Source organism: Anopheles nili, chromosome X, assembly GCF_943737925.1.
Source record: "Anopheles nili chromosome X, idAnoNiliSN_F5_01, whole genome shotgun sequence".
NCBI classification, from domain to species: Eukaryota; Metazoa; Arthropoda; class Insecta; order Diptera; family Culicidae; genus Anopheles; species Anopheles nili.
Window position 1 is genome coordinate 4,599,503 of NC_071293.1, and position 71,903 is coordinate 4,671,405.

Here is a 71,903-nt window from a genome sequence, read left to right on the forward strand (position 1 = left end):
CTGATGCTGCTGTTGCTGCTGATGTTGATGCTGCTGCAGCTGGAGCTGCTGTTGCTGCTGCTGCTGCTGGCGATGCATCATTTCTTGCAACAACAGCGGGTATGGGTCAGCATGCTGCAGCATTTGCTGCTGGTGCCGCTGATGGGCAGCCGATTGTTGCTGATGAAATCGGTTGCTGTGATCGTTCAACTGCTGCTGCTGCTGCTGTTGCTGCTGTTGACGTGAGTGTTGCTGCTGCAGCAGTGCATGTTGCTGTTGTTGGTGCTGCTGCAATTGCTGCTGTTGCTGCTGCTGCTGCTGCAGTTGATACAGGAGGAGAAAGTTCAGCAGATGCAAATCGTCGCACTATTGGGGGGAATCGTCCTTCCCGTCGATCGGCGGTGGGGACGACAGGAACTTTCGCGCGTACTTTGGATAATGTGTCTTTTCGTGCGCCTTCAGGATCGTCGAGCGCGAGAACGTTTTCCCGCACATGCCACACCGAAACGGTCGTTCACCTGCAAAGGGGAAGGGAAGCCAGCTCAGTTGAATTGGTTCTGGCCGAGACGAGAGGATCCGAGGAGACCTGCCAAAGAAGGGGCGCCCACCAGAAGGGCGCGCCCGGCGAACCAGCGACCAGAGCAGATGAACCAACGTACCTGTGTGCACCCGGCAATGGTCCTTCATATGGTGCCGCAGCTTGAACGCCTTGCCACAGTACTCGCACTTGAACGGCCTGTCACCTGTGTGCACCGGCAGGTGCGTGATGAGTGACGTCACGTCCGGGAAACTTTTGCCACAGAACTTGCACAGCACCACGTTATTGCCCTGGTCGGCACCGACGACACCACCGGTGAGCGGGTTGCCCCCGCCAGCCCCGCCAACCACCTGCCCCAGCCCGAGCCCACCGACGGGTTGTGAGGCGAGAACAGCTGCAAGCTCGAGTTCCGCCGACATGGCGTCGGTTGGGTCGAGCATCTGCTCGAGCGTGGGAGGTCCACCACCACCACGATGGTGACCGTAGTGTGGCGACGGTAGCTGTGATGGTGATGGCGATTGTGCCTGTTGGGCCGCCAGGGCCACCTGCGTCAGCTCATGGTGCAGCGCTAGGTGGCTCGGGTGGATCAGGTGCGTCGCCTCGCGGTACTTGAGGGATTCGAGCGAGTGGGACAGGATGTGGCGCGTGAACTTGTTCTGGTTGTGGAACGTCACGCCGCAGTACATGCACTTGTGGATGGGAAGCCCGGCAGCTACTGCTGCCGCAGCGCCCCCTACCGGCGGGTGGTGATGATGGTGGTGGTGCGCGTGGGAGTGTTGATGTGGGTGTTGCTGTTGTTGCTGCTGTTCGGCTGCTACTGCGGCCGCTGCCGCAGCCACCAGCAACCCTGGCGGACCACCACCTACTCCTATTAACCCACCACCACCACCACTCACGGCTGATCCTGCCGAGCCATCCCTGACGCTGGTGGTGGTGCCGCCAGCTACTCCTCCACCTGCACCGCCACCACCACTGCCACCGCCACCTGCACTGCCTCCACCACTGCCGACGGACCCTCGGCCGTTACCACCGCGCTCGTCACCACCACCGCCACCGCCGCCGCTCCCGTGGGAGGACGACGTACACAGCCCAAGGATGGCCGCTCCGCCACCGCCACCGCCACTGCCGCTGTTCGCACTGGTTCCGCTGCCACTTGCACTCAAACCGCTCCCGGTACTTCCGCCGGCACCAACACCACCAACGCTTCCGCCGTGCAGCCTTTCCGATGCTTCCTGTAGGGAAGAACCAAACAAAAATCGGAAATGTCAACTTCTCGCTTTCTGTGTTGCCTCCAGCGTGTGGCTCTGCGCGTGTCTGTATGTGTGTATGTGTTTGTGTGGAATGGGGGGAGGGGGGAGAGGGAGAAAGGAGGGGTAAGGGGGGAGGGGGGGGGGGTGGAAATAGAGGGGGCGTAAGAGTGAAGGGGAAAAGAAGAGACGTTGGAGGCTGCTTGTCATACTTTTCTCTCTCTCTCTCTCTCTCTCTGTTTTCTTCATTATTTCTCTGTACACACGTGCTCGGCTCAGGATGCCTGCAGTGGTCCTGAATTTGAGCTGAGACCATCTTTTTTAGGGAGCTAATCGTTTCAAGGACATTCCAAGAAGCACCCACAAGTGGATGCGATAAAAGGTGAACTGGTAGTAGAAGCGAGTAAGGAAATGGGTGACAGAAACATCGAAAGGAACCAGCATCGACAGCTGAGAGGCGAACAGTGGAAGAACTAAATCGTGAAACAAGAAACAAATGGAGTGGAGAACATAAAGTTTAAATTGACACGAAAAATGTCCTTTTTTAAAAAGAAAGCCAGAAGTGATAGGGGTAGGGATGAGAGTATGCGCAACCGTGACAGTATTGATGAAATGACCCCCGACATAACAAGGTGAAACTGAAAATTAAACCTTTCAATGCAACAAGTAAAAAGTGGGAAAAATTAAAGCAGGAAGGATGGAAACGAAATGCACACCGGATGGGAGGAGTCTAAGAGTTAAAAATAAAATGTATTAATATTTATGAAAAAAAAGGAGATGACTCGAGTACGGACATAAAAGACAGTATTTCCCGAAGAAAACGATTGCAAGCATTCCGAGAATCCAAATTGTACGTGCCGTGAATTCGCCGCCTGGTGTTGATTAGAGATCCTTGTTCTGTTTTGAGCAGGGTGCAAGAGTAGACCAAGAACGCGATTGTGTGTGTTGATAGCAAAGAAACCCCTGATGTGGAGAAAATATCAAGCGAAATGGAACGCCACTGATGGTAATAGAAATACCAACGAAGTGTACGAACGGGTTTTTTCTTCGTGGTTTGAGCATGATTCGGTGGTCGACAAAAAGGAACAGTTCTATTTGATTAGCTTCTTATTATCTGCAAATGGGGCAGTCGATTACAAAATACAGTTTGGAGATTTTACTCTTTTATCTAACTTGCGGAAAGCAGCTGGCCGGAAAAGATGATTGCAATGAAGAAAAGCGATGATTGCGAGAAGAAAATCAAAGCTATCAACGAGCGCGAGTAGTCGCTACAGACGTCATCTTAACGATGCCATTTTAAGAATCTAATCTCATCCCAGACTACGTCGATGGAATCTTCTAAAGGATAGCGGAGTCGTGTGCTCCATTTATGGGTAAGTGCAAGAAAATCCAGCGTCCTTGCTGATACGTCAGCAAGCAACTAAAGACCAAATGTTATCTCTATAGCAACATGCCCCACGTACCACTGCCGAAGGTACGAGCCAGGATGTTAGACAAATCCGAAGCTTTTTCATATCTTTTTGTTTGGACTTAAGTTTCCTATTATTGTTGCGTCTAGCTAGCGTTAAGCAATGAAACAAGACTTAATAATACAACACTGACGACACGAAGGTGCCAAAACAGTAGTAGTATTTTCCAACACTGCAAAATTAAGAAGAAATACTATTCAATCCTACACCAGCGGAAATCCAAACGACGTAAATGGATAATGCTTGTGACGTAATGAACACTTGTCGAATGAATAATTTAACGTTGATTTTAACGCAGTAATCTGTGGGCAATCAATGAAGATAGATGCGAGACACCATTTCAAGGAAAGCAAATAGACACAAACATGGAATAACGAACCCACGCAGGCAATCATTAACACCGACGAATACCATTCCCACGCCGAATGTAAAGGATTGTCAGTTAACAGGTCAACTAATACCATATGATCGAGTGGTACCGACTGTGAAATTCGTGGAGAGGAACGAACGATAAAATGTTGTAGACTCGTGGGAGCATTTAGGACGACTATGACGAAACCCCGCGAAAAAGGATACCATTTAAACACTCTACAATTGAGACCTTGCGGGAAAAGGGTTTCCATTCGTTGAGAAAATCGTGATGACGTTCCCCAACTGAACCAAGTGTACTATCGCTTGGGAGGACCTCAAAGTTCAGCGAAAAAATGTGAGAAAAAGAAGACGGCAAATAACGATGTAAGTGTATGTAGGAGATAGAGAGAGAGAGAGAGAGAAAGGGAAGAGAGAGAGAGAGAGAGAGAGAAAGAGAATGATGAGTATGGATTGGGGATAAGGCAATGATAGTTGGGGGTTAAGGGTAGCCATTCGAATAATGTTTTGGATTGTTTCGTTTTCATCTCATTGTTAGCCTTTGTTCAGGAGAGCTTTGTTGTTGTATAATATATAAATATAGCGTGTACAGGAGTTGTAAATGGTATCTTCGCATACAGTAAAGTTTAGTATTTAAAGAGTGTAAGTGTGTGTTTGTGAGTGTTTTTAGTATATTTTTTTGATTGACAAGAAGTTGAAATTCGATTTTTGTCTGGTTGCTTTCGTTTTGATTTTATCGCGCGTGCTTCGAGCTTTTTGCATACTTCAAGAACGTTTTCTGCTTCGTTTTGTTATCGTTTGAATTACTTGCGCGATTTGTTTTGTCTGTTTTTCTCTGTTCGGTTTGCTTAACATTATTTTTCACTATTACTAGTACCGTCTTTGTCTTCATCCGATCCACGATGGCCGCCGGACTGACGGACTATTTTGATTTTGATTTTTCTCTCTTCTCTTTTAGGTTCATTATTTTATTCGTTTAGCTATTAGTTTTTACTTATTCTGTGCTCATTCGGCGCGGCGAAGCGTCAGCGTTCGAGTCGTTGAAGGGTGGCGTTGGTGTCGGTTTCGAGCGCCAAGGCGGTTTTTTTTGACAGATTTTTATTTGACAGCCGATTGGGGAGAACACATAGGTGTATTGAACACATAGGTGTAAGAGATGCCGGTATTTAGGAGAGCATATTTGCCTGTTCTCGGTTGTTGTTTTTTATAATTATTTTTCATTCGCTTCTGCGTGATTGACTGAATGTTGACTAATTAGTGACCAATTGGGATTAGTTTGAAGGTATGACACATTCCCGGGTGAGTAAGAATGGAAAGGAGAACAGACCATGGAATGCTTGCTACACGAAGGCAAGAAGCTTTCTCTGCTACCCAGCGTGGGATAGCGATAGAGATAGCGGGATGCATTTCCCTCTGTTCTTTTCTCATTTCCATTCTTACACGCCCAGTCACATCGGATGACCGGGCGGCGTGTTGTTGACATTTGCATGACACAGATCGGTTCCGAACATTGGTTCTTTTAACGTCTCGCTTGTTCTTTTTGTTTCTTTTTTTTCTTTCGACCATCGATATGGTCGCCTTTCGATTGCTTCTCACTTACTATTTATTGTCGTTTTTGATAATTTTGTTTGATGCTATCGAGCTTCAGGAATTTTATTGAAATAAAACATTAACAATTTATGCGCACCTTTTCGGTGCAAAAACAGATCAGGGCCACATTTGATTCAATTTTGTATAGCGGTAATAAATAAAAAAGAATAATTTACTCGAATTATATGTACATGGAAAATATTGCATTCCTTTTTACTATAATTTTGTTGAAATTTCTTCCGTGATAGAACGGAAAATGCCGCATAGAACAACGAAAGATGGAAAAACCAATGTTCGCAAAAACAAAATATTGTGTGTATGTAAATTCGTTATTCAATGCTCCGCCGTTGCAAATGTTTTGAAAATTTAAAATAATTTGGCAAAATGAAATCAAAAACAAAACACGTAGTTGAAAACAACAATGTTACTAAGAGAGATAACATTTTAAATAGAGCTTGAACTAATAACTTTTTTCACGAAGATAAGATAAAAGAGATAAACAATTGAACGAAGAAAAAAATGCATATTTAAATATATAGCAGGAGTTTTCTATATATTTACATATATTGATTTTGAGTTGAATTTGAGTAAAACGATAATCAAAACGAAAAAGTGTTCTGACAGCCAATGCGATGTAAAGTGAAAGGTATAAAATTACAAAAAAAAACAATTTTGAGAGAATGCAAAGGAAACACAAAAACTAGAGAACGTGTGAACAAATTTTGGTTTTCATCTTGATTTCGATTGGATGATATGTTTAGGTGTAATTTTTTTTGTGTTATTTTTTTTAATTTCTTTTTTTTTGGTCCGAAAGGTTTTGTATCGATAATCTATATAGAATAAATATATTTAGCACAGCCATGTTCAAAAAACGTAGATCAACTTCTTGACAATTAATTATATTAAACTGAAACGCAGGAAAGGAAATAATGAAGAGAAGTAAATAAAGAACATAATGAAGGAAACACAAGACGGACTGGTAAAGTAAACAAAAGAGCAGAAAAACAACGAACGAAAAACGTGATTGGTGGTATGTTTTGCTGCGTGGAGCGAGCGAGCGCGCGCATAACAAACGTGACACCGAGGACAAGTAAAAACTCAAAATAAAAACTACAGAGATGCAAAAAACGCACGGTAAAACGATAACGATCAAGGAATACGGAAGTGGGCAAAGGGAAAATGGGAAGAGATATAAAGAACAAACACGATAAAGAACACCGAGAAATGGAACAAATCGATCACTTTAAATAAAAAAACGAAGCGTAAAGACGAAGCACGGGATTTGGGAAAGGTTGGGTTTGAGAGCAGAGTTGGAAATTAGACAAGAGAAACGCAAACGGAAACGATCAAATCGGCAGGGAGTGTAATGAAAACGAATGGCGCATAAAATATGGGTATGTGTATGGAGTGATGAGTATGAAGAGACGAGCCAGATGACACGAGTGGTAGAAGATGATAATCGAATGCAGATATGAAAGGATGGAGGCGTAATAAACCGAAACGGTAGTAAACGGAAGAACGAAAAGTAAAAATTTTCGAGCAAATGGATGGAACCGAAATCATTCCAACTCCCTCTGAGCGCAGGAAACGGAACAATTGTGAGGAAAAAAAAACAAAAAGACAATGAGGAATATAAAACAAGGCTAGTTACCTGCTCGCGAAATGATACAACACATTGAATTCGTTTATGAGCACAACATTTACACACCGAGAAAAAATTGAAAATCACATCGAGAAGTACAACACACAAAGAGAGAGAGAGAGAGAGAGAGAGAGAGAGAGAGGGAAGGAGACAACGATTGAAACTATGTACAATGGCACATTTAGAAAGGAAGAAAAACGAAAGTAAAATCGAAGAAATTATTTGAAACGCACTGGAGCGAAGAGGCGAATAGTACGGATCGGATGACGAGACAAAAATATAAGAGCGAATGAAGCGACAGTGGGGCGACGCAACAATCGCCTATCAGCACGCGTATTTGCCCTCTTAAAGTTTTCCCGGTGGCTGACATCGAGGTAGTCGAGTATAAAAATCGTACATCTTTTGTTCAAGTTCAGAAGAAAATGCATTCAATTCCTTGCAGGAACATTAGCTGCCTTTCCGGGGTATCGAATCCAAACCGGAACAAGATCCGCAGCAAAGAAACCGCATAATGGAGGCGCCTGGTGGTTCGTACCAATTGCATCACAGTGCGCGCCGTAAAAAAAGGGCAGAGGGTGCGATGGGCCAACCCGCGCGGCTAACCTTGCTGTGTTCACAATTTGGGTCGGAAAAGCTTGCCACCGGAGCCGGCCCAGACGGGAAATCGATGGAAAATCCCGGAGCCCGCCAAACATCGTCCCATAATGGGTTGGTGGGTTCAAACTTTCGGGGGCATCATAAATGCGGCCACGTGGCGGGTGACACGGGAGGACGGTGGGGAGGGAGGGGGGATTTGTTCGGGCATGCGATGAGACATTTTTGTGTCCTCGTTTAGCCGTTCCCCTTGCGTCCGCTTTCCACCCCTGTTCGTCCTTGCAAGGACCGGTGTTGTCACATCGGTTCGCATCGTCTGCGCAAACCCACACACACCTGCATTCCTGGGGGGGGTGTCTCCCCTTTCGCACTAACCCGCTAAACGACATCCCCTAGCACACAGAAAAGCCACCTCACTAGCCCCCCCCCCATCTCTTGCACCTCACCAGGAGTGTCGTGAGTTTATATTATATCGATCCGTCCCGTCTGGTGGTCACGTAATTCGGTCGCTCGGTCTCGAGCTGCATCGAAAGCGGGAACATGTGTGTGTTTGTGTGTATGTGTATGCTTTTGTCGCACGTCCCTTCTCTCATTCTCTCTCTTTCTCTTTCTATCGCTTTGTCAACCTACAGAAGGTAGACTCGGGGGGCATTCGAAAAGTAAAATAAAACCGAAACATAAAATGGAGAGAAGAATATGAGGTCATATGCCAACAGAACCGGGTGTTCCGAGCAACATGGCTCTCCAACCAGTGTGCCAAAATGCACAAATGGAAAATGGAATGTGCGTGTGTGTGTGTTTTTGGAGCTCTTCTAACCAGGAGTGGGAATTGAAAATGTACGATTGCAATCAAACCGTATAGAGCAGTGCAGTGTGTGTGTTCAGATTAGAACGAGGAAGGGGAATGTGGATGGTGGTGAGGAGAAGCAGGAGATCCGTTTCCTCCTCATAGACAAGCTTCGTATATTTTACAATGGCACTGAAGGGGCATGGGAGTTGCGTTGTCCAAAATCGAACAATGCGGGTAAGAGTCGGAAAGCACGAGAAAGAGGAGTGGAGGAAGAGAGGGCGACAAGAGGTGAAAGGATGGGAAGGATGACTGACTCATGGTAGCGACTCATGTGGCGGCAATGGACGCCAAAAGCAAACAGGAACTCTAAAAATTGTAATAAGCGAGACCTATTGTATGCACTAGGCACGAGGTGGAGATAAAGGGCAAATGGTGTAGGCGAGGAGGGGTGGTTACAGAGGGAGTGATGGGTCGCTGAATGATCCAGAAGAACCAGGAGCGATATAGGGCAACGCGTGGGAAAATCCAATCGACATCGATGCACATTCGCTAGTACTATTCTAGCGAAATGAGACGAGACTAAGAGGTGGTTGATAGACAGATAGAGAGAAGGGGGAAGAGGAGATGGGAATAGGATAATAGAGACAAAAAGAGGTCCTCGTCTCACCAGGTACCTTACTGCATAATAACACCTACAGAATGCATTTGACCATCGAGGAGTAAATGCTGAAGAGGAACATGTAGTAAGAGAGGAGCTGTCTACCAGCTGATACTGGATAACAAAGGACAAAGCACACACACACGCATCCACACACATGGAATATATTCGCCTCTAAAGCTGTCACCAGCAAGAGAGCAAGAGAAAGGCAGCGAAACATAAGCGTATCGATTGACAACTCATTGAAACCGTGTGCGTCCTTTAGCTGGAAATTTATGTCCTTTGTCGGGTTCCCATGAACACCTGCTCTCCGGCAGGTTTGGGAACCACGTAATCGTAATGCTGGACGTACTCAAACAACGCCTTCCAAACACACACACACAATCCACCATACTTGGGGAAAGGTTTTGGTCCTTTCGAGTCGAAATCGACTAGTGCACCCGATTAACCTGAGCACGGTTGTACTCAGGGCGTTTTTCCTTAGGGTAGGTCCTGGACGTGGTACTCACATGGCCATTGATTACGCTAATGTCATTGTTGCGTGCTCACTTGCCGGAACGAGAGAGAAAACGAGAGAGAGAGAGCGAGAAAACCGCTTGCGCTTTGTCGAGACAAAGCTTTGACAAGTGTGCGCTTCTGACGAGGGCTACATTGGGAAGAAGTCGATACTGGATGAGCTTTCGGTACTGAGGTAGACGTAGACGTAACAGTCTCACCTGCCAATTAATGTCTCCCACACTAGGTATTTTATCACGTTGTTAAAAAAATAGTCAGCTTTTCACACCAGACAGGGAGGGGTTCCAGAGAAGCAGGCTCCTCTAACACATTTCAAACTGGATCGATGCAGTGAGTCATATTATTAGAAGCCAAATTCATGGGGACATGTTGTACGTGGTCTCAGGGACAAAAGGCCGGTGTTAGGGCGACGAGAGATAGAGAGAGAGAGAGAGAGAGCAAACACAGACCTGCGAGCGTTCCAGCCACCTGTCCGAGGACTTTTGCAGGACTCAAAGTGCAGGGTTGGTGCAGGAATCGATATACCCGTTAAGGTTATGGTTTGTGCTCCAATTTGCCCACATGAATGTTTGAGGTAGTCACGCGCACGCAACGTTCCAGGATGTATGTGTGTGTGTGTGTATATGCGTGTACATTACAGGTTTGGCATTTCACTCGTTGCTTTTGTGTCCTTTTTCGATGTTGGAACATCAGAGCGCCCGATGTGGGCGAGGAGTGTTGAGCCCGACGAAGGAGGCCATGTAATCAGAGATGGCAAACACGACTTTCGAAGTCTAAATCGCTCTCTCGGCCTGGAGGCCAGTAGTAGGGTAAATGCATTGCCTCTATATTATGGACGCGCTTCCAGTCGCGCTTTGACAGTAGTACGAGCCGTGGATTAATAATTGAAGATTTGCAGCACTCACTCGCGCCCTTCTCCACCACGTTTGCGATATCGTAACTACTGTCCGACTCGCTGATGGTTGTTATACCTTTCCTAAGCCCTTCGCTCTATAGCCTCGAATAGCCGTGGTCATTCGATTGTCGGAGCACAAATGGAAAACTTTTGTAAAACTAATTAAATGATGAATAATAAATGGCACTGATTCGGGCACGGAATCGCGACTGGTCTTCATGCGTAGTCGCTGGGCGGAACACCTCACCGGGACTCCTATCTCCTGGTCAGGCTAAGCTCGACAGAGAGAGAGAGAGAAAACCTGGAGCTGTTGATCCTGGTGTTCGTTTCTTTTTTCTTTTTTTGCGGCTGCTTTCTTCCCTAAGAGTGCTTTCGATGTGTCGAAAGGGGAGTGGGGTTGCTATCAATTTACCTCCCCTCTCCCTCTCCTAGTCCCCCTTCCCCTTTTCCGTCCGTATGGAAGCACCAGTAGAGGATGGTCACCTCCACTACCCGATGGCGTAGAATAGCCATTCTCGGTCGACATATCCACGAGCGCACGAGAACAATGAGGTGAAATTTTGCTTTCTTTATTCCCCTTCCTGGCACACGAGAAGGGCGAGTTACACAATTGCAGATGTCGAAAACCAGCGTCCTGCTGTCCACACGCCATGAACTACACCGATTCCGGGAGGGCGAACAAATAGAATGGCCAGACAGGACCTGCGTGGGATGTGCGAGAATCGGGGCTTGCTATATTGGCAGCTGATCAAATCGCCAACGACGCAATTTCCTACTGACAAGTTGAGCGACATTGGGGGGCGAGAGAGTGTGGGATGAGAGAAGAATGGAAGATGCATTGTAAAGATACCATCTACTGTCCACCAGCCTGTCTATGTCTCCAATTCTGGCAGTATGTCCGCTCGAAGCGAGCCACTTTTAGAAACGAACTGCCCAACCCACCATTATCATCACGCCAGCACGTTAAGCTCGACGAGTCTGATGTCTTATGCAGGTCGAATCTGCAAGTCGGTCTGTTTGCGGTAGTCTGAAGAAAGAACCTGCGGGTGGTTGGGGTTATGTATGATGACATCTCTGGAAAATTTCTTTTCCGATACGAAACAAACCCCTGGTGGCGTTCCTCTAGAGTGTTGGTTTGGCAACGCCTGGTGTGTAGGAAGCTTGGTCGTCAGCGAGTGGGTTGGTAACTGCGTAGGATATTACGCATTGGTAATAGTTATTGGCCAGTCGATTGATATTCCAGCAATATTTGCTTTTGAATATTTTAACTGCTAGCAAGCGGAAGGGTCTACTTCAGTACGGGAAGTATTGAACGAGCGAAGTGATAGCGGCTAATGGACTTTTCGAGAGATGAAATCAACTTTATCATTATTGCCGCTGTTTAATCAACTTCCACCCTGCAGAGTGTTGCTCTTCTTTCGCAGCTCGGCGCGTCTGTTCCGATTTTAAATTATGCGAAAGAGCGAAAATGATACCTGTGTTTTTTTTATTTATTAATGATGAATTTCTCTTCCATCATGCATCACTGTCGCCACTGATCGATGCGAATTGATGCACCAGTAACGGGGAAACGTCAAGAGGGCTGTGGCTCCACATCTGAATCGCGCCTGATTCAATGCAATGGAAAGCGTGGTGGAATCGAAACAATAAAACCAACACGTCACAATTCAAAGACACTCTTCCACACGTATCACACACATACCTGTCAATTGCTGGCGGATGCCAAAAACCACGATTGACAAGCGGTTGACGCGTATCGACGTGCGAAATGTGGCAGAAGTAGACCCCGTCTGGTTGGGAGGATGAGCGAAAAAAAAGCCTCCATAAACGCCGCACCGAGGATGCGGTCGGGCGTAAATGCACAATCGTCGTCGTCGCAAGCAACCAAACCCCTCGGTGGAGATGCACCGGGAAAGAGACGTGTGTGCGGGGGGGGGGGGGGGGGAGGGCTGGGTAGAGGTGTTGGGAAATGTTTTCTGAACACCGTCCATCGGTCAAAAAATCAATAGACTCCCGTCAGGGAAAGCGACGAGACGCAGTGACGTGTTCACTTGGATAATAATAAATATGAGACGCGTAGGCATAAAAGAGAAAACTGTCCAAACACATACCAATGGTTTCGACACTTGATCCGGGAAATATTGACGTTCAGAATGAAAGTCAAATATTCAAGAAGGAAATTTTACATCGACGGGTCTATCGACGGGAGAAATAGCAACGGAAGGCTGGCTCATATTGATGGGTTGTGGATTGCAGGAAAATATGCCATACCACATCCGAAAGGATATGAGCTATAGTCTCATTAGATATATTTTCCCCGCATAGAAAGGATCCAGTGGAAATCTTGTAATGGGAAGCAGAACAGTCTAGCAGCAAATGGGATGAGTTTGATCCTGTGACGGGTTCACGTATTACTATCGATAGCACAACGGCGACATGAAAATGAATGGTTGCAACACGAAACAACGATGAGCTGCACGGACGAATGCTTGCAGTAGCTGGAGAACAATACACGAAAAAAAAAAGAAACAACGATGCACTAATCGCACAACAACGAGAGGCACAATGGAAACAGAAAATGAACACATCCACGCGCGCGCCCACTCAGACGCACGCACATTTACGGACAACATTCAACACCGATGAATAGTTGAAGGAAGGATACACGGTGAAATCGCGATGGACGAAAGGTGAACGAGATGTCGGGATGAAATTGAAATAAAAAAAAATATGTTAGCAATGCATGCACGTGTTGAGCTTCTGAGTAGCCGAATCTAAATGAGGAGACAACGCTTTAAACATTTGCTTCGTATATGAAAATGAAATTGCAACGAAAGCGGTCAGTTGAAGGCGGGAGAAGGTTGCAGTATGAGGGGATGAAACAAATTGGACGTTTTCAACTGAAAAACAAAACACCGATACAACCACATCAACACAGATACAAACGAAATATTAATGACTAATGCGGAACTGGAGTACGCTGCCCTGCCAGCAGGATATAGGAGTGTCCTGACGCCGCAGCACAACCCCAGGAGCGTGATGTTGGGAGTTTCTGCTCTCAAAACGGTGTGGGGAAAGGTTAGTAAAGGAGGATAGAGAGATAGAACGTGAAGGGCGAGGTGGTGGGAGATGGTGGTAGAAATTTATGTCTGGTAAAAGGACGAATGGTTCCTCTACCGGCCAGTGAGAGGTTGAGCCGGAAAAAAGAGTTTGTATGGATGGTTGTGTAGCTTTCTTGGACGTCGGCGAAGTGTACAAAAGTTCTACGGCAGCTAGCCTTTTTACCAGGAACAATATGGCTCGTGTACTTCTTCGTTTGGGCTCATGTCCGAAGACACGTTGCAGTATAACACGAAATATCAAGCTAATGAGGGTCGGCATATTGTGCGGAATTTTGCACAGGATATTTAGTGATTTTAGAAGTTGCTGGTAGACAAGGATAACTAGTTTTATTACAGGTACAAGAAGGAAAATGGTAAGTAATCGTTTAAACAGCGTTTGCGGTGCCATGAAGAGACGTGTGTTCCTGTCGATATCGTGTTTGTGTGTGTGTTCGTATTGGTAATCGACGTCAAGAAACAACATGCACCACATACAGAGAGACATTTATGAATATATTTATATTTATGTATATATGTATAAAAGACGATAATAACAATGAAAACAGACAACAACACATTTACGGCAGCCATCATTAGAAACAAGTGGGAAGAGCCTAAATATGGCGGACCGCTAGGCGACCGCGAGAAAGAAAAAAATCAATTCCACGTGCTTCTTTTCGCCTTCCACTCCCACAAATAGCTACACACATCGCGCTCCATTTTTCCGCCACCGGCTCCCGTGCATTTCGTGTGTGCGTGCAACCATCCGAGAGCGATAAGGATAACGGCGCGATAGCAGAGGGACGGGAGGGAAGGAACAAATGGTGAGGGGGGTGGGACAGGTGGCCGGCATACAAATACACAGTTACACACAGTTCGCAACCGAGCAACAACAGTGGCACAAGTCTCGTGAAAAAGATATGAAAAACAAAATACCAAAACGACAAAGAAACGAAAACACAAACAAACATATCCTTACACGTAACGAAAAAAAAGTTAAAAAGAAGTACACGAAGAGCTAAGAGTAGTATGTAAATGGTAAGAGAGAGTGGTATAAAAACGGTACTTCGTAACAAACACGCCATTGCCATAGTATTGGAGAGAGAAACGGAGCGGCGCATGTGTGTCCCGGCGCGGACCGCAGCTCCGTAAATTCATCCCCAACCCGAAAGGGAAGGGGCCAGGACACGCCGGGCAGGATGTTGCCTCCGAGCGCGTCCGGACACGGGTTTGGGGGGGAGAGTGCGCGTTTCGTCCCGCGAAAGGAATAGCACACACACACACACGCACACACAAAACAGCTAAGCACACTAGGAGCACAATTGGCCGGGCGCTCGGGCACAACGACGACACACGAATAAAACGGAAATAAAAGGAGAAGAAAGAAAAACAAAAACGAAACGAAAGGATTGCTTTTCTGAGCGGTCTCACTCACCGAGTCGTGCGGGTGGCGAAAGTCCAGGGAGCTGTCACCGGACGATTTGTCGTCGCCACGGTCCCAGTCGATCTCCTTCTTCAGCGACTGTCAAAGGGGAAGACATTCAACACGGGTTAGAGGGGTGGGCGTATAGAAGGGGGGGGGGGGATTCTGGCAGTCTGAACGTACCAAAGGCACCTGCTGGACGGGTCCCATGATGCCGGAAGGTCCTGCGATCGGTTCAGAGAGCGGACTTGCGAGACCGCTGGCATTGAACACCGCTAGAGCAGCTGCTGTGGCCGCCGCCGTTCGTTGGTGGTGGTGCAGGTGTTGAGGCGAGCTGCGCTCACGCTGTTCACCATTCTTGCTCCCACTTCCGGTGGCACTTTGGGCTGCCGCACCGGTCGAAGAGGAGGCGTTGCCGGTGATCAGCGCGTCGGCGGAAAGCCCGCGGGAGGATGGCCGCAGGTCCGTACCGAGCAGAAGGGCGGCCGAGGAGCTGGCCGCTGCGGAGGAGTTGAGTGCGGCGGAGAGGTTCGCGTTCGCTGCACCGACTGATTTGATCGTCATGTTCAGGCCGGAAAATGGTGAAAAATCTGCAACGAACAAGGATGCGGTTGTTGAGCGAGTTCCAACGATGCAGGCGGCTCTAATCGAGGTACCATCCATCTATACGTACCGACTTCGTTCTTGATCTTCACCGGCGGCTGGTACTCGTCGTCGGAGTTGTTGCTGTAGCTGTTGTTGTTGTTGTTGCTGCTGCTGTTTGCAGCACCGCTGCTGTTGCTCTGCCGCGGTGCACCATCTTCGGAAGAACGCCGACGACGTTGTTGCTGTTGTTGGCGTTGACGTTGCTGATGTTGCTCAGCCGATCGGAGCAGCTCGACTGCGACCAGCTGCTGTTGTTGCTGGTGCAGGTGTTGCTGAAGCTGCTGCTGGTGGTGTGGATGCAACAGATGGTGTTGATGGTGCCGACTGTGCCCAAGCAGGCTTCCGGTGCTCCCGGTACTACCGGTGCTGCCGATATGCAGATCATGTGGTCCACCATCCTCATCATCATCGTCATCATCATCGTCGTCATCATCGTCATCCTCGTGAACGTCATCATCGATCGCGGTGGTTACAGCGGAACCCATCAGCTCATCACCTTCATCGTCTTCATGAGCGCTAACAGGTCGACGACGTCGTCCAACACCTCCACTTCCGGCGGTGCTGGTGCCTATCTCTCCACCTTCACCGCGAGCCTCACGATCAACCTGCAAGAAGCAGAAGTTTGGTAGTAAAGGTGTTAAACCACACACACACACACTCCACTCGTTGGGTGTTTCGCTACAACACTTACCTGTGCAACAGCGACAGCCGCCAGCAACATATCTGCGGCCGCTCCATCATCAACATCGTCACCTTCGTCGTCGTCCTCTTCATCATCATCGTCGTACTCCGTCGCGATCGTGATATCCCGCAACACGAGCTGTTGTTCGTCCGCACGCAGCTCACCAACCATCGGCAACAGCGCGCTACTGCTGATACACTTCGGTGGTCGACGAGCCTCATCCAGCAGGTGTTCACTACCAACCGGGCTGCGCGACAGACTGCGACGTCCTGGACTCCTGGCCCCACTCGCACTGTCCGCGATCAGCGACGATACGGTGGCGAAGTTACTCTCGTGCTGTTTGCCTGCTGAGTTAGGCCTTAACAACTCCGGGGAACTGCTGCCAGGCAGCGGTGTTTGCTCAGCAGCTGTTGTTGAGGTGGAGGAAGAGCATGCCGTTGTCACCACCTGCGCTTCATCGTCGGGATCATTTGCTTCCCGCCGGTGTTGCTCATCACTGCTGCCTTCTTCCACGTCACTCGAGGTGAGCCCTCCTTCTACTGCTATCGTTACTCCTTGATCCGATTGAGTCGCTGCCAGTTGATGATCAGCTTTCTGGTTGCTCGAGCTAGCCTTCGAGGATACCGCCGATGCGTCGGCTTCTTCCGGCAAGTTGGTGGTGTCCGTGACCGGTGGGGGTGTGTCCCGTTCGTCCTCTTCACCCACCCCGTGCTGCAGATGTCGCTCATCGTCCTCTTCTTCGTGCATGGGTGTGCTGGTGTCGTCACTGCTGACGGCGGATGCGGCCAACTGTGAGGAGAGTATCCCACCGGTGTCCCTAGCCGGGCTTTGGATTACCGTAGGACCGAGTGGCGTCGGAGATGACCTGCTGCTGGTTGTGGTGGTGGCCAACACCGCCACCGAGGTGAAGGAGGAACTTGCCGAGGCTTTGCCACCGTGCAGCGCCGACAGAGACGACGACACCGGTGAGGATAAGGCTGCGGTGGCGTCGCGGTGCTTCCGTGTTAGTGATAGGGGCGAGCTGCTCGCGACTGTAGGACTTCCGGCCGTTGGTGAGAGCCTTGGGCGGACGGGCGAACCTCGTGGCCGTTCGATGGCGCCCTCTTCGGGGTCGTCCTCCAGCAGGCGAGTCTTGCCGAGGGTAGTTGATAGATCCGTGACACCGCTGCTCTTGACGGAGGACGTCGCACCTGGGCTGCCGGAGGAGGAACTCAAGCGCTGTTGCTGCTGCTGCTGGTTGTAGTGGTGGTGATGCGGGTGATGGTGATGTTGCTGCTCTGGCAGCTGGTTCGTATGGTGTTGCTGCTGCTGCTGCTGTTGTTGATAAGATGGCGAGGTCGAGGATCGTTTGTCTACGCTGTCCGGATCGCCCGTTCCACCGGGTCCCGCATGGCTCGTACTGACACCACTCCCGCCACCAGTACTACTACTGCTGGTGTTATTGTTGCTGCTGCTGCTGCTACTACTACTGCTGCTGGTGGTCGTGGTGGTGATGGTGGAGGCGACAACTGTGGAGGTGGTCGTACCGACACTGCCACTGCTCGCTAGCGTCGCCGTAGGAAACGTCGTCGAGAGGTTCGTCGGAAGGATGGCCTCTGTTGCGGCCAGGGCGCCGCCTCCTCCGCTGCTACTGCTGCTACCTCCTCCTGCACCATGGCTGCTGTGTGGTCTGAGTCGCTCAGGTTCTAGCTTCGGCTCCGTCAGCGGGCTGCTCTGATTTGTCATCTCCGTCAGACCCTTCACCTGAACACGCGCGAGAAAGAGATATGGGCCAGGTGTTCGACACTCAGATTAGAACATTCGCGAGACGCACGAGAAACAGCCCGCACAACAACCCCACTTACCTTGAGCGATTTGGCGGTTTTTAGCAGTGCCGAAAGCTGACAGTATTCGACATTTACCTCGCCCTTGTACATGAATTCAATCAGCGTGCGCAGTTCGGCGAATCGGACGTCCTTCAGTATGACGATCGGGTGTCGGGCTGGATGGTCGAGAAACAGCGTCTGGAAGTACGAGGAGCAGGCCGAGAGTACAACCTGCAACGGAGAACAACACGGAACACTGCACGTTAGCGCTTCAACCGGCATCATTTGTCATCATTCGTCATCATCGAACTATGTTGCAAAATGTAGCGAAACAGTAACAGCGAAGAGAAGAGAACATTCAACCGGGGATCTCCACAATAGCGACTATTTTCGCTAGGTATTGCAGCAATCCAGGCGCAAAAGCGTAGTATATAATAGTAACAATGCTGGCTGTGGCCGTGTATAACGGTTTCCCGCCGATGATGGCCGATGGTAGCTGTTCGCGAGACAAATTACCCGTCACCTGTCAAGGGCCTAGAGACCATCCCTTCACCGCCCCTCACCCTTTCTCTCCCCAACGACAGAGAATCAATCAAACACAAAACAACACGTTTGGTTCCGCTTGCTGGAGAAAGCGATCGCGGAGTGGCTCCGGAATAGTGGGCAGGGATCGTTGAATCTTTACGCCAATCAATCTGATTATCATTAATGTCTGAGGCCTTGTTTTGTTGTGAGCTCTTCACCACCCCACCCGTGAATAGCTCCCCGGGGAATGTGGACGTTGAGAGGGAGAATCTTGGGCGGCTGCCGTTAACCCGTTTTCTGGGGAGGTTTAATTCAGGTTCTGTCGAGGAAAAGTTTACAAGCTCGAACAGGTTCACCCATTTGTCGCTTCTATTTATATGGTTAGCCTTTATAGCCATCGTTTTGTAGCGACATTTTGACCCGAGTTTAACGGGGCGTTGTCATCAAAAATGGTAAAGGCAATTATGCCATTGCCATATCTAATTTTAGTACCACAGAAAATTGTCCACAAAACATGATAAAGAGGCAATACAGTACCAAGTACAGTGCGATAATAATTTTTGCTCCACTTTACGATCAAACCCTATTTGGTTTCACACCTGGCTAGCTGGGCACTGGCTCATGAGTGGGTGGTTTTCTCCCTTCTTTTCCCGTAAGGGTGGAGATTGAATTTCTCAACCCCGCCCGTGCCGGTTTGGTACCGATTTTTATTTATGAAGTAATTACGCGCGACGAAAAAAATAATATAAATTTGCAAACGATCGTAAAGTTCGCTCGTCAAGGAACCACGAGACTCTATGTGTGTGTATGTGTGTGTCTTGGGTCCGGTTTCGAAGGCCACCCCTAGCGAGGGCTAGTACACGCAAGCATTGTTTCGCGTCAAGTTCCTGTATTGAACCCCTGCGGTGGAGCTGGCTAGCGTCATAAAAAGAGTTCGGTGGTCCTGCACTGCGTTCCAAACACACAACCACACACGGGGTGTGGTTGCACACCTACGGATATCTCGGGTCATGTGCGCAAGAGGTTTTTTTTTGCGATTTAGAGTTAGCCTCCAGGGGGTTAGAGAGTTGACCGACGCGAGATCGACGTTCGAGCGTCGTAAAAACCCAACCTTTCAGCCTCCGGAAAGTCCGCGCGTCCGTTTTAATAGGTTGCGATCGGGTGAGAGGGTTGTAAAATATCTGCAGTCCTGCATCGGGAGCGCTCAAAGAAGCAACCAAATGCAAGGTGAACGTAGCGCGAGAGGCGGACTCGTAAAATGTAGAAATAATTTAATATTCACCAGAAAATGCATTACCCTCGTGTCGCGCGCGCGGCAGCCATTATTAGCCCGTCGAATTTTACGACGTCTTGGGTCGAGCGATGGGGAAGAGGCGCGTATTTTGAAATCATTTAAGCAGCACCACAACGCCGATAGAGCGCCCGTTCGCTGAGGGTTCGAAGGGCATAAGGGCATACGTTGGGCGCTGGTTTCCTTAGAAAATGGCGGTGAAATGCTTCTGCACAGCTTTCAACCAAAAGAAGCAACAACCCAGACAGCAGAGTGTGTGAACCGCTTGCGACAACAAAATTGCACTTTTCGCGCGTTCGATGCGCGGCATGTCCGCCTTTCGAGCGGATTTTAAATTATGCTCCCCCACAGCCGGGAAGAACGCTGCCCTCACTGATTTGTGGCGGCTTCCAGCATTACCTTTTTATGTGCAAAATGAATTGGAATAGCTTCATTCTGGTGAGGGTGCACCGGTTTTCCGCTGCTGCTTAAATGCGCGGGAGCGCACAAAGCAATAATTAAATTTTGGACGGCAGCGCGTTCGGTGAAAGGAGCGACCAGCCAAATGGTGCATGTCTCGAAGGTGGATGCAACGTGTTTTTTTTTTCGTTTTTCGTTGTTATATTTTACGACGACCTTCAACCTCACACCGTGCAACCGTTTAAACATAAAAAAACAACGCCTTGCTTTCACCATTGATGCGTTTTTTTTATGTATCGCAACCCCACGGCTTAATCCTTTCGAGAGTGATTTAAACAGAGGGGGGTTCGTCGCTTTAAGTCTTTCGTTGCACCGAACGAGCCGCGCTTATATTCCCATGCAACAAATTGGTTGCATTTTCGTGGCGTTTTTTTTTGCTGTCGTTCGCCCTCTTCTTCCCGTTCTCAGGCTCCTCCCTCTTTCTTCCTTCTTCATCCTCTACCCGATTTTTTATCGTCCTTCCATTAGGGCTCTTCTCACAATGTACGCCACACAAAACACACCGGGAGTGCGATAAGGCGTCACGTTTTGCCGCATTCGCGCGCGCCTGCGTGAGTTGATCGTCCCGGGAAATCTATGACGAGCTGGGGGCCCACCTGGCACTCCCTCTTCTCCCTTTCCCTCCCACCCCCTCCCTTCTCCCACAATTTCAAACCGCACCGGCGGTCAGGAAATTGCACCAAAATCGATTTGTAACCCTGCGAACGTATCAAATGGTCATTAAATGAGTTCACCCCAGCCGGCGGGAGAATGACGAGCGCACAACTCCGTCCTAACAGCTAGGAACAAACGAACACCGCGCGGTGGTAGCGATGTCATTAGGGGTGCCGGTGGTTCGGTGGCGCAACATGACGTCGCGTATGTGCAGGATATTTCCGTCCTCACGGTCGCGCGTCGGTGTCGGCGATCAAAAGAGCATCGGGAGGGAGCCGTAATGAGGGAGGGGGGGGTGTTCCCACCCACCATTCCCCACTGGACCCCCGTGAAAGCATAAATCAGCCGAAGGAAAGCCGCGCCGGCACTCGGAGGCTGGGGTGTAAAAGTTTCGCCGCGGAATCCCGTACGTCGTTGATGATAATTACGGTCCTTTTTCAACTCATCATGGTAGATAATTTTCAATCGCAACCGGCTCTCGCAACCCCCCCCCCCCCTACACGCAGGACATGGGTGAGGGTGCATGTGCAGCTCTCTCGGATGCACCGCGGTGGCGCCCTGCTGGTTGATGGATGGAGAGGAGGGAAGGGTGAGGAGTGGAGGATGAAAGACAAAATTCAAAACGCCACCCGGTGACTCGCTTAACTACTGGAATTGGCACAAAACACGGCACAGAATAAAGCAAACGTGAGTGAGTAAAAAGAGCGAGAGAGCGAATAAAAAAAAGGTAAATGCACCAGGCGCAAAAGCAATTCATTTACAGGCCCCCACACCGTGCGCCCCAGGGAACGGTAGAGCAAGGGGGTTGTTGGGGTGCTGACCGTGAAGGAGATAAGAAAAATAACTAAATAAAAAATCCCACACCTGCAGACGACGCCGTATTTGCTCTCACCAACCGCGGATTAGCATAGTGGCAGGGAAAATCGACCCTCTCCGCCTCCTCCTCCTCTTCCTCCCCAAAGACCAGAAGGGACCAGGTACCTGATGGCGCACACAACAAAGCGTAGCTACGCGCCTTTTCCACTGAACGCTTCTGCGCATTGGAAACGGAAAAAAACTACGGCACGAACAAAAAAAAACAACTGATGCGCACAAAAGGCTGGTAGGCGCGCATCCTTACCATGCCGCCCGCAACCAGTGGATCAAACGCATGGTGGTGAGGGGTTGCGGAAAAGGGGTGCGAATGGGCGAGGTGAAATAATAAATGTAATCACATGCATCTTCTTCCCGAGCGCGGGCTCGTCAAATGACGCACGTCGGGTGTGGAGCGCCGCAACATAGTGTGTAGTGTTGCTGCAGGAAATGCACTCCCGCGGGTGATGGAGAGAGGGAGGATGAACGGGAGGATGAAAATGTTGCAGGGCTGGAAGAGAAATCACTCTGCAATCAACCAACGCGGGCTCTACACACCGACCATCGCAATCCATTTATCTTTTGTGTATCGATCCCCTCTTGCTCGTGTGTGTCCGTCTCACCCCTTTTGAAGAGGCGTGACCGTACGAGAGAAAGAGAGAGAGAGAGAGAGAGAGGAAGAAAAGAAGTTCCTTTGCATTTCCCGCGGGTTTTTGGATTTTCTTCGGCAAGCAAACGACACACGCCCGCGTAAGGGTTCCGTAAATTCCGCCTGGTTCGCATGTGAGTGGGAAAACGCTGCGGGTAAGAGGAAAGAAGGGAAGAAGGAAGCTTCCAAAAGGGAGGAAAGCCTTTTCACACCCTCCTGTCCCACCGGAGCTATGCTGGAAAACCGAGCCAAAATCGAGCGTTCAGGTACATCGAATTGTGCGAACGCGCTTGGGCGGTAAGAAAATGGAGTTTCCTTCATCCGTTTCTCGCTAGCTGCTGCTACCTGCTTTAACCTGCAGTAGGATGCACTTGGCCACCGCCACCATCCCGTTCTCCCCTCCGATAGTGAGAATCAGACACATTTGCTCATTACACCAAGTTTCAAGCCGGTTCGTCGCTTGTCGGATCGGTTCGATGAAAATCATCACTTTCCCACGTCCATCGTGTGGCTGAGGGCAAAAGGGAGGCGGAAGGGGGGTACGACCACTTCTTCGCAGAGGAAGCGAATTGTTTTTCTATACACATGAACTTGGCCAGTGACGGGGATAAGAGAAAAAAAAATAAAATAAAATAAAACGAAACCAAGGTTCGTCGCTGCCGAGATTGAAGTTCTTTGTTGGCCGCGCGCGCGCGCAGCACACATCGGTTCCCATCGATCGGAAGAAGAGCAAAACGTTCGCTCATTTGTCGGCGCTGCATCCAACCGCTAATCGCTACTGAAAAGCGTTCCCAAAGGAGAAGCGGATCAGGGGTGCAGAAAAAAAATGCTTCATTCACAGAAATCAAGCAAAAAAATAAGCTTCTCTTTGAAAGGCCGGGAAAATTGAGGGCTCTTTCCGCTAGGACGATACGTCGCGCAAGCAAAGAGAGCAAAAAAAACATCGTTAAAACGTTTGCTCGTTTGCTACTTTACTTTTTACGCAAAAGAAAAAAGGATCGTGTGCGGGGGGAGGGGCACACGGGCAAAAAGAGCGAACGAAAACAAAAAAAAGCGCATTACATCCCAGACGCCTTCAATGGAAAGGACGACGGCGAAATTAGTCCACGTTCGCGGTAATGAAGATGAACGCGCGCGCTTTCGCACACACGGTTCGGTAGCATCATTTAACATCAAACGCTGCGCGAACGGTTTTTTTTTTGTTTATTACTTCCCCAACCACACACACACACACACGCACAGCGCTAAATCCCTCCACACGGGTTCCATTAATTTAGTCGTCCAGTTCCGCCACAGGATAACGATCGCAGGGCGGGCGGCCCCGGCACACAATCCGGTGGGAAATCAAAATAATGCCCAGTCAGTTGGTGAAATCGATTTTTCTTATTTTCTTTTAATGGAGCAAGGGTAGAAGGAGGAGGGGGGGGGGGGAGGGGCAAGGGGTCGGGAGGAGCCCACCGCGCTCTATATGATTCACCCAGTCCAGTCTCTGGGGGCTCTCTCACGCGAAAAGGCCACCCTTCTGGAACGGATTGATGGATGATGACGGAGCAACAGGAGGCGTGCGCGCGCGGGTGTGTGTGTGTGTGTGGGGGGGGGGGGGGAGTGAAGCGGCTGGCGGGGCGGTGGGAGCATAATGAAAGGACTCGGTGCAGCAATGGGCGCGCATCCACGGTGCACTCGGCGTGGAACAAATTGATCAACCCAATCGCACGCGGAGTTGAAGAAGCGAAACAAAAGATTGAAAAAAAGTGGGACACAAAAACGAAACGAATTCACATTCCCCGTGCCACAGAGTGCCTTCCCTCCTCCCCCTACAAAAGGTCCATTCACAAAACGAGGTGACAACGCAAAGAAAGGGCGAAGAAAATGCGAAAGCCGACGCGGCGCGAGGTGTTGCAGTTAATGTACACCAAATTGATAATAAATGTCTATAATTATTCCATTTCTTTCCGTTACCGGTTGGAGGATGGATGGAGAGAGGGGGGGAGGGCACCCCATCGTGCACCACCTTCCTCCTCACGAGCCAGGGTTCTTGTTTGTTCGCTCACTTTTCGCTCCTTTCCAGCAGTTCATAGCGAAAAGGGCAAAGCATGAACAGAAAAAAAAACCCGCACACCTGTGCCGGCGACAAGGATTCAACCATCGGAGGACACAGCTTATCTAGCGGGGTGTGAAACGAGAGGACGATAATATGCCAAAGAGCCTCTCCTCTTCTCCGCGGCACCTAAAAACGGCTCGGAAAAGCCACCACACACAGCCATCGAGCAAAGGTGTTTTAGAGGGAAAAAGAAGGGCAACACCGCGGCTACGGCGGCTTACACACACCTTAAGGTGACAAATCGGATCCCCCCCCCCTCCCCCCGCCCGGACTTGCACCCTTCATCCAGAACCGGAACGCGGTGGTTAATGAAATGGTAATTTGTATAACAAAGTTGTTATTAACATAAATTGAACGGGTTCGTCGCTTGGCGCGCTGTATTTATCTTTATTTTCCGCCTTTTCTCTCTCTCTCTCTCTCTTCTTCAATTCACCCCGATAAGGTGCAGGTGCGGGTAAGAGGTGCAGCCGTTTTTTTTTCACTTCTCCTTTCAGCCAGAATCCCTCCCGGGTCATTTGTGTTCAAGGAGCTTTCGCGCTTCTTGTGTGAGATTGGGGCTGTTTTTTTTGTTTCCTTCTTTCTTCGACTCCTTCATTTGCACCCGCCAAATCAACCCCTCTCCCCCCCTCCCCCTACCCGCTCTCCCTCTCCGCAAAAGCCCACTCTCACGCGGGTGATGTTTGGATATCCCATCAAAATCATCATTATCCGGGCGTGCCTCTTTCAACCAAACCGTTCGTAGCCGAAATTATCAGCCTCAAAGCGCATTGAAGTCTTTCCTGCACGGCTCGGGGCTCGCGATGCGCTGGCTTCTCCGGATGTCGGAACAAAGGACAGGAACCACGGTTGCAGAAGTGAAAATAAAAGGCGGCAAACGACGAAACGACGATTAACGCGTTAAAGGAAGAAAAGAAGGCGAGAAATAAAACGATAAAAATGCGATCTCTTTTTTTCTTCTTCTTCTCTGCGCACACTCTTTTGGCGCTCTTTTCTGGGTCTCGGATGCAGCTTCTGGCTTTTATTTTCTTGCAACCAAGCCCTCCCTTTCACCCTCACACCTCCGTGGGTGGGTGTGTGTGTTTTTTTTCCGCGTTTTATCTACATTAGTTTAATGAATAAAAACGCTCATTAAACAAATGGTGGCGCACCCTCAACTGCAGCAAGGAGACAAACTCACAAACCGCGCGAATAGCCTTTAATGGAGAAAGAAGGGGATGAAGAGGGAGGGTTGGCGGTCACATGGTGCATAAAAATCTCCATAACCGAGCGCAGCAGGGCGTGGGAGCTTTATTTAATCTTTAATTAAATTGCTGCGAGATTTTACGGCCCTGTGCAGCTTCTCCGTCACCCGGATCGATGGCGCCGCCGGTGTTGGTAGGCAGCAGGTGTGTGTTGCATTGGTTAACGGGATCCTCCCCACACCCCCTGCACCAGAGGGGGGGGGCGCCATAATTACACCGAAACCGATCCGTCGTGTGGTAGCATTATCGATACGTTCAACGATTGGATTAAGCGATGCCGCGAAGTGAGTCGCGTTTTTCACCTCAACCCAAGTCGCGCACGCAGTCGGTCTGGGGTGGAATTAATCCTCCGGCTTAACGAGATTCCCGCCCCCTTTCTTTCCCTTCCCCTGGTGGGGGGGATCCACTAAAGACACGCATATTTAAAACCCACCGTACGCTGGCGCGACCGAAACGTATCGTATCGTAAACTCCGGTGACACATTAACGGATTCGCCTTCTCCGATGGCAGCGGGATTTCGCCGGCACAACTCACACACTCTCTCTCTCTCTCTTTCGTGTGCGCGCGAACACGCATAGCAAGGCGGCATATGAGCGCGGGGCTAATTTATGTAGCCACTTTCGCACGGTCATTTAGCAAACCATCGGTCTTGTCATTATTGTCACAACAGTGGCACATCGAAACCGGGGTGGTTATGTGAAAAGTTGTGTGAGGATGGATGCGAATCGAGTGCAATAATAATTAGCATTCAGCTGGCTGCGGGAGGTGCGTGAGAGAAAGAGAGAGAGAAAGAGAGAAGAGAAAAAAAAACGCACAGCTCACACACAAAACGCACTTTATGCTGCGCGCTCGGCCGGCTGCAAAAGCCAATTAAGGATGATTGAAGCCATGTGAGAGCTTTTGTGAGGCTTGAAAGATGGAAAGGTACGAATTTTAGGTCCTCTTGATACATGAGCACGTGGTGCTTAACGCTCGAATGAATAATCTATCATAATTACAATCGTTAGAAAAGAAATAGCATGAAGATGAAATTTAATTTTTGTGAAGATTTTGTGATTTGGAATAACAATCGATAGTAAAATTTGCAATAAACTACGATTTATTTATAATTAATCAAACTTAAATGTTCCTCTTCTTTCTTTAGCCTATGGGTGTTGCCTTTTAAACGTGAATAGAAAAATATGTAAAAACATTTAACGCACAGCATCCGCACGTTCTGAAGGGCAACCCACGCCTGCAGCAAACATGCGCGGCTCTCGCGAAACGACGAAAAACCCCACCATTGAAGCCATCCGCGGCGGTGCAAATATTCCCACGCATTTCCAATCGCAAGCGGTAAGGAATATCCCCTTGGACGTCAATCACGCAATATCCGCAACAACGCGGGAATATTGGCCCAACCGCGAGATTGCCGCACCGTAAGCACGAACCAACGAGACGCACCACAAGAAGCTGCCGTGGAAAAAGGGGCGTAAAAATACACACACACACACGGCCGAGGGGGAGGGGGGAGAGCACATTACCATACAAGGCGCACAAAAGTCAAAAGCCAACCATTCTTCGATCCTCGCAAGTGCAACGCGTGCAAGACGGAAATGCAAATGCACCAGAGTCTGGCATTAGGTAAGCCTGGCGGGGAAAGCCCACGAATCAATAATAACGACCATCGTGAAGGGCAGGGGGAAGGAGGGGGGGGGGAGGGGGGCACACGCACGGTGTTGGAAAATAGACATCAAATAGAAACGAATGGAAAAGGGAAGAGAGCGACGATAGAAAAAAAAAAGCCAACCTCGCAACGTCTGTTTGGTATTCAAATTTAACCTTCTCTCGATCTCGCTTCTGGGTGTGCAATTTTTTTTTATCCCTTCACCACCGCATTCCCCTTGGCGCGCGCTGTCCTTTTACGGCTCACCCTGCCCCCCTCCCCCCCGGGCCCTCACGGTTTTGTGACACTTTACATCTCGGCTCTTGAGCTGCGGGAAGCGAAAATGTGTGTGCGCGCGCGCCGCGTAACGAAGCTGTCATCCTTTGGGGCTGTCAAACGCCACGCCGCACCTTACGGATCCCTTCAGCCAGTCTCTGATGGAGGGGGGGGGGGGGGGCACCCTTCAATTGGTCCACGAGGTGAGCGAAAAAAAAATATATCCAATTGCCCGTTTTTGCTGCACCGCGACACCTTCCCAAAACGGGCGCAAACACACGCGAGCCAAATTCCCTCCTCGTGTGTGTGTGTGTGTATTCAAATTTTGCGCCACACGTTTTCTTCTTACACCTCCTCCTACACGCACGCACCACCCGCGATTGAGAAAAAAAAAGCGGCAGTGAATTCACACGCCAATCAAACCCGCACCGAAACGAAAGACTTGCGCGAGCGACACACTGAATTGAAGCGACGAACCCCCGCCTTTCCCGAATCGGTTGCGCTCGTGCGCGGTGGAGCTCACACAAGGACCTTAAATGGGACCACGGATGGGGGGCGGGGGGGAGAGATCGGTATCGATCGAAGCGCATGAGTGGTGGATAAAATTGTGACTTTTTTTTGCGATTTTCTAACAGTTTTTATTTCGTCACTCGCGCGTCCTGCGATCTCGGCAAAATCGTGATGCCCATTTTATCGGTGGTGTGTGCAATCAAAAGCCCATCAGCTGCACGAGGCAACCCTTAAGGTACGCACACCCTGCTTCACCATCCTCGCAGCACGCTACCCCCCCCCCCTCCCCCCCACATCCCAAATATTTGTTTTTATTTCATTCCCCATGCGTTCGAGCTGAGCATTTTTCTTTACTTTTTTTTTATCGTACACCACCCGATAAAGCCCACTCGGCCTGAGGGTGCACGTTTTGCTGCTCTCGCCGTTTTCGCCGATCGAGTCGTTTAAAGCCCTTTCCCGCGCACAAAACGGCACGCATTAATCACGGCGCCTCCGCGCTCGGGCGATTGAGCAATTTGTCAGCGAGATGTGCGCTTCTCTTCGCTCTTTCACCGCTAATTACCTTCGAAGGGACACCCCGTCACCAGGCAATGGCGAGGGGGGCTCAGCCACTCGGGAGGGTCGGGGTGTAGATATTGTTTTTAGCATCGTTTGTGCGGCCTCCTTCACCGCGAAAGGGGCCATTAGGGCTCATCATTATCATCGACGGTGCGGTTTCTCTTTCTCGCTGCCCGCTCCGCCAGCGTAAATGATGATGAGTGCTTACCCCCTCCCCCGCTTTTCCCGCTCTCCTCGTTGCTTCCTTTGGATGAGTTGGAGTTCGTGGGGGGAAAAAAAAGGGCACAACATCAGGGGCATAAGCAGAGCGCAGCTTCGTCGTGGAGGTGTGTGAATTTATGTTTTCTTTCGAAGAATTAAATTATTTTAAACCAAAAACAAAAACATGACACCAGTGCGTCACTTTTGTCTCGCTAGATAAAGCAAGATCACTTTAGGGGTAAGGTTAGATTTTTTTAAATCTTCCCTTACGATGCAACGAGCAAACTCGATGCAATTCGCTTCCTCGATGGGTTCACATAAAATCCCTCGCACGAATGAAGTTGCCCAAGCGGAGACCAAAGCGGGAGATTAGTAACGGGAAGGGTTCGCATTCAGCCACCTTCAACCCCCCTCGCTTAGCAAGGGTATCAAAGGGGGCGAGGGCGCCGTTTTTTTCCCCGTTCCGTGTGCGAGAGAGCTCGTGAGAAAGGGCAAAAAGCCGGTTGCGCGAGGGCTCGCGAGATCGAATCCTGGCGAGGCGATTGCGCGTCTAAGAGGAATGTTACTGCGAAACGGAGGAAGGGAGGAGGGTTGAGGGAGAGTGGGAGGGCAGCATTGTGCAAGGTGGCCCCCGGGGCGGCATCGCATAGCGAACACGGATACAACATGCGCACCGGATCGAAAATAGACAAGATCATCGACGGAGCCGCCTGCCTGGGGGTGGGTGGGTGGATGAATGGGGGAGACGTGGGCTAAGGGGGAGGGAGGAGGGGGAGGGGTGTTAAGGGCCAAGCGGGAAACCGAAGGGCTTTCGGGCGCGACCGACCAGCGGAACACAATCGATTTGAATGGCTGCCGCTGCACGACTCGAAACACCAGAACACTCTCCTCTCCTCCTTCATGCCCTGCCCGTGTCTTATACCCACCTCCCCCCCCTCCCCTGACCCTAGCCTACCCTCACACAGATCACACACACACAACCACAGGCACCCATCAAATGCCGCCCTCGCAAGTGGAGAAGCTGAGTTGCTGCGAAAAACAAAAGCACAAAAAAGGCTCAAATATCAAAGCGCCCTTTCGCCTGCGGGAAGAGGTTGGGAGTCCGTAGAGAGCAGGGGAAGGAGTGCGGAAAACGCAGCGCTAAATTCAATAAATCTGGCACAGGCGTTCTTCGCGCCGATCGGCAGAGGAAGGGCTAGCCCTTTATTTTCGTCTCATTTTTTTTGCTACCTTCGCCCATCGCGCGGCCCTCTGAAAGGGCCATGTTTTGTTCTCTTCTCGCAGCTCCTCTCTCTCTTTCCCTCTCGCTCACCCGCAAGCAAAGGGCTCGGGGTGGAGGGTAAAATTATGTGAAAATAGCCTGGCACCGGGGCTGGGCGAGGAAAATGGGAAAATTTTGCCAGCAGCTAGCCGAGCCCGAACGTCGAGAGGGCGCGTCGTGATTTGGCATGCTTGTTGGCTTTGTTTTTATGTGCTTTTTTTTTTAAACTCTCGTTCATTCGCTCCTTCGCCTTCGAGAGGGTTTGATCTTTCAATGTACTCCCGCCCCTGCCCTTGCGCACTCTTCCTGGTTCGTCTACACGGATCGCCTCGAACAGCGGGGAGGATTCGGTAAACGAAACGAATCCGTTCCGTGGGATAAAGGGATGCCTAATATTCGTGCCGCTTCACTCGTACGGGCACGAAATTGAGGCCACATTAAGCAACATGAAGCCTGTGCAATTTTCGATCAGCAATTGAAAAGATTCACTAAGCTTTTTGAGAAGGCATCATAAGAATGGAACCGCAGAGATTAGATTTTCCACAACAATTGCTTCAACTCACCTTCACACAACTCTTTTGCAACGAAACAGTGACATTTTTTCAACAGTTTAACGCACAAAAAAAAAGGTTGAAACGTTGCACCAAAAATTGCACGAACCATGCCCGCTGAGAAACGCGCGCTTCCGTCCTTCTTTTCATGTGTCTCAAGTGTTGAAGAGAAGAAGAAAAAAATCATGCTCACTCGTCCACTTACAAATGCGTCGGTGCAACCGCAACGGTATAATTAGGAGCCGTGTACACACGTGTGTGCATGTGTGTGTACGTGTGTAGATGCAACGACAAGTGAGATGCAGTAAAGCTGCAGCAGCGCCGAGCAAAAGTAACATAAAAGGGTATACGCAATGGAAGGAAACCCGTGTCGCTTTCGGGTAAAAGAGAGAGAGAAAGAGCGAGAGCAAAAAAATCTGAGCATGCGGAAACGTCCAAACGAACCCTCAGCAGCCCTTGGGTGACGAAGCGAGTGTGTGTGTGTGTGTGAGAGAGAGAGGGAAATGGAAGGAAATGGAAAAAAGAAACAAACAACCAACAGTCACACACATTACACGGTGCAGCGGCACAACGCAATGCAGCGTTAAAGTGCGAACACGAAATGCACCGGGGAGAGTGGTGTTGGGGGAGGAGTGTGAAGGGGTGGCAGGTAAGCGTGCAGTTGTGGGTGCTGCTGCTGCACCGATTGCATCGTCTGGAAGGAGACAAAAAAAAACAGGGAGGTGTGCTAGCGCAAACGAGGGTTGCGCAGGAGCAGGAAAACAAATAAAATTCGTGTCTAGCGAGACCTTGCAAATATGCTGATATATTAAGTGGTATTTAGCCCTCACGCGCGCCCTAACCCTTCCTGCACGACCCCCTCACCACCCGCCGGTCGTGCGTTTTCTTTCTTGGCCCTCTCGAGCCCTGACTGTCCGGCCGCCTTCAAGCAGGGGCAGCTAGATGTTGTAATAAGGCTCAAGCTCTGATCTCTCGCAGGCACAGGGAAACGGATGGGTAGTGGAGAAAAGAGAGGGGATGGAGGGCGGGGGGGAAGTAGCATGTAACATTTATTACGAGATGCCGAAGAGAGCACACGAGCGGACACAAAAGCAGGCCCCCAAAACTAAAAGCGAGGAAAAGCAGCTTACGAGATCGGTCGGAAAAATGCACGCATTGAAGAAAACCGAGAAAAACAAAGAAAATGAAGAGAGCAAAAGAGAGAGAGAGGGTGTCGCAAATAATGAGGGTGCATTAGGCTTTCCGTTTTTGTAGTTGCGAATGGGAAATTATGTACAAGAAATGCCATTAAGTGATAATAAAAATGTCATTTTGCTTTGCAGCTGATTATTTGTTGAAGCAGAGGTCCTTAAAAAAGCATCACGTAAGATTAGTATTATGATCAAAAATGCTTAAATGACTTATAAATACATTTCTTCATCTGCAGCATTTGTAAAGGGGTTGTTTACAAAATTGGGCATCACTTAAGGTCATTAATGTTAAATGCTTTGACTGATTTCATACTTCTAAAGTTGAACAGCTGTGATCTTTAACACTTTAAATTGACCATTTGGTATGAATTTAAGACACTTGATTAGAAAATTAAAAAAAAATCAATAGCCCAGTTAATCTATGTTTTTGCCAGGATAGTAAGCCAATATTTTTGCACTTCAATCAAGCCAGAATCAAATCATACAAAGTTTCATTAAATTTGGAACCTTTTCCATGAAAAATAATTGCACTTCATTTCAAGCGGGAGCAAAAAGAACGCCCTAACCTGAACCTCTTCTTGAACCACTTCACTAATGATACGTTTAGGAGAGTTCAAGCTCGAGAAAATTTGAAAAAAAAAACCAGTGAATAAGTGCCACCTGCCACCCTCTCGCCACATTACTTTGTGTGGAGAAAAAAAAACCGCCACTCTGCCACTGATTGACGGAGCCACAAAAGAGGAAACGCGCGAATGCACCACAATTGCATCGAGCCACCCCATTCTCGGATGCACCGCCACGAGGACAGCGGCCTGTGACCGTGACGTCGGCACAAATGTCCTGGTCAGCGATATTTTTTCCACCTTATTTTTTTCTCTCTCATTTCCTTCCTCCCATTGATGGCGCCCTCCTCACAGGTGATGATGACGATGACGATGCAACACCCAAGCGCCATGCCACAGCTCGGAAGGGGGTCTATCTCTCTGCTATATGTCGCGCGCGTTGCTCACCACACAATGTCCTCGGGGACCCAAGCAGCAGCTCCAAGGGTGGGCAACACCCCGGAGAACGCATTCATCGGAAAATGGACGCCGTGGATGGCAAATTGAATCATTAGCTGGCATCGAAGCCGCCGCGCTTTCATCGCCACCGTAGGGGGGAAGAAAAGGAAGAGCCTCCGGAGTCTCCGGAGGAGCGACTTTCTGTCCTCTCTTCCTGACAGGTCACGAACGGTGGGGCCGTCTTTGCCCTAACAAAGCGCACAAAAGGCAACGGAAGCCGCCGTAAGCCACGGTTTCGTTGGGGGGAATCGAAGGCAATTTGTTCACCTCGGGGTCGTCGATCAAGGAAGCGCCGCGTACACCTGGTGTGCGCGGTTAAAAGAGGCTGACCATCCGTCAACCAGGGGGGTATAAACCGCGCGCAAAACGAGATAAGCAAATCGGGCGAAGAACAACAAAGGGCTTAGAACTCCCTTTAAACGGGGCGAGGGGATAAGAGCGGGAGGGGGAGGGGGGGGGGTTACAGGAGGAAATCCGTCAAATCAAACCCTCGGGCTAATACCATCGAGCGTTTGCGGCTTTTGGAGGATCGAAACATCGAACGGGATTCTTTTTGACAGCTTGTCGGATTTTGACAGCTATGCCACCCGTTAGGCTAAAAGTCCGCGGGTTTTGCTGTGATCCTGCGTGCGCACGTTTACGAAGATCATGACTACCTGGGAAAGCTACCTCTCCTCTCTTTATTCCCCTCTTTCACACCAGACACACCTTCCGCCTGCATAATGCTTCTTTCGGTTGATTTGTCAATAGAATTATGAAGTAAAAGTGCGACACACGGGTGGGTTTTGCGAGGAGTGAGATGGCGCAACTTAGACCACCCCCTCCTAAGGGTGGCAGGTGTAGGAAGCCAACATCGACGCAGTTCTGTTTGATCCCGCCTCTTTCATCTCCCGTTTTCATTCCCCACCCAACCATCGGTGGCTATTTCACTCAAACGGTTTATTTGCGCAAGACCCAAGCTACGGGGCGAAAAACCAATCGTGTGCCGGGGAGCCCATTTTGCACAGAGGGCCCTTCCACTTCACACTCCCCCCCCCCCTCCCCCCTCAGGTGGTGGCCACCCTCTGTTGGGCACAGGTTAGAAAGGAGCCAGCAACCATGGGGCAGGTTGCATATGCACTCGCGGTAGGCATTGTAGTTAACCTCTACGGCAACCGGGTAGAGCCTGAACATTGCCATGAGGTGGTTGGTCACCATCCCCGCTCTATCCCGGAAAAAGAAACACACTGGCGAATAGTAACGAAAAAATAAACCATGCATACCGCTCCAATGCGACAAAAGGACAAAGAGGGATGGAGCGAGAAGGAACGGCGCGCTACTACTAGTCGCAGCGACTAAGTTTGACGTTTCCTCCAACCGTTTGACATTTGACGTTTCTATGTTTTGACTCTCGAGGGATGCAAGGGGGCCCAATGGGGAAGTGTTGCTCCACCGTACGGTGAGCTACTACGAAGCTGAAGGCCACTTCCCTCTCTTTTTCTCCTACTCGTTTACACGCGGACCCATGGATCGATTGTTTTGAGAACTTTGACAGCCTGACAGCCGTGACCTGGTAGTGGAAGGAGATATAGGGAGAAACCCGTGGTACCCGCGCGGTTGGTCCTGCCAGCGCCTTCGAACGTCGGCGTCAGTTCACTCCTATTCCGGGATTGTACAAACAGTCGCATACAGTTCGCTATGGCCAGAAAAAAGGCCTTCTCAGCATCAGCTCACGACACACGCAATATACGGCAGCAGTTCCAGACGATGTACCTGAGCTATTGGGCGAGGTTTACGGCTTCATCATACATCCGGGTTCGTTGGGAAGGAAGGTCTAATCGGCGCTCAAGTGCGTACTCTCGTTAGTTCTGAGAATGGTTTTTATTTGTCTTTCTTAAATGAGACGTCAAGGAGGTATCTCTAGGAAAGGGTTTCAAAATTTAGACACTAATATAACGCCACTCAGTAGGATGTGTCGATGTTCACCCTGGGTGAAAACTCACCCCCCGAGGGTCGATTTCTCCCTGCCCAATTTCGGCCGGTGGTGACAGCTCTGGCAAGCAACACCATACCCCTGCAGGGCACAGATAGCAAACAAGCAAACCGGCTATCCCAAATTTCCAAGTCATCCAACGACACCGTAACGCGAGCTTCCAACTACAAGCCCGCCAAAACGAAGACCAGCACGGCGAGGATGTGGCTTCTACTGCAAAAGGCGGCGCGGAATTTTTATTTATTTATTCATCTTAATCACCTCGCGGGCGCGCTGCCCGTGGTGGAGGCTTTCCATAGCAAAGCAAAACCTACCGAGCCCAACAGCTCATGTCTAATCGTCGCGAAACGACGCCCCAAGCGGGGAACCAGCTCGCGGGGCGTTGCCAGGGATCTTGCTGTTGAGCTTGCGCGATCTTTCGGCATTTACGATCAGATCGAAGAGCGCGAAAAACAAAGGTGATCGGCCTCTTCGGTGGCGCCCCTTCGGTCTGAGGTTTGTATCTACTGCCGGGCGCGGAGTGGTGGCGGATAGAATCAATAAATAATAAAATAAAATCGAACGCTTGACGGCGCCTCAGCAGCAAGAAACCACACGCACCAACCAACTCGTCGAACCAAGTGAATTTAACCCCTTTAGGATTGGCAACCGATTACAGTTAATTTCGGAACGAGCAAAGAGGAGTGCTGGAACGCGCATCCTCGTCGCCAACAGCACACGGTTGGAGAGTGCCTCGCGGAAAGGATTATAAATCAACGGCATCGACAAACAAAAAAGAAAGCGAAAAACAAAAAAACTAGGGTGATCCTCTTGCCGGTGTGGCACTGATATAAATCAGCCTAAGCAGCTTAGGTGAGGCACCTGCTTCACGGTACGGGCGCAGCTCACAAGACAATCGTGGATCCTCCCATCTCCGAGAAGCTCTGCAAGTGGAGTTTGTTCACATTTTGTAGCCGAGAGGGACACCTCTAGCGTTGCGATATTCGCGAGCGCGGGTAATTAATTCATGCCTAGTGCAAACAGCTCGATTAATAGACGCCCCGAATCCGGTCCCCGTGCTGGTTTCTCGATCGGCGCGATCAGGGAAGTTATGACAGGTTATGATAATGCTGCAGGAGGTCGCGAGATACCACGATGACGATCAAAAATGTCTAATGGCGGGTTTCGTTGGTCGGTTGCTTGCGGGAGAAAGATCGCCTTTTGCCTTCTGTTGGTGGTGATTTTTTGGACGACCGCTAGGTTCGACAGGGTCAAACACCTTTCCGGCAACTTTGTTGCACAGCGGACATCGCTGAGATGTTCCTTGTCAATGTCTAGGCCTCATGGATCCTGATACGTGGATAACTGCGCCACACGTCACTTCTCATCGTAATAGCTGAGCATACACCCGGGTTTTTACCATACGGTGCGTTATATGCCGACCCAGGTACATCTGGAAAGTGACGCCCAACTCCCAACACCAGGACCACGTCCGGAAGCGAACGCCGATATCATCATACTGACAGGCCAATAAAAATATCACGTCAGGGAGAGGAACACTCTCAGGGAGGAGAAAGCGAACCACACGATTGACACCTTCGACTCGCCGGGAGTAGATCAAACATCGAACACCGGTCGCACCAGAAGGAGTCCATTACACGGACGCATCACGTCTCCATCATCTTGTGCGCGGGAGTTCACGAGACGAACCGAGCATCCACAGGATGTTGGGAGGCATTCCTGGAATCTCTCCCAACATCGAAGCGAGATCAAGCGAACGCGGCATTTGGAAGAAGTTCCTACGCCCACACTAGACTCGCAGGGCTCTTATCGCTCGAAGGGGTTCAACCCACTGGTAGCACAAAAAAAAAAACGCAACCAAAGCCTCAGGGAGCTTAAGTGTCCGGATGACTTGCGCGAAATCCCACCTCGAAGCGCATTCGCCCGCTAGCGACATAATTCCAGGCGTCCACGAAGTTCGCTCTATTTAGACCTTCTTCTGTGGGTGCTTCTCTTTCTTCCATCACTTTCCACCAAGCAGGGGTGCGATAACGAGCTAGTAAGTGACCTCCGCACATCCGCTAATGGACCACCGACCGGGTCTTCGGGATGTGCCTCTGCAGAGGGCGCTACTGGGCTTCCTTGAGGCATGTTAAAGCGACGACATTGAGAGGAGGAAAAACGAGAGAATATTGGGGGAGAAAGAAGGTGGAAACGAATATTAATGAGCACTCCAATTGACATCTCCTCCCGCTCAGCTCAGGACCCCGGGTGAGCCTGTCAATGTTTCTAATTGAATGTGTCTCTCTCCACCGACGGACACCAGCGGTGGGCTTTAGGTGGAAAAAAAGATGCGAGGAGAAATGGGCAAACGACGAGCGGCGGGAAAAGCGGGAAAAAAGCAAACAAACGGGAGCGGGGGCACACGCAAATCTAACGCAAAAGTGACAGATGGAGAGCCACAAATGGAGGCCTTCTGGAGGCGTGCGCGCGTTTGCGTACTGAACCGGCCCGCGTGGGGCTTGACGAAAATCGCACTCTATTAATCACGCGCGCGGAATACACAGCAAGCGGTGAGCATTAATCATGCGCACCCGTGGAGCCGCGGCGAGGTGCGTTTCATTTATTTTGCACTCGTTTTGCACAGAAGTTTCGTTTTATTGTGCTTGCGAAGAAATATAAGACGAATAAGGCAACACACAGCCGCGGTTTATAAACGTTTGAAGCGAAATGAACGATTGGAAAGGCAATTATTAAAAATCTCTCTTAATAAGCTCTTAATAATCGATCGTTATTAAGGGATACTAATGCTGTATTGCAAAGTTATAAAAAAAATGTGACCGTACTCAAAAGAGAAACTTTTTAATTACGTGTTTATTTTATTGCATTGCGTGTTTCATGTTTGCTCCACCAAAAAAAAAAAAAAATCACGAGCCCTCCGATGTCAAACCCCTGTCAAAAATCCTCCCAAAAAGGTGTACTGGTTTAGGTGTACTATCATTCACTCCAGGAGAGATAGGAAGCGGTCCTTCCGTGAAGATGAACTATACAATAAGGGACCACCATCAGGTATGTGATCCCCCGCACGGATTCGTGGAATTTAAAACCACATTCGCTAATATTTCGGATCGTTCTCAGGCCAGTGGGGAGAAAGGAGACTCGTCTGTTTGCCACCTCTTTGCCTTTAGTAACGGTTTTCATTGTTTTTTCTTCCATTTTGACAGTCTCAACCCTTACCGAATCTGTCTAATCCGAGAGGGCGAAAGAAAACGCTTTCCAAAATCGACCATTTTTGCACGAGATTTCTTTTTTCTTCTGGCTGTTGGGTGCAATTTTTTGTTTGCGATTCTGACCTGCAGCGGGAAGCAAAAAGGAGGCAAAAATAAACCCACGGAACCGTAACGGAGCGATGGAGAAAAAAAAAGGCCACCTTCTCGTGGTTCTGCAACCAAGGGGGACGCGTCCGTTTTGTTTCGGCAGGATCCACGCAAACCTTAGGCCTGGGCGTTGTTGGGTAAAAATAGAAGCCAGAAGTGAGTAAAAAAGGAGAGACCCTTTGGGGGTTTACGATCGATTGTTGCGCGCACCAAGCGACGAACTCGAGCTATCCAACGGTAGGTGTAGGTATTAGAATGAGCGAGAAGAGTGAGCGATAGAAAAAAAAAGGCACCAAGAATAAGGGACGAGGACTCGCCGAAATTACCTAAACTCTCTTTCTACACCTCGCGTGAGGTCCAAAAAGGTGAAGAGTGATAAAAGACGCAGAAGTTTGGGAAGCCAACCTCACAGAGAGCTCCATAAAAAAACACATTTTAAAAATATGCAACGTTTTCTTCTTTCCGGGTCCGTACCGAAACGTGTAGGATACTTTCCTGTTGCTTTGGTGCATAGTGTCGCAAGATATTCCAACACGCTATCTTAACCCATCCCAAAAGGCTTATCAGTAACTGGAAGGACCACCATTTTTTTGTGCAATTTGTCCATTATCTCAACCGCCATCTACCGGCGTTTTCGTGTACTACTGCACGTATCATGAAGCGAACGAAACAGGACGCGCCATGGAAACTGTACCTTCTCAGTGCACCTTTCTTCCACCGTGTGTAAGAAACCCGCCGGATGTTTAGGCGAAGTAGCGAGCAATAAAAAAGAAAAGAACCGCCAGCAACCTTGAATCCCATTCAAACCCGAAAAACGCAACGGAAACCCTCGCCACTTCTCGGTGTGTTCGCGCTTTTTTTATTTTTGGCAAATTTTGGAAGTCGAACCGAGTCACCGGGAGCAGGAGAAGTTGTGAAGTTGCGGAAGAGAAGCAGCTGGTTGCCAGGTACAGGGCACATACATACACACAAAATGGTGCGCTGTCTCGATGGAAAAGGGGCAAGGAACGAAAGAACAACAAAAAAAAAAACAACAAACCCAACGCCATCGAGAGGGCTCGGGAAATCTAACGTCCCGAAAAAACAAAAGACCGAAGCACGATAGCTGTTCATCAAGATGGGTGGCTGGTAGGGTGAAGAAGAAGGGGAGCGGGGGGAGGAAGGAGGTCTGAGCACACTCAAACATACACGCACACATGCGAAGAATGGCTCAGCACCCGGTGGTGGTGCAGGAAAACCGGCCGCGGGAGAGGAAAAACCGCCAAAAATAAGCAAAATTCAACCCCTTCTTTTGGCAGCAGCAACCCTTCGCTCGAAAGGACACGTGGAGATGGCTGTTTTTTTGGCTTTTTTTTTTCAATGCATAAGGCGCGCAACTGCAGGTTTTAAGGGGACGCCCTTGCTTCGTTTTTGGGAAGGTGGCTGGGAGCAAGGAAACTTTAGCAAATGCACTGCGTGGTGAATATAGAAAATGGGAACAAAAAACGCAGTATGGTGCAGTAAAAAAACGAACCTAGCTGACTACATCGAAGGGGGTTTGAAGCCTTATGTAACACGTGTCTCGAGTTCGACGTGTCCTCAGCACGAGGAACTCCAGAGAGGTTGCTAAATTTGGCTCACACACACACACACACACCCGGATCTTTGCGAACACGGAGCAACGTCCTGGGGTTCTAAGTTCTTTGGTGGTCTTTTCTATCGACTTCTGAGGCTACCTGAAGACCGGTCTTTTGACTGACTTAAACACGTGCGACCAATAACGGTGCACTGAGGCAAAGTTGGAGATTTTTGAGATAACGAGCCAGGTCTCATCTTCGAGGTGTTGAATGATGTATTGCTTTCTCACGCGCTTGCTTGCTAAGCGGTGTGATAGAGTTGGATGACCTTTAGGACCTTTCGGACATAACCTCACGTGAATTTCTGGAGCCCAAATTTCCAATATTCCAAACATCTGCTCCCTCCATCTGCGTGGGCTTAAAACCCGAGATAAGCGACACTACTTTCTCGAGAGCATCACGTTCCAAAATTCCACCATCAAGATCCGTTTCCACAGCTCGCAACACCTCTCCACTGACTGACGCAAGGCGATTCCAGGTAATTCCTTCGCCGCAGAAAGGTAGCACGGCACAAAAAAACGAGTCATATCAAGCACCGTTGCTGCGATCGCAATTACCAGGCGTTTCGGATCGCGAAAACCGTCAAGAGCGATCTGTCCTCCAGGGGACCGTTCGTGCGCGGGACGTCGCGCAATTCCGGGGCTAATTACGGGTCCTACGGTGTTTTGCCCACCCCGCATGAGGGTGGGGGGGGGGTGTGTTTGATTGCGGTCACATCCAACCCCCTCCCTGCACCCACCGGATCCGGATTTATGCTCCCAGGGCGGGGAGTTGAGAAATAAAACGGAACTAAAAAAAATAATAAATAAACGAACTTCAATCGCATACGCGCGCTCATATACCGGCCACGCGCAAGAGAGCTCGTAATATCACATTTTCACTTGCTTCCTCCTCTCCTCCACCCGGGCACCAACCCCTTTGGCTCACGAAGCGCAAGGAATGCGCCCTCACTGCACTTGCAAACTCCCACTAATTGCGAGCCACCACGCGCGCGCGTGTGGCCCTCTCCCGCTTGTCAGCTTTCTCCCCGGGGGAGCAGGAAGGGTTCGGCTGAAGCTTTTACCCCAAAGGCGGGGGTGAGTGGAAAAGTTGCCTTCCCGCAACGCGCCCACGCTGTGTTGATAGGCCACCCCACGGGGTGCGCACGCGCGCGTAATGCACTTTGCACTTTCCAAAAAGCAGCGAATCCGAATCGAAGCGCTCCAAAGGGGGTGTGTGCTTTAAATTTCGCTCCCTTTTTTTTCTTTCTACCAAAACCCCCGAGGAAAAATTGCACCCCGAGGAGGGTTTGATGTTGAGGACACGCCGACGATCGCCAGTAGAATGGAGTTCCTGCGCAACGGACTGATCAACGCAAGCTAACGCACGCGCCTCGGTTGCGTACGCACTTTTATACACGCACCACCACCCCCAGTGAGGGGTGCGTTTGTTGGGTGGGTCGGAAAATAGGGGAAAGAACTAGAAGCCTTCCGCGAGACCGAGAGATAGGGAAGAAGAAGAAAAAATGCCACCATGCGAAAGAAAACATTCCTGCGTAGAAATTTGTTTGCAAGGGCTGCGCGAGTGGAGTGGAGAAATGAAAAGGGAACTTGCGAAACAACCCCCGGGCACAGCCTCACGCACACTCAGGGGGAGCAAATGAAACAACCAAAAACGCTAGCAGTCCAGTGGGGGCTCGGGGGTGGAATGTTAAAATATTCAACCCCTTTTCGGGTCTTCCTCTGCCAGCTATATACACATCTAGAGCAACAGTAACTGCCTCTTATCTATGCGCGCGGTGTTGTGCTTTCTCGCTCGCACCCCCTCGAGGGTCTTGCGTTCTCTCTCCCTTTCGCTTCCACACGCATACAAACGCGCACGCAGAATGCGAATAGATTTTCGTGCGTTAGACCACGGGGCCGCCGCACATTTTTGGGCGGTTGTTGCTAATGGGTCTGGATTGACCCTCTTCTTCTATCTCTCTCTCTCTCTCTCTCTCTCTCTCCCGCACTCATTCTCTCTGTCTTTCTTTTTGATTTGACCGAGGAGGCATCTAACGCAACAAAAAAAAAACACACACACACAGCGGGTGCGTTTCGTCATTGGGGCTCGCACTTTTTGATAGATCCAAACCGAAGTACACCCCTCTCCCCGTACCATGCCCTCTCTGACCCCGCTTTCCCCCGTCTAGCCAGCATCTATATTCTCCTACACGCACACACGGCCCTCCGGTGGTCAATTTGGAGGAGAAATATAAATTCATATTAATTCCACCAAACGCGATCGGATCGAGGAAGGCAGGCGGAGGGAGGCAGAGAGGATGCAGGAAAGGAAAGGCGGAGAAGAAGAGAAAGAGAGGGGGGGGGGTTCAGTTCAAGGTTTCTGGTTTTTTTTTTCGGTGGCTTGTTTGTAGCCTACACCAAGCCATCACTCCCTCTTACAGGGAGGAAGCCAACGAGCGCGTTCGCACAGTTCATTGACCCCGCGTGCTATCTCGCTCTAGCGTTCGGTTCGTCGCAGGAAGCAAACAGAGCAACAAAAAAAAATGGACCGATTTTGGGTGTCCGCGAAACTGCGACCTCCTCGGGTTTTGGGGACCGGACTTATCTTTATCCTGCGCGAGGGCCAGCCTTAACTTTGGCGCGTCTTTTAGGGATTTAGCCTTCGAGCAGATGTTGGAAGTTCCCTTTTTCCTTTCTGTGGGCGGGAAAGAGAGGTGCGTGGGGTGAGAAACAACATCATGATCCACCAAAACCCATCCACAGAAGTTTGTGTTTAACTCGGGATGTTTAATTCCCCTTAACTCCCTTTAGCTAGACGTAGCTGAGCTATTTGATCTTTATTATCTTTCTTTTTCTTTTCATTTATATCGTCAGAATCTTGCGACTTGAAAGGGAGTAGACTCGAAAGACACACACACCGCGTGGTATCGTACACCCAAATTAACAAACCCTAATTGCAACCCCCCAGCATCCTGTAGTTGACAAGAAGATATGCTGTCATTTCTGCTTTTAATTTAACCCAATTTAGACATCGATCGAGACCTTCGGAGAAACCACACCACAGACGCTAATACAAGCTTCTAACCACCGCGGTATAAACCTAATCGAAGCAGCCAACGAAGGCCCCATTTTGCTATTTGGCACGGCTATCGCTTCATTCGCCTTCAACAGTTACGGTGCGTGGCTGAACTTTGGAGCTGGGCTAATGAAGAAGTAGAAGAGCAGGGTGGCACGATAGTCCAGGGGGGGTTGTGTGTGATGGCACACGCATACAAATGGAAGATAAGATTTCGGTGGAGAACCTCTCTACGCAGCGTGTGACGACGACCGCACCCCGGGGGCTGGCTTTAGGGTGCCGGTCGGAAGAGGTGAGTGAGGTTTTTTTATAATCTCAACCCTCCATTCTTCTGTCTGCCAACCACCGCATCTAGCTCGCGCATCCGAGTGTGGAGGGAAAAATAGCAACCGGATGATGCAATGAATGGGAGGAAAGAAAACGCCGAAAGAAATAAAAATCACACGCATGATATACGGCAGAAGGGAAGAACGCGCAGGGCGGTGGTGTTATGGGCGAAAGAGAGGTTTTGTTCAAAGAATGCCAAATGGAAAGTTTGGGTTGAGAGCAGAGACAAGCAACCAAAAAAAAACTCCCATAAATGAAGTCAGAATGGCACTGCCAAGAGAGTATGATATCGAAGTCTATGACATAACTGAGCGTTTACAAAAAAAACAACAGCTTTAAGAGGTGACGCAGGTCACTTACAATCAATTAATCGATTTTTAGCTTACAGCTTCAATTACTCAGCAGGTATTTGTGATGGATTTGGGGCTAGTTGGGTCTCATCTATTACATCTCCTAACTCCTTAATGCTCCACAAGAAGTGACAGTTCTGCGTCGATGACAACAATGGCGGCATCTTCCCAACATCGATCGTCAGGAAGTACACGCGAGTTGTGTGTGCGTGTGTGTTCTACGAGACAGGAAGGACAGGAAAGGGGGGAGAGGGTATGGGGGGTGGAAGAGGGAGGCTTTGCAAATTAAATTCGCAAATGCGTGTGCAGGCTCTCTTCTGCCTTGCGTGCTATTCTACTGCGTTAGCTTCTCCTGCTTGTGTGTGTTTGTGCGTGTTTTGAGGGGGGTGTGGGGGTTTGGGCGGGAGGTGCCGGTTGCTAATAAATCGAAATTCGCTTCGCTGCTCTTCCTTCCCCTCCCGCCGCTCCTCCACCCACTCGTCGCCCTGCTCCGTTCTGCTGTTGTAAAAAAAAAACACACACAAACCATTCTTTACTTCTGCTCCACGTCAATTAGTGCACGCGGCGTTACCATGCGTTACCGGCAGAACGTGCGTGTGCGTGAGAATGGGAAAGAGAAGGCAGACGGTTGCTTTCAGGTCCTCCCCACCCCCCATCCCCACCCCCTACTCCACACCAACAACGTATTCCCCGATTCGTACCTCATCTGTCAGTTTCTCCAACAAAAGCGCGAGCTAGGAAGAGTTGCCAAAAAAAAACAAGAAAAAAAAGCGCGCTTAGCTGATAGCCACCCCCTTCCCCTACCCACCCACCCACCCCCTTCCAGTAAGCATTCCTCCCCTTCTCGCTCTATCGCTTACCATCGCGAGCGATCTATAGTTCTCCTCACTCTTTCTCTCCCTACGCGTGTGCGTTCAACTTCGCAACTGGTGGTTGGACTTTTTTTTTTTTGACAGCCCTTCTCCACCCTCCACGCGTACCATCCCCCACATTTCCCCATGCGCTAAAGGGGGTGTGCGTTTCGAACCGGACCAAAGCGCTGATATAAAAGGGTGAGGGAAGAGGGGAGAGGGGGGGGGGAGAGGCGGGACCCCGAATGGCGGCACCTTGACATTCGCACAGAGGCCGCCGCGCACGCACACACTATTAGGCGCGAGAGTTCATTGGCCCCAACACGATCCGTTTCGCACTGCGTGGACCGAGAGATAGACCCCTCGGGGGGACGGTTGGAGGGGGAGGGGGGGGGGGTTATTTTGTACCCCCACCCTTTTTTTTTTTATTTGGGAGGGATAGGAAACAAGAGCACACACACAAAAAAAAGAAAAGAAAAGGCTAACAAACACGACCCTGGGCGCGGACGACGCATTTTGCGGACCAATGCTTTGAAATTAAGATGAGCGATTTCCGTTCCGTCTTCGCTACTCGACTAACGAGCTGAGCGTTAAAAAAAGGCAGGATTTGCTTCTATTCCGCAGGACGTCTTGGGCGTGCTCAGGAGATTATGGCGGCTGACGTCAAAAGGCAACAGGTAGCCAACTCCGCCAGCAACCGAAGCCTGGAAGCGAAACGAGTGATCGTAAATGTCGCTGGGGGAGGGATAATTTATGAAGGAAATTGATTCCTTGATCGCAAGCAATCAAACGTTAGAGACGTTCGGGACGGTTCAATCCTCACGAGACGGAAAATGTGATTTATGAGGTGATCGGGATCCATATCGTGTTGTGAGGGATCGTAAAAAGTCGCACCTCCTGGTGCGGTAAAACGTCAAAGTGACAGCGCGATTTCGATATGGCACTCGACGATTATGAGCCGGTGAATGCCCGGGAAGATGCGCTAAATTGAGGCTAACCCATCGAAGTTATATGGCGTTGCTAAGTTTCTAAACTGCCGTCATAAAACCCACGGCGGTTGTCCCGCTGAGCGAGGGATGAAATTCCATTCCGAAACAACAACGGATGGAGCCCAAAAAAAAAAAAGGCGGAATAATACGAAGAAAGGAAGCAACATTTAATCCATGCTTCTCAAGCGTGTTCTTCATCTGCTTCTGCTTTCTGCCATCCATTGCGTGAACAAGGAAGCGCCCGCCTATCGGGAACGGGTGAGGCGATGTTGATGAAGGTTCCGAAAACGGGGTCTTGCCGAATTTAGCCGCCGAATGTTTTGTGTTTCTTTCTTTTCCCCTTGGTTTCTCTATGTGAATATCCTTGTTGCTTCTCTCGACACTCTGCTGTGTCCCGGCCATCTGCAGGTTTGCCGGATCGCGCGTATTTCTAACCCTTCATCGGTGTCCTTCGCCAGGGAAGTAAGAACCAGAGAAAGAAAACGTAGCCCTCTGTCCCAAAAAAAACTCCCTCAATGTTTCTCCACTGGACGCTTCTACTCCGCGTGATTTATCACAACATCTTCTATGCTCGGACCCATGGTGAATGGGGGTGTGAGGGAGAGGGTAAAATGGACAAGAAGCTCAAGATGTTCCTGCCCCTCGATCTGACTCTTCCTCTTCTGCACCTTTCCCGCAAGAGCAAGAGCACGTTGGGAATTCACCAACGACAACTCCAACGGCGATCGTTGGGGTTCTTTTTTTTTGCAAACGTTAGATATTCGCAAAGAAAGAGAGCGCGATAGCGACCATTTGGGCGAAGGGGTGGAAAACGACACGCAAAGCACATGTCGGAGCCCCTAACGCGGCATATGTGCGTGTGCTTGGAAAGAAACGCAGAAAACCCTCCCGAAAAGCGAGATGGAGTCACAAACGGCAAATGGGATCCGAAACCGGCACGGAACGGGCTTGTGGAAAGGCGAACGCAACACCCGTCATTCTAATCGCTCGCACGTATTGGTGTGCACGAACGCGTATCAACCGGGTGCGTAAGGTTTGGCCGTGAGGAGGGGGATATCTAAGCCCCCCCAAGCCTGCAAAAAAGAAAAATGACCGCTCAACACCTGCGCGCGCGCGTTCGTGTGGAGGTTTGGTGTGCGTGCGTCTAGATCGGTTCTGGATTACGCATGTTCCACCAATACACCCGTTAATGTGGATGGAGAGTGTGGGAGACGAGCTAGGTTTGCCAAAAATTCACCCTCAAGCCCGGTCAGCACACGCGTGGGCACGCAAAAAATAATGTTAAGCAGTCTGAAACCCTCCTTTTGTTCAAGAACACGTATAAACACTCGTAAAACGCCTGACGAACAATGTAGAACTCGTACGATTGATTGTTTAGAAACCACGCATCAAGAGAAACTCTAGGAACACAAAATGAAGTAATTCTAAAATTAAGCGCCCGTCGCCAGTACGTGACTTGACATCTTGGGGCATTTGCTAACACATTGTCTATTCCAATCACGTCTGCGTTGGTAGGCAGGCCTCGCTGTGTGCCATTTCAAGGCCAAATCAAGACTCACCGATTCCCTAGCTACGTTACATGCATGAGGCATAAATTTCTCTTTCATTTTCGCTTACGCTGGAGATCAGAACATTTTGAAATAGATCCTAAACCTAGCCTCCGATCCGAGCTGGGAATTCGATCGAAACTTACGACTCCCAGGAAGATGTGGAGCTAATTTGCCAACATCGATGCGATGTCCAGTGTAACGTGCTAGAAGCAAATTTTCATGACGTTACCATCCCCCCGAGAGCCTGAAAGGCGACATGGCATGTAGAGAGGCTCCCGTGTATGCTTGCGAAGATCAAACCGACCGTTAAAAAAGGGCCCCCATAAAAACTGGAACACGTCGCACATTTTCAGCCCACACCCGCTCCAGAGATCCTCCAGAGCTTTGTCATACCTCTGTGCAGAAACCATCGGTCGAAGACATACGGCATCGGGTGGGCACGTGCAACTCATGTTTCTTAATGAAGTCCGAAGTCATGTATTGCCTCCGGAAGGCCAACCCCGGTTGCGCTTAAGTCCCATATACCACACGACCTCAGAAAAACCCACCACCAGAGGGACGGACACCTCCCGGACGGTAAAACATGACACCTTCACGATGGGGAGAGAGCTTATCGGTACAGTAATTAGCATCACGGTCGTCGCGGTACGGTGGAGACTTGCTGCTTATAGATTCATCTCCCGCAGGATAGCGCAGATCTCGAGCTCAACGTTCGGTTGTGATGCAAATGAGCCGAACGCGCCCCTGCGCTCCGTTTATCAATTAACCCCGGGGGGAACTTCTTGGGTGAGTGAGGCCACAAATTAAGGATCTCCCGCGACTGGTGGTGATTGTTTCCTTTTTCGTTCCGCTTTTCGAGGGAACCCGCACAAATGGGAGCTGATGTCTGGTTCGAAGATCCATAAATCATGGCGTACCTTTGTCGACGTACTGACGCATCGAGGGCTCTTCTGGAGCAAGTTCTGGAGCACTTAGCGCCGCGAGCTGCCCATGAGCATGCCCAGCGAAGCTAGCCGCGAAACATGCTAAGGTCACTTCGGCACCAGGAACGAGAGCATAGCCCGAGGTGTCGCTGAGATGCATGCGAGAGTTTTCGAGCAGCTTTTCCAAACGCCCCCGCGGTTGTGTTCGTTTGCTCCCTTCTCTGGAGCAACACCGTTTTCCGAAAGTGCGCCAGTTAAGCAACACATCCCTGACCTGGGACAACATTGGGGGAGTTATGGTCCATCCGTGGGAGGAAGCAGAAAGCCTGAAGTGGAGGTCGGGAACAGGTTGTGGAGGCGAAAGCGAGCGTCGTGTGTGAGTGGTGCGCGATGTTGTAGGCTTCTCAGTGCCCCGCGGAAATACGCGCGACTTGGGAGATGTTACGGGTATGATAATGAGAGGAGGATATGCGCAGAAGCAACAACAACAATAGCAACAAAAAACACGACACTCAGCGAAGCCGGGGGGGGGGGAGGAGAAGGAAAGAAGAGGGATGTGTAGGGCGTTTCGGAGGGAGGCGTAAGAAATTTGAGCACGCCGGAACCCTTCTGCTTAACTGGCGCACACATTTCTCGCGGGCAATATACCAGCGCTGCGTGGCGTGTGAGATCGCGAACGCGTGGGAGGTGGTGGGTGGTGTGTGCGAGACCGTTTTCCCTTTGGGTTGGTGGATGAAGGAGAGAGAGGAAAGGAGGGGGAGGAGGGAAGCTGCTCCAACCGGCAGCCCGCGGGCAGGTCGTATATCCCGAAAGGAATCGCCAGCTACCATCGTGAAAACGAGCTACACCGCAACGCATTCGTTGAACTCTGATATTGGGTGTGTCAAAAAGTTCGCTCCAAAAGGATCGAGAGATATTGATTGAACTACCTATTGCGTAAGAGTTTCTTCAGGGTATTAACTCTAGCTTAAATAACCGAAGTGACAATGCATTAAAGCGTAGTTGTCCTTAAAATCACGCTGGAATGAAACACTAAATGAAAGACCTAAAATTTCCATCAAAATTAAGGACTAGTTTATGTACACGAAGAGCTCAAAGCTTTTAGGGCGATTGTCTTTGTATAGAATGGTTTATATTAAAAACTAGCTACAATACAAGTACACAAACGTTTACTTTCAGACATACCCCAGAGCTCTAGATCCCAGCAAACCTCTGAGAACTTCGGACCCGGACATTATCGTGCCAATATTTAGAGCGGTGCTTCATTTTGATGTTTTTCCCACCTCACCCAACAGACCAGTCAGTGGGGGTGGGTGTGTGTTGGGTACTTGATAGCTATATACACGTACTCCTAGGCAGACCTAAACTCGCTTCGGAAAGGCCCATCCACAATGCCCTTCCGGCGCGAGTAAAATGCATTTCTTTGCAACCATTCCGGAGATAGGATAGAACAAAGCGAAACAACGCGCTAGTGCAATAAAAAGCACTCTCCGAACAAGGGGGGAGCAATCGTGGTGTGTGCTTAGGTAACGTACCTTGTGCTCTTCCAATTGCCTGAGGCGCCGTGGAGGAGAATTGCGTTCACGGAAAAATAGAAGCAAAAAAAAAACGAGACAAAACCCGCGACGCGCGCAAAAGCAGCTCACGCACTCTCCATACAGCGTGGGAGTGAGCGAAATAGGGGCACACAACACGCCTGCAACGAAAGATCGCGGAAACTCCGCGTGATCTTCTGCCGAATAGCAAGCCAAGATAGGATTGACTGAGGACGACGACGACGTCCTGCCACGGCACGAGCAAGCAGATTACAGTGCGTTGTTTGCCGCAGGAGTACGTGACGTGAGATGGCATCATAAAAAGAAGCTCTAGCCCTCGCGAGATAGACGCGGCGTGTCCTGACGACGAAGAAGACGTCCGGGAGAAGCAGCCGCTATCGCCCGCCAGGGGGCGCGTTTGCTCCACAACGACGACGGAGGGAAGATCCATCGCTCTGGGCTTCTGGCAGAGAAGATGCCAGCGCGTGAGACTCCCACACGGGAAGATCGCAGGTACGTGCCCTGGTTTAGGTCACGTTCGTGGACTTCTAAGACCCTGCCCTTGTGCGCCCCTCCCCTAAAAGGGACCCACACGAGGGGTGGAAAATAAAAAAAAAAAAACAAAGGCGCAGAGTCCCGAACGAAATGATGTTACGCCAACTTCTGGAGTAGGCACATACTACAGGAGGTGTTCCATTTCCCTTTGCCAAAGGGATGGAAAAACAAGCATCAAAAGGGTTGAAAAGAAAGCGAAAAAAAATCACAGTACCACGAATGGACGTTGTGGGTGCACTATGGAACATCTCTCTCTCTCTCTCTCTCGCTCTCTCTGCGTGCGAACCAGTACTTTGAAGGGCCGTAGCACGGTGTTGTGACGTCTGGGACCTGAGCATGAACACGCGCTGTTGGCAATTGTTGGCGCGTCTCGCGGCTTGTTGCGTTTCTCTATGCCCCTTCTGCCGCCCCGGGGGGTTCGTCCCTTCATCCCTTAAGCACCACCCCCTAACTAATGTCCTCCACAGCCAGAGAAACTCCTTTGTTTCCGACTGGTTCGCCCGTGAGCGAAAGAGAAAGCGAGTTGGTGTGTACGCATACCATCACGCCCTATCCCTTTAACCTTCGCTTACACCACGGGAGAGATGGGGAACCGTTAGGAGCCGATCCGTTTATTTCCGAACTCCTGCTCACCCTCCCCCCCCCCCCCCCCCCTTACCCTCTCTTAAGCGTGGTTTTGTGGTTTTCTTCCTTCAAAAGGGTGGGATTTTTTCTCTTCTGCTCTTCTCCTGATTGTGTTTCGCGTACAGCATCGGTGCAATTTCGTGCTGGGGGGAAAGCTCGGATGGTGCATAATATACTATTGATGCGATTATCTTCCCCTCCACTCTCCTCCCCTCAACTTCCTTGCGGGGCCCCGCCATCGCATCGATCATGTGCGTCCGGGGGATCGTTCTCCATTTTTTTTTTTTTTTGGTTTTGCAAAACGCGTGTCGTGACGCTGATGATCCCCAAGCGAAGGAAGTCAGACCTTGATGATGAGGACGCGATGAGCGCCGCAATGGAGCAAACAAACAAAGCAACGCAAGGATAAAAAATAAAAAGCTCACGAATCCCCGCGGAAAGTCGCGCGAATCGTGATCGGCGGGGTCGCCTCGGTTCTGGGCGATAATTCGTGGAAATACGCGCGCGAGACAAAGACAGGTACAGCCGTGGCATCCCACCCATGCACGTCAGTGTCCACGCATCGAGCATGAGAAAAGCCACGGCATTTTCCACCGGCGAAAGGGGGGGGGCTGTTGGTGCAGTTGCGCTTTTGTCTATTTTCCATGCGAGGTGATCTGCTCACGAAGCTCACGACCGGCAGCAGGATTTGGAGCAGTCGGCGTGAGATCTGCTGATCTGAAGAGCGCAACTCAGCCTGGAGGTCAAACGGTTCTACAACCTACCAGGAACTTGAAGGCGTGCTTCGGTTAAAAGGCTTACGGCTAATTACTGCCGCTTGGGAGGTGCTTTTTTGTTTGCGAGTCACGAAGAAACGTCAGCAAGCGGCTATCGGTTTTCGATCGCAAACGTTCGAATAGAAGCGAAATCAGTTGATAAGAAATGCTCTTTAATTAGCTGTTGATGCTCAAAACGTTCACTAGCATGCTTTAAGCATCAAACTCTGTAAAGCTTAATCTAAAAATAAAATAAACTTGCATTTTTTTTAACAAAACAGACGAAAGCTCGTCCATCGCTCTATTTATATCATCTGCACCGTTTTGTCCGTAAAAGTGTTACGGATTCTTAAGGAAGCCAAGAGCTGCCAGCACGTGCCGTGTACGATCGCGTGAAGGACTCTCTGACCATTCCCAACCCTTCAGCGACAACTTACCTTGTGGGCTCGGATGGAGGCGCCCTCTGAGCAAGCGAGTGTGACGTCCACCAGACTCTCGTCCTGGAGCAATTGGCTGAACACCCCGAGAAGGTTGGATTGATGATTGTTCCACCTCAAGCAGTAATGCTCACTGCCCATGTCGGTGACAGCTTACGCTGCTGTGGAGAAGAACGAAAGAGAGAGAGAAGAGTGAGTTTGAAATTAGTACGATTCGTCAGGCAGAAGGCGAATAACAAGAGGAAAAGGTGTAAGAAGCAGGCTTTGACATCGTCCAAATATGCGGTGGAGAGTGTTTCGAGCAGAAATTAGCAGCCATCGTCGGCTGGATCGGTTTCTTCTAGCTCTGAAACACCTTCCCTTCGAGAATGAGCAGAACACATGTGCCGATGCGTTAATTAAGAGTCGATTAAACCCCACCCGTACCGTCTCCAATGACGCTCCCTCTACAAGCGCACCGAGTCTCGTTGACTTCGGTTGATTTGTAAATTAGCACCCCGAGAATGGAACCGAAAAGCGGAAAACATCAGCAAATGGAGTTTGCCGTTGAGAGTCCTCGGCAATGGTCAATCAGTTGGGCCCATGTCGGGTGCAGTACTCTCCGATTTCGATGAATATGCTAATGAGACGCGAAAAGTGTATCCCCAAATGACGGTAAAGCGCCGCCTGGTGGAGAAGCCACGAAGCATGCCACAAAAAAAAAACCTTATCGTACTCTTCCAGGGCCACGAGTTTGTTTTGCGAAACGCGCTATTAATTGACCCGAGACCCAGAGCCCATTCGTGGGTGCCCTCTTCCTCTGACATCTACCCCGTTTTCTCTGCTTCACCTGCGCGCGCTTCAACACCTTCTTTTCCGCTGGCCGCAAAAACAGGACCCGCGCAATCGAATGGTAATTTATGCGCCGGAGCCGTTCGATTTTTCCATGTTTCTCTCACTCACGGACTCGCCATTTTGCCGCCACTTTTGGCCAACACTTTGCCCCCCTTTTGCCTTCCTCTACAGCCTCTGGGTAAACCTGCCCTAGAGCACAAATCCATTTTCGCGGCATCTTTCAGAGCGCGTACTCAATTGACGATTGTCAAAATGGCGGCACACACATGTCGATCGGGTGGAAGTGCAGTCGGGGCAGGTTGGTGTTCTTTTTACACCCTTTTTTTGATCCCCCCTCCCCCCACCCCTTTTCCCAAGCACTCTCGGAGGGAGAAAAAGACTTCTGTTTGCCTTTGCAAAGAGGAACCGGGCAAGATGTCAAGCCACCTCTCCTTTCTCTCTCACCTCTCCGCGGACTCTTCTCCACCACATTCATATTTTCCACCGACCCCCCCGTGCGGGAAAAGATATCGCCTTCACCCGCGCGTTTCGCACCTTTTTTCCAACTCCTCTCGTTCACAACCACCCGTCGGGTCCGCCAACAGCGAACCTGACAGCGAACATGCGCTCGTGACAGGCGGGTACACGACGTTGGCGCGGGTTTTGCGCGTTTCTCACCCTTCTTACACTTTCCCGATGCCCACCTCTGGCAACCCCGGATATGATGGAACTCCCCCACACAGATGGGGAGGTTTAGCTCCAGTTTTTATTTGCCGACTTTAAAGCCACGATGCTCAGGAACTCTGCGCGAGCTACAGACAGGGCCAGGTTCGAAACATTACCTGTACCACTATCGGTGACTATTCGATCTAGATGCGCATGGTTCGGGGCTGGATTCGCGCAACATGTCCGTCCGAAGTTCCTATTCAACCCCTTTCCACCGGCAACGTGTGTGATGGATCGATAAGCCATGGACAGGATGCGAGGAGTCCGCGAACATGCTCCAGGAACGATATGGAAATGCGGCACAACATCTCGAGACGCCGGGGGTTTTTTTTTTTGCCGTTGGAGCAAGGATCCTCGTTAACATTGTGACCCTTGCTGAGACGCACTGTGAAGTCTAGGAGGAACCGGCTCTAGCGACATCTTTGACCTGTATTTTTTTAGGGTTATGTTACGGGTATCCAACGAGTCTCACCAGACTTACATGCAGTGTGTAGTTGATTTAATTAAAGCCCTTTTCCATGCATCTTTAAGCGATTGAGGAAACCATTCGAGGCACTTCTTAGCAGTTCCCGTGGATTGTGATGAGCCGAAAAGCTGCACCGCTTGCTGAGGCGTTATCGAGGAGGTTCCTCTCGAACACCGGGTTGGTCTAAGACACTTAGCGAAACGCACTCGACACCTACTCGCACACTCAAGAGCCTCCCAACCCAAGTTCGACTCTTCCGCTTCGATCTTCAACGATAACCTCGCGCGGATGTGCAATCATCGAAGTACGCGGCTTTGCTCGTCTGTTGCATGTAATTGAGCTTCACGCGTGCGCCATCCTTCGGTTTCACCCTTAACAAAAATAAAAGGGGTGAGCGCTTTAGGGCTGGTAGCTTCTAGATCGCAGGCGCCCGATTGGGCGCTGATGGTTGGCGCGTCGCGATCTCTCAACACGCCGTGGAAAGAAAGGCTCACCGGGGCAGATCCGGGAGCGATCTGATCGGAATTGGAGAAGGCGTGTGCGCACGTTGCCGCTGGTTCCAGAGCTAGAGCCGCGATCGGATGTTGCAGATAGGCTCCCACAAGCGAACCAAACCATTTGGGGTGGGAGCAGGAGATCCAGATGCGCACCCGATGGAGGCGTTGAAGACCTGGACCTGGCGCGCATTCCAGCAGTGCCCGTGTGTGTGTGTGTGGGGCTGTTGCGCGCTTATCCGATCACGCGTTGAGTTTCACTCAACACACAGGCCCCCTTGAGTGGTGGAAAGGGATCACGTCTCGCCTGCAGCAGGGCCAACCCCTAAGGGAGGTGCTGACAGATGAGAAGCACCTACGCACGTACACACACACACGCACGCGCGGGCGAGGGTGTATTCAGGAAACAACATCCCAATCGAGCTGCTGCTGATGCGCATGAGCAGATAAGAAAACTCCAGAGGCTGGAGGTCAACGTTGGAGTGCACTTTAGAGCGCGCCCTCTGGCGGAGGACGTTCGAAACCACTCCAGAGGTGTGCTGGTCGTAGATCTTCGACGAGTGCACCTTTTGGGGGTTGGAAGAATCCCCCCAAACAACGTGCTTTCATTGCAATATCCGATCGCGGGTTTTGTGTGGAGATCTAGGCTCACCAGCTTCACAAAAACGTTAGCTCATTATTGCGTACACAAACTCCACGAAACTGGTGCAAGTGTAGTCACCCGTGCGAAGGCCCACGTCTTAACAACACCCTAAGGGAAGTATGACACGTTGTTGCGTTCGCACGTAGCTTGTAATCTGAGGGCGCTAAAGAGAAAAAAAACCAGCTGCTCGAGAAGAGCAAGCGAGAGCGAAAAGGTGGACCTCATTGCGTCTGGATACCGTGATCTATGCGCAAACCATGACTCTAGAGCCCGCGCCTAGGTACGTGACAGTGGTCGAGTGCAGCAAAAAGCCCACGAGAGCCCATGGAACGGACCGGGGGCTCACCAAATGAGTAATGATACACTAATTTAACCGCGCACGGGGGCAAGCGATTTCTCTTCCGGCCTTTCGCGCACCACAACACCGCAGCCTACGGAACCGGGGCCATTTCTTTAACGCCTCGAAGTTGGTGCTCCACTTCCTGCCACCGAGCCCGGACGCGCTATGGTTGGGTGTTGCTGAAGAAAAAGGCGGCTACGGCCAACGATGGCGACGAAAAAAACGCGGCCCTCCTTGGAACGAGATCGAAGAACTGTCGCAACCCACCTATATAGCTTTGCCCGACTAATGACGGGCGCGATGTGTGCGCGCTCGACGAATAAATATAAATTAAGTGCAAGCCGGCAACCGCCACAGCAGCCTTCTGGGGCACTAATTATACGCCGAACGATACCACCTACACCTCCCCCCCCCCTCCCCCTGCCTCCAGGACCTCCCTTGTCTTAACAGGAGGGGGAGTAGAGGGCAGCTTAAAACAAACGACATTTAATCTAACTCCCGCTTGGAAGGGCGGAATGTGGAAAACTTTATGGAGTAGCGTTTAGAAAACTCAAGTATATGTAACAGCTCCGTGGGGCCGGTGGGCACGCGTAGCACGTAACGGACCGCGTAAAACGGAGCAGTTTCACGGAGAAACAATCGCGCTTTGGCCTCACACATGCCAAGTGAACTTGTTAATGCGCCTGAAAAAAGCACGCGCGCGGTCGGTGAATTTTCGTTTGCATTATTTGCACCGACACCAAGCGTTGTGCAACGGGGGAGCTGTGAAGGGGACTGGGGAGCATCCATCTCACCCTCATCCATCCCTCCTCTTCATCCTCCCACACGCACCTGCGATCCGGTGTCGCACAAATGCGCTTTGTGCGAAGTCATCTCGTTTTTCCCTTTCTTTATTTTCATCTCTTTATTTTTTTTCTCCACCGTTCCTTTTATTTCTTTCTGCGTTTGCGAAACCACATAAGCGAAAAGCGCATAAAACATGCGCACCCGAGCGCCCATAAACCCACGCATGCAGCCCCCCCAAGGGGCCCCATGGAAGCGGGCGAGAAAGAGAGAGAAAAAAAAAGAAATAAAACCCTCCAACAACGGAAGAAGGGCAAAAGCAAAGCAAAAAAAAATAAATAAGAGCAACCGAGCATTCGCAATGTCGGGGTGGCGGCGGCGACAACATTTACGCATCTTTCCTCTCACCCTAAGGGTGCCCATGGGTGCTGGGCGGCACGTAAAAAGGGACCCACTCGCGAGGGAGAGAAAGCGAGAGAAACGAAGAGGGACACGGGAGCGGTTCATTAATTATTTTATTTATCTGCGCAGCACTAACTGTGTGCTTAAGCACATGCGCGCCTTTTTTCTTTGCCGGAAGGAGTAACGCCGGGTTGGGCGCTAGCGAACCCATTCCTGCCAGCCACCTCCTTCATCCACACACACATACACTCACGCACACACACACGCGTGGTATGCTGCGTCATTTGTTTGTTTCCCACCCACCCGGGGAGCTTTCACCGGTCGCTAAAGATTGCTCCCACCAAAGGAAAGGGGGCCTCTACTCGGCGTTGCAGATCGGTGCATTTTGCTGCACCGGAAGTATGCAATGCTATCGCGAAAATAATCGCCCTTTAATGGAAGGAAATTACGGAAGAAAAAAGAATCATAAAAATAGAAATCTAATTCATTGCCCCTAAATGTATGTGACCAGTTAGGCAGAACTTATACTAAACATTAATTTTTTATTATTTTTAATATTAATAGAACCTAACTTTTCTGTTCAATAATTCAAGAACATAAACAACCAACGCTCAGCGGGCAGATTCGATCTTTATCTTTTAGTTTTCGTGAATTTATCTTTTGTTTAAAATTTCCTTCCTGAAGCGTAAACCGTAAAGCCGAATAATTGCACACCAGCGTGCCTCGTGTGCCCTGCGGAAGAGGATGGGGGATGACCCAGCAGGGGTTGAGAGGGGGACACACAAAGGGGTTGAAACCGGCCATTCCTGCGCGGCCATTACCTACCCCAAACGACGGAATTCCATTCCGGCGCGAGTAACGAGCCAACAGCGCGTGTGAGTGAGCTCCGCTTGTAACGCGGGAATTATTTATATTAAGCGATCATGCAGCCACATAAACAAATCTTCCCCTCCATCTTCTCCTCTTCACCACTCCCCCCACCGTACCCGGTAGCCATCCCCATGTCACCCCAAACGCCTTCGCAAACCCTTTCCGTTGAGTCCTCTGCGCGCGCGCGCGCGCACTGAAAGGTTTGGGAATTTTATCTTCCGCGTGCCAAGCTGAGCGTGATGCTGTAAACACACACACGCATGCTTGCGCACACACGTATGGTGGCTCACGAAGGGTTAAAAATGCGCCAATCCCAAACGCATCCTGGCTGGACGAAGCGAGATGGAAAAAAAATCGAGTGTGTGCGAGGAGATTGCAAAATTAAAAAAGGAAAAAAAGCCACTGGCTCTCTCGAGCGAACCAACGCGTGTGTGTGTGTGTGTGTGCCGGGGGCAGGGAATGCAAGGGGGCGGTGGTGGGTGGAAGGGTGCGCGGACAACGAATGGGCGCGCAATGAAACTGACAGAAAATCCCCATAATGCAATATAATAATAGCGTAGTGATAATCTTGTAAATTACCGTTTCTCTCCCCACTTCAGTCTCGTGCGCCCGTCACCGAAGGTGGATGACAAAGATGGGGAGGAGGGGGGGGGGTAGGTATTGAAGGGGTTGAATGCAAAAAAAAGGGCTTCGCTTGCAGTTACGCGCAAGATAGATAAAAACACGCAGCCGCCGTCGCGCGCGCGCGCGCGAGCAAAACCTCCACGCGGGGCTCACGCGCGTTCGCGAGTCTTGGAGGGAATGAAACGAAAGAGAGAGAGCGAAAGAGGAAAAAAAAGGTGCACCACCCGAGCCTTGAAGGCATCCCAAACGGGGGGGGGGGGGGGTCCGAATCCACCAACGCCAACGCGCGCACGAAAAGCAGGAAAACGCGCAACCCTCGGAGTTGGAAAACGGAGCGGTTGGTTGGTTTGTTGGGGAGCGCAGGCTTCTCTCCCACTAAAAGGAAGCGAAATATGCAACACGCAATCAAGGGGGCAGGTGTGGCAAAGGGTAGCGTGGAGGATGAAGGAAGGCAAAAAGGCACCGAACCGCCGGCAAAACCTAAAGGGCAACCGAATCTCGAATGGGCGTACCGTTTTATGCCTTCCGCGAGTCAAACAGACATACACACGCTACCCGCGGTGGCTTTTCGGTACGCAAATCAGCCACGGGTGGCACGGGAGGCATGGGGGGGAGAGGACAGAGGGGTGCAGAAGGGCGAGGGCTCTTGCTAGAGGCGTGTGCATTCGCGATTAGGTGGTCAATAAATTTTTGCGCGTTATCTGCTAGCGCGAAAGGCACGCGCGCGCGCACGCCGGGTTTTTCCTCGTTTTCTTTTTTTTTCCACCTCCTTCTGCCATCCTGCTTGGGAGGGTGGAAGGGGTGCGTGTTGTGGGAGGGGAGGGGAGGAGGGGGGGGGATCGATCTCAGGTACCACGGCGAGTTCTCAGGTCGCGCAGAGTTGTATTTGCTTCTGCAAACACGGAGCCCCCCATCGGGGTCGATGTTTATGCGAAAATGATAGATTCTTTTCCATTTTGACGGTGAACATTTTCATTTACCGTTGCAGTAGCTTGGAAAGTGCTGCTTTGGAGTTTGTTTAGTAGGTTTGGGAAGAGGATTTAATTATGTGTAGTAACCGGACTTGTCATACGCTAGGCATTTGTGACATTTTTGAGACGTCACCAGTGTGGTTTGAAGCTTTAGAGAAAAACATAGAAATTATTAGACATAAAAAACCCCTAAATTGTGTTTAAAGGATACAACTGAAGCAATTAGACGAATAACTATTAGAAAAACTCTTAAAACGAGCTACTACAGAAACGTCATTTTCAAATGTTTTGTTTACAAACATTCCAAGAATCCGCAAGAAAGTTGTCATAAGTAAAATATCCAATCGAAAGCGACAAAAGCACTCGAATCGGATCTGTAACACCGTGCTTTGGGTGCTGGTGCACAATTTCCTGCCCACTTGAAAGGAAAAAAAACGGGCATTCCCGGATCACGACACCGAGAGAGAAACTATTGCGAGATTTCGTCCTTCACCTCTAGCATGAAAGGGAGGAGAGAGAGAGAAAAAAACGCACGTCGCGGGCGTTATGGGACTGAAGAAAAATCATGACCCACACGCACGCAACAGCCCACCCCGGGACGCGACACCACACGACAGGAGAAGGAACGAGCGAGCGAGATGTCATCCTGCATCCTACTCTTCAAACTGCACCACGATGCGTTCGCCTAATTTGCTGAAAGTGAGCCTCAGGCTAACGGTTGTGCTGAAGAAAAAGGACCGTCCGAGTGAGAGAAAGACAACACGATGCGGGTGGGTGGTACGGGGGGGGGGGGGGGGTTGCAATTTGAAACCCCATACACACACACACACACCCACACAAACGGTACCGCCCTCGCGCCCCAGCTCGAGGAAATCGATCAGGAAATGCACCCGGCGGGCCTTTGGCTCTCAGGCAAAGGAGGGGGTGGTGGTGTGAGAGGAGGGAGGTGGGGGATGAAATTAATTTCGCAACTAAATCTCGTTACCTTCCTCTCCTCCCCTTGCACAAGTGAGCCCCCCCCCCCCACCACCACCCCTCTCACCCCCAAAACGGTGGTGCAGCTGGGAAACGATCATTAATTTGATCACGCGTGCACGAAAACGATCAAGCCCTAGCTCACGATGTACGCCCTGGACGCAGGACGAGAAGGGAAGTGGGTGGGGGAGGTGTGCCTGATTGGAGTGCTGCCGGGAAAGGCTCTTTTGCGAGTGCTCTTGTGGGCCAACGGCGTTCCAAGCAGCAGGAAATCAGAGCTTAATGCTTCTGGAGGGCATTGGCGCGCGCGCGCGCGTTGGGTGGAAATGTACGATTTCACAACCAAATAATTCACCATCACCCTCGCCACCCACTAGTAGGGCGAGACCTTGCCCCGGTTCGCGAGGTCCACGCGGAAAAAGGAAAGGAAAATGGATCTACTCCTCACGCTAGCCCGAAAGCGAGTGAGAGAGTGAAGGCAAGCTAAGGGTGGGTTGCGGTTTAAATGCGATGGAATTAATTGTCCTCTAGCCCTACAGTCGAGGCTCAAGGGTAGGAGGATTGGTTGAAGTGGGGGAAGAGAGGGTGGACAACAAATAAACTTCAGCTCGGGGACCTACTTCTAAACACTTGCCTCCCACCGACCCACGATCGGGCAAAGCTCAACGAGAGCTCTCCGGCTCTGTCCTGAAGGCTGAGAGATGCAGGAGGAGGGGGAAGAATGGAAGGGAACCGAGAGGGCCCGAAAGGGTCAGGGCGCGCAGGCGTGCACGCAATCACGCATGCTTTTTAGCGGTGCACGGTGCGCGCATTTATTAAACAAATGGTCACCATAAATAAAGCCTCTCTCTGCCTTCTTCCGCCTTCGTGTGCCCAGGAAAAAAGGGGTGAAAGAGGGGGGGGGGAGGGGAAATGGGGGTGTAAGAGAGACAAAGAAAGAGAGGGAAGTGTTGGTGGTTGAAATTTGTGAGCCACACTTTCAAAAAGTGAGCCCACGACGCATTCCATCGCTAGGAACCGACCATAAGCCGCTATTGGGGAGGAAACTTTGGAGGTAGTATTCGACTCCGCCACTATAAACGCGCTACTTGACACCTGCGCTGGTAGGGGGCGCGTCCGTACACTAGCTTTCGAGCCTTATTGGTACGTTGGGGGGGGATAAGCGTAGATCGAATTTCGAAAAATCATAAACTGAACCGGAACTTGGATGCATTCTGAGCCCCTTTTTCCGATGGTTGAGAAGACAAAGGAAGGTGTTAAAGGGGTGAGGTTCATCACCTCTTCCCTTCGAGACACGCATAAAAAGCCCTTCACCCCTACCTCGAGAGGGAACATCCTCCGGAACCTCGCATGGAGGCGGTTTATTTCAGTTGATGAAGCAATTTTACCGCCATTTTTCGCACACCTTGAACGCTTGAACGCAGCAATGAGATGGTGGTGAGGGGGGTGGGAGAAGGGACGAGTGCACGCTCGAAAATCCAATCAACTCATCAATCTACGCACCCCCGCACTCTCACCCACAACCCTCCCCCTCCGAGATCCACCAAATGCAACGTAAAGGCCAGAAAAAGCGTCGTGTTCGCTTTTATCTAATCTCTCTCGCGGACTCGCGCGCGCTCGCGCCCTTTTGAGCCCTTTTTATGCGCGCCGCCGCGCGTCCTCGCTCCTCTGTCTCTTTCGCACCAATCGCACACACCCGCAAGCTAACCGGTAATCTCATTTAGCATGCCACCGCCGACAGCCGAACCCGAAGCCATCCTCCTAATCCACGCGCTAGACCTACTGCAGGAGGTGTATGTTGCTCAGGGAGTGTGATAGAGGGGGTGCAAAGGGCTCTCCCAACAGCCGGGTGTTGCGCTGGCCGCACAGAACCAGCTGCCGTTGCAAGATCCGATCGAGGCGATGATCTTAAACGACGTTTCAGCGCTCGCTAGTGAACCTTCGACGTGGACTTGCTCAGGTCCGAACGTCTCAGAAGTCCCAGCGGTTGCTTTATAAATTAGCTCCATTTTGGTGGGTGGGGAGGGGGGGGGGGAGGGGTGCGAGCATCCGAAGTGCCGACAAGTACCCTCCGCATCTGGGACCTCCTCCACCAAAGATCTCTTTTTCCCTGTGCCTTAAAACCTCGCGAGACTCCAAAGAAACGCAAAAAAAACTCAACCCCACTTGGGGTGATATCAATCGTCTCCTCGCGCCACTCTTCGAGACGATGGCGGGTTTGGCGGCATTTTCCTCATCTCGCCGACAATCCGGAATGCACTTACAACGAAGCCGCGTGTGCGTGTGTGTGTGTGTTGCGGGACGAATCGCACCGTAAATTAGCTTAAATTACACACCATCAGGATCCGTGTGGCTGGACTTTCCCTCTTGGGTGCTTTTCGCGAAGGTACGCGTGGCCACCGCGAGACCTGGCGCGCTCGCGCGATTAATGATCACGGAAGGTGAGATCCCTCGACACCAACACCCTCTCCTGGCTGGAATGTCGTCGCCCAACACCGAGGAAGCGTTCTGCAGATTCCATTATCACACCCCGCTTGCGGGCACATCAAGAGTTCCGTTGGTGAAGGTGGTTTGTGTTTTGAATTGCGATTCGGAAGAATGTTGCGCGCACTGGCGCTGTTTAATGTGGCCGCCCTTTGCGCTCTAATGATGGAAAGACGAACACCGTGCCGGTGTTGAGGGACAATGCGCGATCTCTCTCGTCGGTTGACTCCCGGCACTGGTTGGCCATTAATTTGCGGATCATTAGAATAGAGGCGCGAGACTGCGATCTAGCGGGATTTGACTTCCATTGACAGATGTCAAGTGAGCGGGAGAAGAAGAGAATGAGCGAGAGAGAAGAAAGATGGATGGCGTCTGTCATGAGATGGAGCAGCTTTAGGAGCGATAAATCCTAGTCACGGCATCACCGGTGGAGGATCAATTAGCTTGCGTCTTGTGAGGGATGCGTTTTGGTGCAGTAGATCTGAATTGGCCCTCGCACGCAGGTGTGCGTATGAAAGCTTGAAGACGATGACTTAACGGAAACGAAAAAAAAAGTATAAAAGCTCTCATAATTGTGGAGATCTTGCTTTACTTTGGGGCTGAAGAAGATAACGCTTCCTCTTTCTTCCTTACAAGCGCAAAATTAATGTTGTTTGATGAGAGCTCCAACAACTGATACTGTGAGCTCATTAAGTCACCTGTACAACCCCACCATGTGGCGCCAAACATCTGCAGGAGGTCCACTCAACCCGCAGAGTTCATCAGTTCGCATGAGTCAGCGTTAAAGTCTCCGTCTGCTGGGTGCAACATCGTTGCAGCTGTGCGTTCACTTGCGGTCTTGCGTGCAGAAGGCAAGCGAAAGGAAGCTGACATCACGCCATCTCACGATCACGAGCGGGTCATCCAAAACAGGAAGCTCATGTGTTGTGTCCTCGGCAACTCCACGGTGTGTCCATGACGAGATCCCGTTGCGGTGTCATCAAAATACACCACGCGAACGTCCGAAGAGTGATGTGATTATTTACAGCAACTGCAGCGTCTCAGACACCCAAACCGACAAAGCAGCGTACCCAACACGTCCGTTAGCGGGTTGTCGTTTTTCATTTCGCAACAAAAAAAGAATGGAGGCCAATATAATAACAATCACGCTTGAAAACAGACCACGACACGTCAGCAGGACACGAGAGGCAATCTAACCAATCCAGCAGCATTCGAGAGACAGTCGGCGGTAGGGATTCACATCAAACCAGATCCACCCGCTTCTTCTGTTTCTGGTGGTAGAATCTCTGGCTTCTTGTGAAAAGGAGACTTGAGCGAAAAATACCCAAAGGCCTGCTGGTACGTCCAACGCCACCGCAGTAGTTTGTGAAGGCGCGTGTGGGCTTGTTTATACGTTCGAGAACCAACGACCGAAAACCACGCTCCCGACTGATGGGTGTTTTCATTTCCACCCATTTGTGGCTGAGTTCGCAACAACACCGAACCGCCGTCTGGGGTGGGCTGAGAGATCATGCCTTTCAACACCCAACAAACACAACAGCTTGGTGAACGCGACCTACCTCCAAACGGCTGCGTGGACAATTTCTTCAAACGGAACGCGTTTCCAAGGAAGGTCCCGCCTGTGGGAGGATGTGTTTGATCGTGTTCCACCTCGATGATGCGAATCGGACCTGCCAGATCGCGCTCAAGGTGGAAGTCCGTCAAAACCCCGACCGGACATACAGCAAAATTGGAAACAAAAACAAATGATGGTGCTGCGCCTGATCCCGATCCAACTGCGTCGTTTCGGTAGGGTTTGATGGTTCGCAGCCGCAACCGCAAGACGCGCCATAGTTACGAGAGGACCGCACCGAGGCTGAGCACGGGTTAAATTTAGGTCCACGTGCGGCACGTCACAACGTACCACCATCATTTCCTCTTGAATGCGGGAAATGCAGGAGGACGCCAAAAGGGGGCCCGCGAGAATTGGGAAAACCCAAAGTCAAACGTTGCCGGGATGTCGCAGGGAGCGTCGTGTGTGTCCACTCGCCTCGCTAGGGGATAGGGATGTTTGCCAACACCCGCACTGCATGATGTGGTAGAGGAGGCCTCAGATGTGTCGAAGACACGGGCGTGTGTAGGTGTTTTACCGAACGTTCGAACGTTCTCGGTTTGTGGTGGTGGCGCAGGGGTGTGCACTCTGAACGCCCAAATGGCTCAAAGGGTGTCCTATTTTCGACCAAAGTCCCCCTCCCCCCCTTCCCCTCCCCCTCACATATCCACCCCTCAAAAGCCGCTTCACTCTCACTCTCTTTATCTGTGCGCGAAATCCCCGCAGGTTGGGCCCTTTTGTTTTGGCAACGAAAAAAAAATCCCCCCCAATGCGCTCACGCGCTCCAAGCGTGAAAGTGAAGCTCGCATTTCCCAATGCACTAGGCACCCTTATTTCCCGCTTTCCACTCGCTGACTCACCCTCCCAATGGGGGCGGGGGGAGTGAAAATAAAATTAGACGCAAATTCATCCCTTAAAAAGAGCCGCGCGATTGGTGGGAAAGATTCGTCGTGGGATGACTTCACGAGGAACGGGCCGATTTGCGATGCCCCCTTGCACCCCTCATTCGGGTTGTGGCTTTGGCTCACCCAACCTCCTTACCTCGTTCCCCCGTTCGCCCCCAGCCTGCTCTCTATCATCCCTTACACAAAGTGCGCAATTCATGCGAGATGCTATCGGGATTTAACACACTCGATGAGGTTGAAAGGAAAGCGATCGGGTGATGAGGCAAGATGGTTTGTGGGGTTGCACGAAAGCCAGTTGTCCAACTGCCAAAAAATACAGCCACCCCCCCTCCCCTTCTCCCTCACACCCCATTCACCCCTTTCCAAGAGCTAAGCGCTTACCGACGATTCGAGCCAAAAAAAAATCCCCCAAACGTTTGTGTGTGCCAATTAGTGCTCTCATGCCGTCCCTTTTGAGGGCGATCCACAGTGCAATCGCATTGTGGTGTAGCAGCGAACACGATGGTGAGGATGGGGGTGTTGAACATGGTAATGTTATATTAAACATCTTGGTTCGAATGCGTGTTTCGCCGAAAGCACTTTCTTTTTGTCAACGTTTCCATTTGGCGAGCCAAATTCGATGGTAAGGCTAACATTTGTTTGGTAGACATTTTCCACCCCTCACTCGAGGGGCGTAAGGGATGCAAAAATTGCGTCAACCCCCAAAATAAGAGTTAAAATGTACGTTGCTTTTTTTTTCAATTTCGTTTTTCTTCCCGGGACGGCGGAGGTAATATTTATGTGTAAAAATACTTATACACCTGCACGCGCTGACAGTTCGACCCGTCGGTTGATGGCTTGGAAAAAGGACCCCCACTGGCGGAGGTGGAGAAGAGGGAAACGGAAAATGCAAAGATATTCTGAGGGGGGAAAAAACGGTGCGAGAACATCCATCTCATAATTAACAAACCAAGAAGGGTCTGCGTTACGACCGTGCCAGGGGTTTGTGTCTTGCTTGAGAGAAAGAAAAGCAGAAAGAGGGAAAGAGAGAGAGAGAGAGAGAGAGAGAGAGAGAGAGAGAGAGAGAGAGAGAGAGAAAATAATGAATCCTGCCAACGATTCCGTGCCAATGTCGCACAACGCAGGTACGTTTGTCTTATGCCAAATGGGAGCGTTGCTATCGGTGAAAACGCGTGGAAAAGGGTAAGAATTTTCCAGGGGAAAAGGGACAACGAGGGAACGAAGAGGCATGGCGCTGCATGTTCTATTTTCATCGAAATCTGCTCATTTTAAGAGGCTCAGCTTTCCAACAATTTAGGGAATGAATGAAGGATCTCATCCCTGTATCTTTTGCACCCTCAAAAACCACCCTTACCACTTGTAACCACCCTTCACTCCATTGCTGCACCACGAAGGATCTCGGTTGATTACGGCTTCGGTCGAATAAGCCTTTAAAAAACCAGGCCTGGTTTTCCAGGTGCTCAAGACTGCTTTCAAGGGAACGGGGTTGAAAGAAAATCTGCTCGCGCGGGGGTGAAAAATGCACCAAACAATGCGTAACAACCACATATTCCTGTGCCGATAGGTCTCAAGGGTTGAGTAGCGTCCCTTACAGTCGAAAAGCACACAAAACAATCCACCCTCACCGGTTTTTACACCCCTAATGCTAAGAAACCCTAGAAACAAAAAGAATGCAAAAAGTAGTGTGATCGGGAAAAATCGACACATCTATGCGGGAGATACGCGTATATGTGTGCGAAGAAAATGGGACGAAATGCAGTTTCCTTTCTGCTTCTTTCCTGCCCATTAAACACGCAAAAATAATGAACGAAAAAAACGTGTGCATCCAATTGAACCATTTTCTTTCAAGAAAAATTTACAATGGGGAAAAACTCACCCTGTAATCAAAAAGCGTCCCCATCCTTAGCTCTCCCCACTAGCTCTAAGGATGGTGGTCGAAAATAATTGGTCCTTGTTATCCTGTCCTCCCCCCCCTCCCTCCTTCTTCGAGGGACTTCCCGCGAGCACGCACTCGTTCCTGTTTGCTTTCGCTCAATTTTCTTTTGCGCTCATTGAATTTTCCCAACCCGTAAGGGAAGCGTGGGCGCGCGAGCATTTTTTTGCTTTCTCTCAATTGAGGCTTCAGGGGTTGCTCCCACTGTGACACACTTCCAATCGAACTCATTTTCCACCCACAACCCTTTTCCACAACTCCAACGGATGCACATTTCACTATCGATCGGCCGATTCGGTGGAAGCGCTCGCAGACGGTAAAAAGGGCCCGAAGGGGGAGCGCGGGTTTGGAAAGCCATTTTCTTGATGTTTCCAGCACGGGGTGTCAAATGCATCCCGCCGTCCCACCCCGTTTCCCGCCCTCTCGTCCAGCACCATAATCAGGCTAATAAATGCATCGAGCAAGCGAGAAAGCAAGAGAAATAACGAGCGAGCGCGAGCGCCTGCCTCTCGGAAAAGCTGCACCCCCAAAAGCTGGTGGTGTGCGCGCGCTCCGCAGCATTGCATAATATTTGGCGCCATGCCCCAACACGGTGCGGGGGGTAGTTTTGCAGTGCCGTTGGAAAATTGGAACCCGGATCGGAAAAGCGAGAGTAGTTGCCGCCAAATGTCGGGCGATGGAGGGAGGATCAGGGAGCCCAGCGCGGCGGCTCTAAATTCGTGTGTAAGCGTACACCTCGTAGACAGAGAGAGGGAGAGGGGGAGGGGGCGGGAGGGTGCAAGAATAGGGGTGAAATCGGGAATTGATATCGAGAAGCGATTGGCAGGTCGAGTCGGGATCGATAACTGGAGCAGTAGGTTAACGCGCCAACAAGAGCTTTTCCGAATGGCCAGCGAGACGTGGGAAGGGGTAGGGTGTGCTGGCGCGAAACCATTCGAGCAAGAGGGGAAGAAGTGGGTGTTCTACAGACACACGCATTTTCACCAGGAAAACCGGTGCATTATGTGTGTCAACTTGTGTTGGAGGTGATGGTGAAAATTATTTGCTTTAAAATTTTGTTTCTCTACGACGAAAGGGAGGAAAAGAGAAGACCGATGAGTGAGGGTGGAAGACTCCAAGTGATTTTCCATCTTGTTGGGGAGAAAACAAATCGTTGCGATCGAGCAACATAAGCTCTGGAGCTAAACTAAAGCGTCTCTTTGATATTTAAATATAATCAATTTAAATACAAGGAAAAATCGAGAATCAATCTCATCTCGCCTTACGCAACTAATGCCTCTTATAATATGCAATGAAACTGTCGCACCCATTCACCACTCCACTCCACCCATTGTTTCTTCCTTCACAACCCCTATTTCCCTACTAAACTACTTGGGTGGAAAACCCGTGGGAAAAGAGCTTCAAATGAGGGAAGAGCGACGAGAAAAAGACCACCGTTCTGACGCCATTCGTCATGTGGGTGGAACGCAGAGTAGCATGTGTGTGTGCACGCGCGCGTGTGTGTGATTGTTAACCCCATTGTGCGCAAAAGAGAATTGCGTAATAATGCCCGGTTCCAATTGGCGATTGTCCCGCGATTGATTTTTGAATCGCTTCGCTTTGCAGCCGGGCTCGCATTAGTGCATTTTTTAAGCTGCTTATTTTTAAAGCCGCCACGAAGCGTATGCGCATTCGATATATTCATTTTTTTTTGTTCTACATCACCACAATGCTTTACTGCTAGCGAGGTGGAGGAATTTTTCCCGACCTTGGCTCGGAGGAATGGAGCGTACTTCAGTGCAAAAATATTCCACAAAATTCCCCTCGCTAAGCTAAGTGCGAAAAATGCGCCTCGCTTACTTACGGTTGAAAATCGTGCAAGGTGATTTGAAAGATATTAGCACGATGGAGCCGCCTGGTACGTTTCAAAAAGCTGCATGTTTTCATTGTGCTCACTTTGCTCTTCTAGGGGGAGAAAACAATTCTACTCGCTGGATTAACACATACCTGATAGAAAGAAGAAAAAAAGATAATTTAAAAACATTAATAGTTATATTAATAATTGTAATAACATATTATGTTTTCGAGAAAAACGTGGAAATGATTATCAATCCTGTCAGTTATTCTTAAAACAAACTTAAGACAGCAGTTTCTTCAACATTTTAATCTTCCTTGATTGAGTATTGTCTTTAGTTTCTTTAATTTCATGCGCACTTGATGTGCGAAGAAGTGAGACAAGGAGCATAAACGCTCAAGCGGCTGCACCGTGACCACGTGCTCGCTCCGATCGACTGGCGTGCGTTACATTTGCATTACATTTGCATCCAACCTCACTCCTTCGCTTCCCTACCCCTACTTGGACAAACATGCCTTCGTGTGTGTGTGTGTGTGTGTGTGTGTGTGTGAATATTGACTATTTTTGCAAAATTACCACCCATCCAACCCTTGCCGCCGTTCGATCGATCGGCTTTGGCCATGGAAATTAAAACTCCTACACAGACGCGAAGGGTGCTCCAACGAAACGAGCGATCGGGAAGGGATTGCGGGAGGAAGCAAAAGGGGTGGAACCTTAAATGACATCTGTCAATTCCGTCTCACGCTTTCCGTAAGCTCGTCGGTCTTTCGCGCGCGAGCTCGCGCCTCCAGATGAAGCGCCTCACACCACACCGTGTCCATTCGGCCCTCCCCGGCCACTCGATTTGCCCTTTCCTCCCTTTCCCGACCACCTTGCAGCACCCTTTCTAACCCACAGGGAGACTAGGGGGTGATTTATGGAATTGCACTCAAGCTGTTGAAGGGAGAGTTTGGAGAGGGGTGTGGAAGGGAAGGTTCTAGAGCTCATCAATTGCGCGAACTCAACACACACACGTACACGCACACGCACACCTACATCAACAAGGGAAGTAAAAACGCACCATCCACCGGAGCAAGATGAAGCCAGAAGGGAGCTCACATTGGACCAGGCAAACAATCGGTTCCCCGTTCTTCGGTGACATACATACACACACACACACACACACATGGTGACACATTCAGAATGTGTGTGTGTGTGTGTTGAATGGCAAACCTAGCACGGTTCGATGCGTGCCGAATGCATGCACGATGCACTCTCGACAAGCCACGTACGCGGTGTGCCCGTAGGGGAAGGGTAAAAGGACGGGGGTGAGGGTGGAGGCGGACGCCGGCAGTAAAGCGAAGGGCACTCGAGAGGGCGCGAAAATGCATCACCAGCGCGACGCGCCACTGATGATGATGATCACGGAGCGCGAGATTGTGGACAAGATTAGACCACGGGAAAATGGGGTGGAGAAGTGAAGTGAGTGGCGAGGGAGAGGGGGAGATGCTGGCTGTTGATAGTACGCGGCTGGGGAAGTGGAGCGAGGAGGGATGTACCACTGGAGAGAAGGATGGTGGCATCGATTGGGAAGGTAGAAAAAGGGTTCTACTTGATTTGTGATGGATTAACCCCACTTTTTAATGATTAACCTGATTATGAAGAGCTATACTGGTGGGTTGACGGGTTCACTGGTGCCGTGCGGGATACCATTTCCTACCGAACACGTGACGAATTGTGCTTTTATTCGCACATTTTTCACCGTCAAACCGGTGGGGGAGTTCCATTGGTTGGTAGAGAGGACGCCTCTCCTTCACCACTCCAATCGGCCGGAACCCCTCCTCCCTCACGCTTCTCTCCGTGTGACGATAGATTTACGATTCCTAGCTCCTCCCCTTCCCTTTCGGAAATCCCTTCCGGGCGCGTGTGCATTCGCAACGAGCGCGATAAAAAAAAACAGTCGCTATGAATTGCGTCCGAACGAAAGGGCCAACCTCGACTAGATCGTGACCAACGCAACCTTGGACGGGTAACTCCCGCAAACAGACGAGGGGGGCTGTGTGGCAATACCCCCTCCCGGGTGGGGGGTTGGATCGGAAAACTCACCTGCCGCTTCCACACCGTTTGGTGCAAAAACACCGTAGGGTTTGAGACCTGGCTGTTCTAGACGGCGCTAGTGAGGTTATGATTGAGACACATAGGCACGTTGCCGTTTTAGAAGGTCAATGTTTTGGGATTCACAAATTGTTGATTGTATTTGCGCGTCACAAACTGCTAGGATTCACTAGAATGGCACTTCAGCATTTTTGGAGCCCTTTTGTTATAGGTTTGACTGGCCGGATCTTCGTTTGTCTCACTTTGGAGGCATTCTCCTGCTCACTAAAAACACTCTCGGTACAATTTTGGTCCTCATGCAGGTCCTTTGTACAAAAAAAAAACAAACCATCGGCTCGAGAAAAGTTGTCAAAGATCACCCCCTTCTTGACATTAAGTGCCCCCCCAACACGATCTAGGGGGGGAAAGAATTCAACTTTAAACACACGCACGTCTCCCACTCGCTATCACATACACACACTCACGCGCGTAAGGAAGAGTCTAATATGAAAAGGAACGAAATCACTCAAACTGATCGCTCGCAAAATGGCAAGGCCCTGGGTGAGCGCCCTTTAACTTAACCGATCGATTTCCGTCCACCGACTGATCGATCGCGGGTTTTTCGATTTCCCATCCGGTGGTGCAGGAAAAGCAAACGCGCACCCCGACCGCCTCTGGCAACGGTGACATCCGCCAAGAAAAACAGTCGAGGTGTCGCGTGCGGATGTGTGCGTGTTGTTTTTGGGAGGAAGGAAAACCCCCAAGCGCGAAGGGCGAGCTTTCAGGTATATTTGTTTGTTTGTTTGTTTTTTTTTTGTTGTTGCTACTTTTGCCCACGGCTTTTGCTCTAGTGAAAGCAATTCCATCTAGCGAATAAGCCGCTGAGTGGTGAATGAAAAACGCGTGAATTTTCCTGATGATATGGCGTCGAATAATGCGCTTCGAGATTTAGTTTACCTTGGACAAAGTGAAGGATGAGTGTACATATAAAGCACCTGGGTGAGTTGAGATTAATTACAGAAGCTTTTGAAGGTGATTTATTCGTTGCGAATGCCAGTAAGCAATGATACGTTGATCGCTTAAAGTCTTATCATCAATTAATAACTCATA

At 50.3% G+C, this 71,903-nt stretch overlaps 1 protein-coding gene across 1 annotated transcript; it reads right to left on the reverse strand.

Moving 5' to 3' along the window:
- Positions 1 to 345: 345 nt before the first annotated feature.
- Positions 346 to 52,007, reverse strand: LOC128728829 (longitudinals lacking protein, isoforms J/P/Q/S/Z). The gene is made up of 9 exons (XM_053822478.1): positions 51,867 to 52,007; positions 17,983 to 18,174; positions 16,148 to 17,881; positions 15,485 to 16,061; positions 14,995 to 15,401; positions 14,824 to 14,910; positions 1,345 to 1,749; positions 639 to 1,308; positions 346 to 497 (listed from the first exon to the last, which is right to left on the reverse strand). The coding sequence occupies exons 1-9, from the start codon at positions 52,005 to 52,007 to the stop codon at positions 346 to 348; spliced, it is 4,365 nt and encodes a 1,454-aa protein (XP_053678453.1).
- Positions 52,008 to 71,903: the final 19,896 nt, after the last annotated feature.

What these genes read in the sequence shown, in the direction of transcription:
- LOC128728829 (XM_053822478.1), bottom strand. Translation starts at nt 52,007, where the DNA reads ATGGGCAGTGAGCATTACTGCTTGAGGTGGAACAATCATCAATCCAAC. An exon ending in AAACCGCCAAATCGCTCAAG is followed by an intron (nt 17,882 to 17,982) that starts GTAAGTGGGGTT and finishes GCGCGTGTTCAG; the next exon opens with GTGAAGGGTCTGACGGAGAT. An exon ending in CCGTCCAGCAGGTGCCTTTG is followed by an intron (nt 14,911 to 14,994) that starts GTACGTTCAGAC and finishes CCCCTTTGACAG; the next exon opens with TCGCTGAAGAAGGAGATCGA.